Below are 72,089 nucleotides of genomic sequence, written 5' to 3' on the forward strand. Positions count from 1 at the left end.
AAATTTAGTAGAAGTATATATATATAAAAAAAAAACACATAATAAGAAGACATATATGAGTATTGAATAAATTACAAAATAGGAATATATTACTATAATAATAATAATAATAATAAATATATTATTATTATTATATTCATATTCAGTGACACTAACTATGAAGTGTAAAATTATATTGCACAAACATAGTAAGAGATTTGTGTTACATATTGTATAACTTAAAAGTAATAGATCATACTATATAATATAAATTAATGATATTCAATCATGATAATGAGATAAATATAGGATACAACATTTATAGTAATTATTATCTTTTTCAATACTTCAATAAATATTTACTGTCACATATGTTATTATTTAGTACATATTTTTTTAGGTAATTTTTATTTGACAATTATATTATATTGTTAAAAAAAGTAGAGGTATTAATATATAATAATTAAGTATAATGAATTTTAGAAGTGGAATTAATGCATTTAATTTTAAAATCTAATTTCTAACAATTATAATTGTTGTATTTTGTTATTCTATTTAATATTTGTTTTTATATATTATAAAAAATATTTAATTAAAAACTACACTTGAGTAAATATTATATTTTTTAAAGATTTGTTAAAAAGTTATAATATTAATTAACCAATTATTATACATACATTTCTCTAAAGAAATTAAAAATGTTAAAATACAAAATAAATAAAAATAAGAATATACATACAAGTAAGATAGGTTTTAAATATAATAAAAAGAAACTAATTTCCACACCTCGCTAACAGATGATGAACATACTAACACAAAATTACTGTAACTGCTTAATGTCTTCAGACACAAAAATATGGAGTAATAGGACCTAGTAAATAGGTACCCACAAAAAACAAAATTTAAACTTATCTAAATTAGGTACAAATCGCTAAACTTTTTAAAACTTATTATGGTATCCACTTTTCTTATTTTTATAGATATATAATATGTACAATTTTTATATATAATAATTAGTGTTTAAAATTATAATTTATGTACTAAGATTAATATTTTGATGTTTTTAAATCAATGATATTTAGTGTATAATAAAATTAAATATTCATGATTAAATATAGAATATTAAAGAATTTATTCATTATTACCTTATACTAAAATATGAAAAGATTAATTTATAAAAAGATTAGGTATGTGAAATAATTTATACCAAACCTATATAAATTAAAATTACTATTAGTTATGTAGCATATATTTTAAACATAGACATTTATTTTTCTAAACTTTATATTTAAATTAAATATCTTTTTGCAAGTCATAAGTAATATGATGACAAATAGAAAGAATCAATTAATTTAAAAACATCAAAAAATTTAATTTAAACTTGTTTATTAATATCAATACACTGTAGAATTAGTTATAAGAGTTATATATAACACAAGATATATAAGGATTGAACATTTCTCACTGTATTTTCACCTCTCTACATGTTCTCACAAAACAATATCTTACCCCTATATGTCAACATATTTCTCAGTCTTTTTAGCATATTACTTTTGTACTAGGCCTGTTTGCTCTATAATATTCAATTTCTGCTGGAGTACAACGTGAGCCAGTGACGTCTAATGATTTCAGGAATGGACAAGTTCTGACGGCAGTCTTCAAAAATGCATCAGTTACTTTTGGATAATTCCGGACATATAAAGTTTCAATACTGCATCTATCAACATTATCATTCCTATTTAAAAATAAATGTAGCATAAAAGATAAAAAAAAAACTAATATTGAATTGCATTCAACAGTAATAAACTTAATTTAAAACTTAATTATTTTAAATATTGAAATTTTCACAGATAAAATCAAATCCATTTTTTCAGATATAATATTTACTATTTCAGCGTAAAATTACCTAATAAATAAATACATTTTTTAATGTTAAGCTACTAACATTAAAAAATTTTTGTAACAGTAAAATACCACTATTATTTAATTATTAAAATAAAATACTATTATAATATGTTATGTTATGCAAAATTTGATTTTCATAATAAATAGCAAATATTATAAAGAAATACATAAACTTACAATAAAAAAATAATTAGCTTTTGTGTGATCAAATGTTTATAATATAATGATTTATTATTAATTTAAGTTACCTTTCGTGAACTCTTCTTAGGTTTACTCCACCACGTCTATCGATTAAAATTTGAATGTATGGATATTGGAATTCAAAGGTAGCAGTACAGAATCCTGCCAAACCCAAATCAGTAATTGTTGCGTCACTATCATGGTTCATATAATCAGGACTTTCCAAAAGGACATTTTTCAAAGTTGTTAATCTTTGAAAGCAAACAAGTTCATGATCACTTACTGGAGTAAAACGCAAATCAAGTGTCTAAAAACAAAATAAATAAACAGGTGTAGAAATGTACAGAATTATTCTACTAGACCCAATAATATATTATGGTATACAATAGATTTAATATTCATTTTTATTTAAATTCATATTTGTAATCCTCACCAACGACTAAAAAGAAAATGGTGCAGAGACCTCCTAAACAACTAAAAAAAACTATGGTTAAATAAGTAGTTTAAAAAAAAAAAAAAAAAATGTCAATAGGAAGTGTCACTACTGGGTGGCTTCTTCCAACAACTCATTCATGTCATTGTAAATTAGCCCATATTCTTATTGTGCCTCATGGTACAAATTGTATATTTCAAATAAAAAAAAAAAAATTCATATTAAAAAAGCACTAATCCAGTAAATTAATAACAAATAACTAATACATTGATACTGATATTTAATATTATCACAAATATCAAAAATATTTTTATACTAACTAAATTTGTATTTCTAGTAAAAATGTAGAAACACCACACACATTCTTATCATTTCAGGTGTAACCTGAGTTATTGTTATTAAAAAAATAATTATCTATTTTTTGAAGTTTGTTATATTTTAATTTATATTACTAACGTGTAATGATTTGAATCCAGTTATAGCAGTAATACTTGCATATGGTATACAGTCCTTAAACTGTTTGCAACCTGCAAGACTTAAATAGTTTAAGCGTTCCAGCTTAGCCAATGCATATAAACAATTTGGTAAAAACCAATCGTTGTTCGTCATTATAATTCGCTGTAGAAATACAAACAATTATTTTAAAAATATTGTGTAATCAAAATAAACATTTCTAAAATCATCTAAATTTAAATGTGTTTAGTACATAAAAATAAAAATAATTTACCTCCAGCTCTGGGCAAGCATTGTTTATACCACATAAATATGAAGAGCTGTCCGGAATGTTTTCAATAGTTGTATTATCAATTGTCAGCGTTTTTAATTTTCGATGCAAAATCTTTACACTTATCTACACAAAATATACATATTAGTAGGCAGTAAATCAGTTAAAATATTCAAGATAGAAACTGAAAAAGGATTTTTCTTACTTCACTGGCATCAAATACTTGATTTTTTAAAGTTAAATGTTGTAATTTTGGGCATTTTGTTTCTAATTGTATTAAAAATGTGTGAGTAGTTGAATAATCAGAACTTGGAGCATCATTACATGTTATAGACAATTCAGTGGTATCTTCTTTTAAGTAGCTCAAGTATACATCTTCCATGTATTTTTCAAACTTCTCAAATTTTGGTTTTTTCCAAAGAGTCCAATCATGACTAATTCTTAACAAGTTAGGGCATACTCTATAAAACCAAAGACAAAATTAATTAAGTTGCTTAATCTATTTTTAAGTAAGTTTACTCACAATGCCATTTTCGCAAGATTATCATGTGATAGATATTGAAATAAATACATAATAACATCATCCGATAAATCTTGAAAACCAACAATATCCTTTGAGGATTTAGGTAGTGATATAGTTTTTGTAATCGGAGATGTTTTAGATTTCTTTGTTTCAGTGTGTAAATATTGACATCCATCTTCTAAAGGTCTCTTGTTACTGTTTTCCATGTTATGAGATGTTCAAATCGCTCACAACTTCAACAAGAGATGAGTAACCTAAACGAGTTAAAACCGATTATGACATGAAAAATTATAATATAATAGGAGTATATTATAGAAAAAACAAACATTTATACATAATTATAATGATGGACATCAAAAATCGTACACATCAGTACATCACATTACTTACCCGCTACAGTTAAGAGTTGGTGAGGTGTGCAACTTGGATTTTAATTTAAATAACAGGGAAGTGTAAAGTTAATTTGGGGTTTTCGTACATTAATAGATCGTCAGGTGATTTGTTAAATCGTCGAAGACGAAACCACGAAACAGTAAAATAATATTATCGCACCGGACAGTCAGAGTATGACGTATATGTGATAATATTAAATATTTGTTCTATATTATTATTACCTATGCAATAATCGCGATCGCGTAACTGATGTCTGGTGACTGGTAACTGTCTACAGTACTACACGGACTGCGGGCAACAGCTGGCTCATCTTCTGTAATAATAATTAAGATAATAATATTATTATTTATTATCAAGATGTCGATGAACTCAATGTGTTGAACTGTAGTTGAGTATCGACCTATCGAACACTATGTAATTGTAAATTATGTCTGATACTCCTCGGTGATAACTAGGAGGCACTGATAATTATTGTTATTGTAATAATGTTCAATAGCAAGTTGCTAAACATAAAAAAACGTAACGTTTATTCACGACAATAATATCATCTTTAAATTTTAAATTTTTATGACGCACTTGGTTGTTGACCAATGACCCTAATTGTCAACATTCATAATCATAAACGAGAAAAATAAATTTATAACACAACATAAACAAATGCAATGAAAATATGTATAATATCAACGATTTATGATTATATATGATTATGATTCTAAATCGATTTCTATAGCCTGCTCTGTATCTAGTTTATAAATTATAATACAAAACAATAGATCTTATGGTTTATAGGTCAATCGTCTATGCGAACCATCAATGTATTCGTCAGTCGTCTCGTCACTCGTCGGTCGGTTTTTGTCGCTCAACACCCGGTCTGCACTGTACCCAGTCACCCAGAGATTTCAGATGATAGATTTTAAACAATAATCAATAATCATTTTAGCTTAAAATCTTCGACTGTATAACCACGACACCAAAAATAATATTATTAATTATTATTACAGTTTTAAATAAACGTTTCCAATTTATAAAGACGAAAATTACATTTTTACCCAGAAATGATTAATTCACAAAACAATTTGGGCGTATTCTGAAATTTGACTACAAGTCACAAGGAGCTAATATTTTTTCACCCCTTTCACCATCCATAACAAATTATATTACACAAAATTATGTTTTTTTTTTTAAATTGTTATAGGTAAAAACAGTAGAACGTAGGACACATTTAATTGCTTTTATAAGACTTGCTTACTTATTTCACTTAAAGTATTTAGACAAAACTGTTACCTACTGGCTACTAAAATGCATTTACTGACACAACAGTAGTAACTTAATGCTTTTGAGAGCTTTGCATTTAAAAGGAATAATATAAAATATAAGCTAGTTAAAGTTTTAAACATTAGTTATTTCTTATCCAGAAATTACAATACATAAAACATTTACATTGGTTTTTTACAAGCTTTAGAGGAACTATACCAGAAACTATACTCATTTATACAATTCATTATCCCAGTTCAGGAAAATATGGGGTTAATTTTACATCAATTTGGACTAATGAATTTCAAAAAAATATTATATATTTTGTGGAATGGAAATGTATCTAGTATCAACCTTGCATGGTCATTCAATTACTTTATTATCTATGGACGATTTGAAAACATCATTGTTATAAAACTTATGGATGTGAGCAAGCCGCAAAATGTAAATATATTTATTTTGCCTAAATATATTTGGTTGGTTGGTTAATTAGACTAGCCATAAGTTATAAACTTATGATGTAAATGATTAATGATCAATGTCTATGACATGGGCGTATTTAGTAATGTATTTTGAGAGGAGCACAAACAAAAATTTCAAGTTTTACATAATTATAAGTTATAACCAGTGTTGGGTAGTAATGTAACGAAAGTAACGCGTTACTTTGCTTGTAACGCGTTACATAATTTCATTAGAATTATTTCCAAGTAACAAAAATGTAATGGAAATTACTTTTGATAAGTAATTTCTATTAAATAACGTGCATTACAGTTTTGAATTATTAAGTACCTACCTTTTGCGAATTGAAAAAAAAAAATATGACTTTAATGCGGACATTATTATGTTTACCAGTCTAGTATAGTAATATACTATGTATATTTATTAAAGCTTCTTATACAGCTGATCTCACAATTTTGAATTCAATGACATTAGTAAAGAATATTTTTATTAAATACAACACAGCTTTACCATCCAGTGTTTCTGTAGAGCGATTATTTAGTGTTTCAGGGGACATTTGTTCTAAAAAAGGTCGCGTATGATTGACATTTTGAAGATACACTATTGTGTCAAGTTAATTTAAAACATAAATAAATATAAAATAATAATATTGTATTATATTGACTTCTTTTTCAAATTATATCTATTTACTATAGATAATGTATTTCTAGTAACATTATTGCCAGGCACAATGATAATATTGTTAAAATATATTTAAAAATATTAAATATTAAAAATTTTTTTTTTTGTAACGAGAAAGTAATGAGTTACTTTTCAATTTGAAAAGTAAAGTAATTACAATTTTATTAGAGTAACGAATAAAGTAACTTTATTACATTTCTCTCTAAGTAACGAGTACAGTAACTTTATTACTTTTTAAAAGTAATTTACCCAACACTGGTTATAACTCAGATTACTATCCATCTCATAATAATTTAAAACCAAATAGTAAAAATATATGTATTTAATAGAAACAATAACATTTAATTAGTAAAAGAGTTATTACCTCACTAATAACAAAAGTATAAAATATAGTAAGGTAAATTATTATTCAACTAGTTTTATCGGAAACTTGTTAACCTAACCTAAAAATAACCAACAGCACATAAGGTAGGCAATCCTCTATAGGTAGATTTCAGATGCAGCGATAAGTGACATCAAGAATAAACAGTATTTTGCAAAACCCGATTTATAGACATTAATAAATAGACTCAACAGTTTACGTTGCTGCCGATTCAATCTTTCCTAACACCTAACTTTATGGGACAACCTACTGTGATGATTTTTCTGTCAAAATTTGAGTAGGTAAAATGTTTCTGTTACTACATAGAATATTGTTTAACTGATTTTTGTAATAAAACCTTAAATCACATATTTGTATGTATTCAGTGTTTCAGTGTGTGTATAACTGTTTATCCATCAATAATTATTTGTAAATATATTATACTCAATTATGCATCTAAATACTATTAGAATATAATTTATCTGACAAAAATTAATGATTTGACAATCATTATTCCATATAATTAACAACATTTCTCAGAGATGTCAATATTATAGTAAAAACCATGTGAATATACACTGCACATTGCAATTTTTGATGTTTTATTATAAAACAAAATATTTTTATTATATAATATAGGTACCAAACTGCTAATTTTATATTTATATAAACGCATTATGCATAGTATAGCATTATACAGTGTGTTTCACTCAAATGGTAACACAAAATATTTCTGGTCAGTTACATGTACTGAAATGCGGTTTTGAAATTGAGAACACTGCTGAAATACAAATTTTTGACTCTTTCTGTCTGCAGCTTGCATTTTTTCATATAGCAATAAATATTTTTAACACCAGATTCATATACCTAGACCAATTTTTTTTAGGCAACTTAGATGATTACACAAAAAAAGATTTTTGTTCAATTTTCTAAAGTTTAAAAATTTCAGTATTTTGTCATTATAAAATTATTTTTGATTGAATACAGCAGGGGTGCTGATATATTTTGAAACACCTATGACAATTTTATTTTGAGTCAATAAATCCATCCACTTACACACCAGACCCACTAACAAAACAAAAATAATATAGAACAGTTAAGGATCTTATATTATATTCTGTGGTCCCAATTTGTCTTAACATTATAGCTATAATGCCCCCCTCCATTTATTTACCTATGCCATCTGTCATAGGCAAAACCTACTTTCGGCGCCCCTGGAATACAGGATATATGAACCTCAACTTCTTCGTTAGCTTGAATTTCTCCTTGCTGTAACGGATGACTATGACCTCTACTTCCAAATGAACCATATATTCGGATTTGATTTTTAAGGCGTAGGAAATGGTTAAGTACTGATTGATATCTTAATATCTATCGGGATACATTTCAGCGTATAACTGTGCAGCATTGTGGGAATTTTGGTAACACTTATTAAAAATTAAAACCATATCCAATTATTTTCTGTGACTAGCTATTTTTATATATGAATAAAAGCACATAAGTAGTAAAATATGAATACAAAAATAAATCAATTATAATTTGAATAATCACGTACAAGTATATAACTTATAACAACTTTTATTTCTTAATAACCACATTTAGTCAAATGCAATAATAATTTATAAACTGTCAGTTATTAATAAGCTTATCTGAAAAAACTTATTAATTGTATGACATATACTATGGTCACATAAGTAATAAATATTACTCTTAGCACACGATAAGTAACATTTAGTTTCTTTAACAAAAATAAAATATAGTCTTAGAAATTAGAACTAATGTAGCGATTATTTTAATTTTAAACAATGTTAATTCATTAACTGATCATATTTATTAGATAATAGTTAATTATATTTAACTTTGGCTTAATTTAAATAAACTTATTATTCTCTTCTATGTCTCTTGTATTTAATCATAAATGATTTTATTATGATAAAATATAGAAATTTTTAAATTTTAGAAAATTGGACAAAAATCTTTTTAGTTTCAACTTCCACTCGCTGTTATTAAGTCAATTTATGAGATAGGAGAAAAATATAAGCATAAAAGTTGCCTATAAAAAATATTATATTATAATATATGATGGAGTGAATCTAATTATGTCAAACTACAAAATCGTATTTATGCTAAACAATATACATTGGCAAAACACATGTATTAATTGTACATTATAATATTATGTAGCTCATGTAAAATGATATAGCTGTTTATATCATTTACATTGTTAATTAATTCAATCTAATAAATTGTTCTACTGGTTACACAATTTGTGCACTTAATTAAATAAATATATACAATATATGGGTATAAATAAATAATAAAATGTAAAATAATAAAATAATAGGTATTCATAATGTCATAGATGAATAGTTCTGTACTAATATTATATTACATAGTTACAGAATTTGTGACATTTGTGTTTATTAAAATATTTAAACACTAATAATAATAAAGATGAATAAAAAAGGCTACTCATATTAACTTACCTATATAATATGTATTAAAAACATTGTATCTTAAAGATTTAAATATTTCAAGTTAATTTAACTTATTAGTTATTTTTTGACATCGGCTTATTATAGTATTATTTTACTATATAGTTAAATTTATTCGACGGTAAAATCAAAAGTAAGACAGTAATAATGTACACACACTACGGTACGTCTCACGAAAGAAAAGCGTACTGCTTGCGTTTGCGCATGCAGAATTTCAGACAGACACCGACACCGAGCAATGAGCCAGTGAGCACCAGGCACCAGCCGAGCACTCGAGCTTGGTGCTTCCGCCTTCCACCCGGGGTCCGATGCAGCGAATTATCGATTCCCTCTCTACGTCTACGTTGTACCATTGGTTTTACGTACAATCTAGTATCAACATCAGCCACGGTATAATATTTATGTATATATGTTACACATATACATATTTTATATTATATCGTGGTATCTACGAATGAGTGACTAAACTGACATAATGTTGTGTTTATCCTTTTACTAAACATAGTATAAGGTCTATGATTTACTCACTAATTCGCCAACAGCTAGCTCGAATGTACACCGGTCCGGGTGGCGGGTATTGACGAGGACGAGGCAACACGAGAACGGAGAACGACTTCGACGAGTTCGACGTGTGACGTCTGTGCGAGGAGTGCGCAGTGCGCACTGCGCAACTGCGCAAGAAATAAGAAAAACTCATAGACCTTAATACCTTATACCAAGTGCTTACCATAAGGTCATGGAATAACCAGATTTGCATAGAATATAACAATACCTGTAACGACTAACGACAGGAGAATATTCTATGCATATTGCATAGAAAAGAGATTCTATGCCTGTAATAATAATAATAACAATAGATTATTAAATTCATGATAAAATAAACAGGTATGTCAATTATTACGCGCAAAGATGGCGTCCGGTTTTCGCCACATTTCATTGGCTGAAGTGTTATCACTTGGGTCGTTATAAATACAGTCGATTACAGCACCAAAGTGTTATCATTTTTATTTATCATTGTTATCACATAATAATATGATAGTGTCACCTATATCTAAATACCTAAATCTTACTTGACAAAATAAATTATTATTAATAATTATTTTTAAATTATTACAAAATTTATTTTGTCATGTTAAATATTATAATAATACAAATTAGGTTAGGTTAAATTAGTCTTTTTATTTAGATGTTGTTTTTCGTGTTTCGTCTATTACTTGTCATTTATCATGGGTAATATGATTCTCAAAATTTATTTTATCATGATTAAATTAACAATTGTAAAAATCGATTTTGTAGTTTTTGATACAATATCAGGGAGCGGCGGAGCGCTAGTGTAGTTTCTAGTATCAGTTCTTTCAACTTCGTAACATTATCTATGTTTGTATTTTTGTAACTTTGTAAGCGAACGCCGGCCGCAGAGCAGTTGACGGTTGTAATTAAGTATTTAAGTCGTGTTTTTAATTTCTATTTAGTATAATATTTTATTATTTAATATTTGATGTGTTAAACACGGATCAATACAGAAGCCGTTTAAATAATATTAATTTTACATATTATCTGTATACTGTATGTCTTCTGTCTAATCTTGTATTTCATTGTTCCGTTTAGTGTCACTAGTGCCTACCGTGTAGACTTGTGGTTCCTTGATTCAAATAGGACGTGTATTTATTAAATAATCACATCGTTTTAAAAATGGTAGGTAACTTACTCATTTATTGTTGATCTTGAAAATAGAGTCTCGTGAATCCAAAAAATGTCATTATTACCACAACTATAATATTATTGTTTATATACTTATGATTATGAAGCTGCATCATATATGTTTTAGCCAGATTGAACTGCATTTTTATAAATGTGGTCTGATTTAAAACATTTAAGAGATTTCTACACCAGATGCTATCACTCACATCATATTTTTGGCCCTAGAACAGAACTAAATCTGGACCCTGAATATTTTTCTAATATATATTGAAGTAATTTTGAAGTAATTATTTGTATGATAGGCATGTCTTAGTATCATGGGTACTTCTGACCCCTCCCCCTTGTGTGGGCCCTGCCAGAATGTGTTGTCACAGTCTTTCAAATGTAAAGTATAGCAAAAACTGTTTTGTGCGAGAAATTTTGTGAGAAAGAATTGAGAAGGCTACAGTCATAACTATGAAATGAAATTATCATCATATAAAAAGACCTATGGTTGTAAAGTATCTTTTTTTTTCAATATCAAACTATGAAAAATGTTTTTCAAGTTTGAAAAAAACAAAAGTAATGAATTTTAAAACAATAGGAATTTTGTTTGTATAGTTAAATAATATTAAAAAAACAAACATTATACTTTACAGATTATATTCTCAAATATAGTGTATAACAATTTTATGTCTTGACAAAATATCATTACAACCAAAGTGGTTCTGTTCTTCTTAAAATAATTTTTGCTATGCTGTACTACACATGCGGGTGTCTAGCCATGCAACAACTTCATATTATAAAACAGTCATAAATATCCTTTATTAGACAAGTATTGATAAGTATTGTATTGCAATATATTTGTATACATTGATTATTATAGAACTTTAAATATTAAACACTCATATAGAGTACCTATAATATAAATAAATATATGACAACATTATATTTTAATCTATTTTTTTACAGTTGTTCTACTCTTTTTTTAAATCACTTGTTGGAAAGGATGTCGTCGTGGAATTAAAAAATGATCTGAGGTACCTAAGTGATAATTTTATTTTTATTACATATACTGAAGTTAAAAGTATTATTTCATTTAACACATTTTCTTTCTAGTATTTGTGGAACATTACATTCTGTGGATCAATATTTGAATATCAAACTCGTTGACATTAGTGTAACTGATCCTGAAAAATACCCACATATGGTAATTACAAATTAGTTTTACTTCAACATAAAAAAAAAAAAACTCATACTGTTAATATTTAGGCTTCTGTGAGGAACTGTTTCATCAGAGGTTCTGTGGTTCGCTATGTACAGTTACCAGCGGATGAAGTTGATACACAGTTGTTACAAGATGCTGCACGTAAAGAAGCAACAGTTTCACGCTAATTTATTTTATATTTAATTACAACTCAGGAACTAATTGTTTAAGAAGTAATATAAAAATAATTTTGTAATTAATTTTCAAAATATTTTTTTTCTCTTTTGAAATGTGATAGAACATGTTGATAGTTTTTGAATGATCATATCTTAATATTTTGTGGAATGATAATCAATCACCCAGACACAAGAATGTGAAAAAAAATCATGAAAATTTCTAATAGTATAACATAATAAAAATATTAACCCTTTAATTTGATTCTAATAGGCTATGTTAGTTGTAGTAAAATTAGGGGGCAAATGTGTTGTTGGCCCTTCAAAGTTATAAAAACAAAATGTTTAATATTTTAATTATTTATTTATTTATTTTTATTGAATAGTTTTTTTCCATTTACTACATTACTACATTTAAACGTAAATTTAATAAGGAGATAAAGAATATATCTACTCCTTTAAGTCTAGGCTTGTGGTGCAATAGAGTTATCAAGCAATCTCAAAATTAAGATTAATTACAGTTATTAAAAAGAAACAATATTAGAACATAACTAAAAACTAAAATCACATTTACAAATAAAACAGTAACAAATATTATTAAGTGAAGATTTTATTGAGAAATAAACCAATTATTTGTGATTTTGTTTTCATTTATTAAACCATGATGAATGTGAGGCGACACTCGAATTGCCTCCCAAATTTAAGTATATATATAACCTTTTTTCACTCAAATTGCCTCCGGGTGTTTTCGGAGAAAATTCAAGTATACCCAAATAGTCTACTCGAATGGCCTCCCATATAAGCATACTTAAAATACCTTTCAATAGTTTTTCAGATTATATCGATTTCATTGTAAATATAACTTTAATTTTTCATCAACTCATCCTCATACTTACAAATTTTTGGATGTATTAAAATCAATGCAGTTAGATACAATAATATTAATTCAATTATCAAAAATGGAAACCAAAATTAAGCTACAAAAAATAAAACAAATCTTTTTAATAATTTAATTGATAAATTAAACACAAATTAAATTTCAATATTTAAAAGCATTGGCAAATAAATTTAAGGAATGAAGATAAGATACTATAATACAATATAACAAACTTAAATTTTTATTTTTATCATTCATTTTATGTAGATTATTAATTATAATTTAATGTATTGACTATATTTATTATTTATTATTATTACAGCTGATAGTCTATTTACTAAAATATTTATATTTTTTTTTTTAATTTTACTTTGGCATCTTTCACACCGTCTAAACTATTTTATGTATTGACTAATTTATTTTATTATTACTGCTAAGTCAGTCTATTTGATAAAATATTATAATTAATAATTAGGTACTTTTCTGTTATCCCTACTATCGCGACTCTCAACTCTGATATTTCGACTACTATAGTACTATCCAGATAGTTCCGTATTTTAATACATAATAAACATCATGAATTGCCATTTATATAATAATGTATATTAGTATAACGTTTATTATTAGCAATCACATAAATTATCATAGCAGTGGAGAGTTATAGTATAAAACCACGACTTAAGATAGTACTAACTTAAATTGTGTGTAAAACATAAAATCATCAAAATTATCACAAAACGTCAAATTACAAATTCTAAAATTATCGCAGCAGTGGTTTGTTATTATAATATAAAACAAAAAGTCATCAAAATTATCAATTAAACGTCAAGCGGTAGTCGCGGCATCGAGCGGTAGTAGGGATAACAGAAAAGTACCAATAATATTATATATATATATATATATATATACAAGTAATACATATATTATAATTTACTTTCTCAGTCTCTGATTCCAATACAAGAGGATCATTAATTTTTCGACTACTTTTTTTTGAGAGGCAATTCGAGTAACCTTTTTTATAAAAAAAATTCATAAGAGGTAATTTGAAGGTTAGATGTGAGGCAATTCGTAAGCGCCCATTTTTTGTTGGCAACTGATTAAAATAATTAGGACTTAAACAATTTACAAAGAATTTTTGTATGTAACCCAACTAAATTATAAACTCTTATGTTATCTGGTCTTAGAAAAATCAACTATATTGGTTTTGTTCCTAATTCATTTTTTAACTGTGAAAAGTAAAAGGTTTTTCTTTAACAAACTGTTAAGCTAGAAGAACACCTAAAAGCTTATAATTTAATTTTGTTGAACCTTTCTCAGATTTTTACTAAAGATTATTCTTGTTACACTATTCTGATTGGCTTGTAATAGTTTCAACACAATTTCTTTTACACTTCCCCATACCAAGAGCTTATATTGAAAAATTAATTGTTAGAAGACAAAATGGATTAATTGCATCATTTGAGGGGTAAATGAACTATAATAAAACTAAAGTTTCCTCCTATATTACAAATGTGCCAATTTCATCTTAAACTTTCATCAAATATTACAACTAACGGATTTTCGATATTTGCTTGATTTTTACATTATTTTCAAATACAATGTAAACCAATTTAAATTTCATTTTGAATACTTATTGATAAGACCTGTTTTTGGAAGGAACCTAACGTCAGCTAGGCCTCAACTTAGAGTACTCTAAAATCGTGGTATGTGTAAGTGCACAGTGATAGGGAACCCAGAATTCATCAGAATATGCCTGTAGCCATGGATGTAATTAAGATACGTAACACTGGCATTCGTTGTCTCCGTCTTTCAAGTAGTAAGTACGTAACATTATAAATTTATGCTCTGCAGATCGCGTGTTAGTGCTTCGTTAGTTTAAATGTTTAAAAATTAGAGTGAATCAACTTTTTATAGATAATTTGGAAAAAATTCACTTTAGCTACCCAGCATGTTTTTTTCATTAAATCATATGTATTTCAACGAGTTAAAAACGATAGTGCAAAAAAAATTTGTGGAAAGTATTATTTTGGAAGTTAAAGCCTTCCAAAGTTTACGATTTTACTTTTAAACACCTGCACACAATGCATGTATCTACTGCCTCGCGCAGCGTCTATAACGAATTTTGATTTTTTTTTTTCATATTTTATACATATTTATATATTTTTATACATATATTAATAAACAATATCAGTTTCTTCGTCATCTTATTTGTACTACTATGTTAAAGTAACATACCTAAGTATAATATTATAGTGGCTGGAGGTCCTCCAGACCTCTTGATGGAAGGGGGCTCGACCTCCAAACCCCCCGGGATAAAATAGCCAACCTGTGGGGATGGAAGGGGGGACAAGCATCCCTGTCATTTGGGCAGACGATTCACTTAACAAATAAACTTAACCTTATTGATTAAAGTAACACAAGTGTAATAGAGCCAGGCCCTATTTTTTGTAAAATTTTGGACTGCATACTTAATTTTACTGCTTTAAACAAAAATGTTATGCACCATTATCTTTAAAAAAAACTGGTTTTGCGTAAAAATTCCCGTTTTTCTGTCATTTTTTTGAAAACTGTTGGAAAATGTTTACTTTTGACCTCTATAATGCACCAAGGATATCCACTTTTACATCGGAAACCACCCCCAAAGTTTGAAATCGAAGCATTATTTCGACTAGTTATGCTGTACACAGACACAAAAAAAAAGCTATGTATTACTTATATATATATACATACACATAAATATAAGTATAATAATTTAACAATACAATAAAATAAAACAACAAAATTCTAGAAATACTAATATTTTCTGCATATTATGTAATTTTTGTTTTGTAGACTGTAAGTGCACACTTGTTCATTCGTGGTGCACATTATTGTGTGTCGTGACTCGTGATGCACATAAAAATACTAAATAGGTCCTGAATAGAGCTCTACACCTATTGGATCTGGTAGCTAAACTTAAGGGACCACGTTCGCCTACCGGCTCCGGGCAGTAGACCAACAAAGATCAAACAGTCCGAGTTAACAACTCGCCCAAGTCTACTATGCGTGGCATTAAAATAACGTTACATGCATACGTATAAACGTAAATTCGCAAACTTTAGAAGGCTATAACCAGGGCCGGATTATGGTCATCATAATTTAAGGGGGGCTATTACTTTTATTGAGGCCTTTTCACCTAAAACAATTTCCTTTTTTTTTCTGATTTATTAATTTGTAATAGATATAAATTGAAATAAGTATACCTAGCATTGTTTTTAAATAACATTTTATTCTTATATCATATTACCTATATACATTTTTCGGCATATGCAATAAAAAAAATATACACATATATTTTTAATCTTATATGATATTATGTATTTATGCTTGAAAAACTTTTTCCTGGGCAAATTGTCTTATAATATTTTCAAATGAAATATTCATAGTCAATTCACACTCTATTGAAAGAATAGATAGAGATGTCAATCTTGATTCACCCATCATACAACGATATTTATTTTTAATTATTGTTAGTGTAGAAAAAGATCGTTCACTTCCACAGTTAGTAACTGGTATACTTAAAAAAATTCGGAACGCTACATAAATATGTGGAAAACAGTGCCGTAACTAGCTTTATGTGCGCCCTTGGCAACCAATGTTATAAATTAATAATGAATTTTTAGTATTTATATGAAATAAAAATTGCGCCCCTAGCGCGATCATTTTAAACTGCGCCCTTTGCCACCGCCCACCTTGCCAATGCTTAGTTACGGCACTGGTGAAAAAACGATAGGTTAACCTAACCTGACCACTATATACATATAATTGGGTCTTGTGCGTCGGTAATGAAGTCCATAGTCCATTTTCATATGACATAAATTTAAAATTTATAAGTTATAATAAAGTTTTGAAAAAAAAATGAGTTGACACACTGTGGCCCCTTTCAACTTGCGGCCCGGGGCTATAGCCCCCTAGCCCCCCCCCCCTCCCCTTGATCCAGCCCTGGCTATAACTTCCGAAATAATGGTTTCCGCAATTTTTTTTCACCATTGTTCTTAACTCGTTGAAATACCTACATATAATTCGATAAAAACATGCTGGGTAGCTAAAGTGAATTTATGCCAATAATTTAGTTTTTAAGCGAGTATGAGCATTTCTATAATTTATGATTTACCATATAGGCACTCTACACTTACAAAATAATTTAACTACCCTAACAAAAATCCCATACAAACAGATAATTATGTTCTTACTATCAGGTTTCATTAGAGGTCGATTCACTGTAATTTTTAAACTAACGAATATACATGTGATCAGTGGAATGTAAATTTCCTATGTTACGCATTTGTCAAGATGATGACAACAAATATCAATTTTAGTAATTTTACGTACCTACTAACTTCATAATATAATCTGTGCCATGCCCATTGCCCATAATGCACGACTGCACGAGTAACCGGGAATAGGTTTGAATTCTACTCTATCCGAGTCTCTGTTATATGAAATATACCATGGTAACAGTATATACCACACCAATATACCTAGTAGCTTAAGATTGGTTCACGATTCACCGTGTCGTGTATGAATTATATTTAACACACTATATAAGTAACGTGTTACCGTACTTATTAATCTCTAAATTCAGCCAATCACAGCGCAATCACGGTCCCGTTTTTTTCACGGTTGAGCTACAAGTCGTCTTAATACCAAAGAATCGTGATCCTATAATTAATAGTTGGTACGTGCTTTTTCTATAGTTGGTATAATAGTTGGCGAACACGGTATGCTATAATTCACACTATTCGGTAGTATTTTTTTCTTTTCGTCCAGCAGTTTGTAAAATTTGAAATTATTCATAACCTAGTTTACTGTCTTACTGGTTATAGGTTCCAATATATAAATCGCGCCATCGTAAACCATACTTACATAATAATTATTTTTAATCAACACATGAGTATTAGAAAATATCTTCAACTTCCAAATTGAATTTCCTAATTTGAAAAACGTATTCATTAGTTTATTACATACCCTATCTTATTTTATTTTATTAAAACATTGGCAATGGAGAAGTTGACTAAAAAGAGTTGTAGATCATTATTTGATAATTTAGAAGAAGAAATGAACAACGAACAGTCTACATCTGATTTTTCAAATAATAGAGAAACAATGAGCATAAAGGATGGGAATTCATCAATTGATGAAAACGCCAACATAAACGAACATTATGACCATAAAACTATGGTAAAATACTTCCTTAAAATAATTTAAGATCAAAACATAAAAAAATATTTTTAATTTTGATTATATTCATTCAGCTAAAAGCATTTGATGATGCATTTGAAACAATTTATGGCAATAGTGAAGTGAGTTTTATTCAAGTTCAGCAAATGGCTGAAGAATTGCAAGCTAATTGTATACGTATGATAAATTTAGTTAAAACTCAAATCAAATCAAGTAAGGGTAACCAAACAGATATGTAAATTTAAAAAAATATAATATTAATTTGCATAGTTTCCAATATAGTTTTATTACATTTATTTTTATTTTGTTTATTAAAATACATTAATATGATAATAAGTAAAAAAAATCTACATATAAATTATAATGATTGTAATCTTGCATGGCGTTCAATCAATTACTTAATATTATCTCAGGGAAATATGAAAGAGATTTTTGAAATAATTGAAAATTGTTAAAGAAAATCACACATTGTTGTAAAGCCAATAGGTTCTTTTCTTTGCTTTAAGAAGTTCATGACAATCTATCTCTCACATTCCATGGGTAAACCCTAGTAGAGGGCACCAATTTTTGCTTCTGGGTGACAATATGACTGAATGCAGCGCTGTCTATTATTTAAAAATTAAAAAAAGAAAAGTTGCGTGGAGTTAATTTTTCTATTGTGTAAGTGTTGTACTTATTGTACAACCTACAGAATGTTTTAAGTACTTTTGAATATTTTAAAAGTGAAAAAATATTTTTATTAAGATGTCAGCACAATGTTTTCCCTCAATGGCACATGCTCACTGATAAAACACATTCCTGCTAAATAATTTTATTTATTTCTTTGATTAATCTTTTACTAAAATCACCCATTATAAAAATGTAAAGAATAATATTTTTTAAGGCACACATTTTAGTTAGTCTAAAATCAAAATATTGTCTTAAAATAACTTAAAATCCAATTAAATTCAAAAAAAGATTTTTATTTTCAGTCACATAATTTTAAAATATAAAACAACGCTATAAAATACTGATGTTCAACCTCCAAAAATATTATAGTTTATACTTACTTTAGTAAATAATTAATCTCTAGATTACTCAAAAATTATATAAAAAAATTAACATGAATGCATTTTATTTTTATGCTTGTTGCTTGTGGGTCTGAAAGTGAAAACAAATGTGCTGACATTCACCTAGATTTGTATTTGATTTATGCAAGTTTATTTTATTTTTATAGCCTAGCTTTAAAAAAACATTGTAAAATATTAATCAAACATGTACTTGATAATCCTATCATACCTAAATTATCCATTGAACTTTCATCACATAAAATAATCCTTGTTCATAATTGTTGCCTCTTTCTTTCTTTTGTGTCACTGACCTCGTACATTGTTTTTAATTTAATTATATTTCACATACTTTTTTCAAGCTGAAATTGAAAAATTAAAATCTAAAATTAATTTACTGGAGAATGAATCTCTTACTACTATAAATAATTTGCAACTTGAAGTCACAAAACTAAACTTGCAACTCAAACAACAATCTTCATTTAGCTCTATAATTGGGTCTACATTTTGTTACTCTTTATCAAAAGCAACTCAAATATCTTCAGCAGCTGATATGGTTTTACAAGAAGTAATTATATGAGTATAAATAATATAAATAAATATACAAGACAAATATCACTATCATAAGGGCAAAAATCCCAATTTTTTTATCTCGTATTCCCACAAATGCATTATATACTATGACTACTCTCAAATATATAGTTACATTTACGTTTAAAATATTTTAGGACAACATAACAAATATGGCTAAATTAATAACTAATATACTTGGTTCTTTTATTCGAAAATATAATAAGAAGATGCCATCAATAAAATCAAATGAAATGAAATTTGTATTGTATATTTTAAGAATAGTAGCCAATTTAACAACCACAAAAAGTGGTTGTCACTTTTTTTCACAGGTTAATGATGGAATTAATATTGTTAATCTTATTGTGTCTTTGGTAGTGTGTACACCTCCTTCAATTGATATTTTAAAAAAGTAAATATATCAAGTTGTATTACTTGACTTGTATATAAAACTATTGCACCCTACATTACTAAAAATTTTTTTTCCTAAGGATTGCTTATACAACATTGTATAATGTGAGTAAACAATTTAATGGACATTTGCTTATGGAAAACAATAAACTTGTACAGACATTAAATAATGACATCAAAGTAGCACCTGTTGAGCCTGTTGAGGGTAGTGAGAGTATAATATTGTTCTCTTTAAATTTGCTACTTTCTCTAACTGAACAAATGAATAAATCAATGTATATAATCCTTAAAAATGAAGTAAGTACCATTTAATTATAGACACATTTACTCTGAATAATTATAATGCAATGCATTTAAAAAAAAAAAAATATTTAAAATTATTTGTTTTAGTTTTATTTTCCTAAAAATTGTATAAGAATCTATAATTTAACTTACCTACTTTGCTAATCTTTACATTATATTATGTATATTATCAAAATATTCAACCCTGATAATAATTTATACATGTACACAAAGCTGAAACTAAAAAAAGAATTGAGAAGGGCTTCATCATTTTCACATTCAAAACTCTTTATTATCCTGATTACTGCTTTAAAAAATAATGTTTAACTATTCTTAATACAATTGCCAAAAACTTTTAAAGGGTCCAGGCCCTTTTACCCATAAGTAACAGCCTTGAATATACATCACTAACTATAAATTAATAACACATAATTTTAGTTAAATATGTGCTTAATAAGAATTAATTAAAATGCATGTTATGTATGCAGATAAATTTACAAGAAATCCTCAAACTAATAAGATTTACAGAAACCGAATCCACAGCTAAAAAGATATTTCATAACATTAATATTGCAAGTGAAAAATATAATGATAAGTCTAAATAACTTGGATGAATATAAAATAATTTTTCAATACCTACTTATCAAATTAAATATGTTATTATTTTTTTTTTTTCATCAAATGTATTTCAAAGATTTACTCAATATTAAATACTATTTTATAAATTATATTTATAAATTCATTCTTAATATTTACCTACAATAAATATTAAAAAATTCTTTCTTTTTGACGTTTATATTAAAATATCTATTTGTAATTAACTGTAAAACTGTAGCAAAATTTATATTTATGTATTCAATTTTGTTTAAATATAAAAATATTTACGAAGTTTCTTATAATTTTGTGGCCGCAAAAAAAGTTGTAAAGAACTGGTAGTGAGGTATAGATAAATAATTATTGATCATGCTGCAAGCCTTTAATTATTGGTTCCTTTGATACTCAGCAATCGAAATTCGTGACTGTATGGTAGTACAGTGGTAGTACAGCTATAATCGGTGGTGGTACAGAAAAATAATACACAAATATGTTTACTTATGTTTGTAAAATTGTAAGGGATCTAAATTAATTTTATTTTTTGTAGGTAACTAGGTAGATAACATAAATTATTACACGATTTTAAATGAACCTAAATTATTCTTGTTAGATTATTATTAGTTGCAATTTTTAAAAGTTCTATTTTCAATACACGCATGACGCATAAGTGGTAAATATTATTTTTTTTATAATATAAAGTATTTTCAGAAATAATGAGTGTCTTACAGAAGTATCTAAAAGAATGTTTTGAATGTTGTGACCTATATCTATGGCCCTATTGAAAAATCTTTTGATGTTTATGAGTTTATATTTTCCCAGTAAAGTCCGCTAAGCCCAGATTAATTGCAATGAACACTGATATTTTTTGCACTTACGTTATTGTTTGAATAATTTATTATCAAAATTAATATAAATTTCCACGTTTTTTAGGAGTTTATATTCGATCGGGAAATGTTTTATATTTGACATGCCAATTGATGCCACGGTTAGTTGGCTATTGGATGGGATGAAAAATACGGAGTGCATATTGACTGATGAGTAATTGGCAATTTCTGATGACCTATTAGCCTTATTAACTCCATATATAGTCGGGAAACACGAAGTTAGAGAATAAATAATCATTGGTGGGTAGTGATTTATTAAAAATAAATCATCATTTCATAATATTGTAATGGGTATTTGTGACAGTATTATAATTCTTATGATAGTATAGTTTCTATATTTTTATACGATATTATATATTACCTACCGCAATATTATTAAGCAATGTACACAATAAACCGAAAACTAATTGTTCAGTAGCTCGTATTAAAAATGAGTATAGTTCTTGTGTAATGTAATACACTATATGCTTGACGATTTGTTTCCCAAATTATAATAGGAAATAAACACCGATTACGACAGTGTCGGCGATTTCGTTTAAAGCTTGAGATAATGAGGTCTGCCTAACAACAAATAACGCCATCTCTGGTGGGTTATTTTCTTCTAAACTTCGATATTGAATCCGCAGGATCCCGTAAGTATTGCAGAATTGAACTAGTTTAGGTAGTTGGGAGTTGGGAATTTGCTAAATTTGGTTACGATGATAGTATTATGCATATGAAAATGTGAGCTATTGGAAAACTAAGCAAACATCTTTTTAGCCAGGTTATAAGTAATTCCCAAAAATGAACCAGTTTAAACTTTAAACTAATAAGTAGAGAGTGTCATCGATCGAGGATGAAAAGTTGGAGGCATTTGTGTAAATGAATGTGGATAAAGAGTGGTCGAAAGAAGTAAATTTTCAAGAAATTTAGAATATATGAATAAAGTTCTCTATGCTATTAAAATTATTTAGTTACGTAAATAGGTAGTAAAAAAAAAAAGAAAAGTTTTTGACTGTATACAAGTTACATATAAAGTATAACCTAATCCAGTTTTTCCTTTATCTGTTATTTTTCGTCGTGATCGTCAGATGTAATTAGTCATAGAACGCGTTATCGATGCATATTATACAATGTGCCTTATTGCCTCAACTTGGGAATAAATCTAGACCGTTTCATCGCTATTTACACTCACTAACATTTACATACACGCTATTTACATATTTTATTTTTTTTTATTTTAAACGTAAGACATTCCTAGCCTAAGGCTATCTAAATGCAGGGATATTTGACAGTTTTAATAGTAACGATTTTAAAATTATACCATGATAATTAAAACTAAGGATAATATTAGCAATTGGTAATTTTAAGATTGCAATAATATTCAGATATTTACATATTTAAAATAGTATAACTATAAGTAACTGAAGTCGTAGAGTGAAGATTTGGATGTTGAGAGGTGGCTTAGTGTAGGAGGTAGTGATGGGGACAGAGGCGTACTCAGGAGTTTTCAATGGGGGGGGGGGGGGGGTTGAACATTTTGTTTTTTATCACTGGGACTTTGTCACCTTCTTTTTAAAAATATTCTTACTTACCTATCTAATCTTACAGTTCTTAACAGATAATGCATGCAATCGTTGTATATTGCATGTTTACAATATATGATTTAAAATAGATATATTTTGATTATTTTTTCCCTTAAAAAAATTTTTTTTAGAAAATTGCTCCTGTGAGTTATATTGTATATAGGGGAGAGGTGGCCACAGTGAGACACTAAAAATTACTTTTTAAATATTGTTTTTGTTTTAAGTGATAATCCTTCAACAGCGTTATTATATGGTTTTATTCTGAATATTATTGAGCGTTAAAAAACATATTAATACATTCTAAAATTTAACGAAATTTCAACCCAGAGAAATTTTTTTTTTAAATTTCATAGTGTCTCACTGTGACCCAGCCTTGTACACAATGAGACACGTCACGGGGCACTATATAATATAAAACCTTTTAAATTTGTAGTTTATCTTTTATATTTGAACTTTTCATTTCACAACATTTTATTATATGATAAAACAATTAAAGAGAATTTTTTTAGCAAATTTTAAAATAATTAATTGTGTTTTTGTACAATTAAAAAAATGTAGGTATTCACTTTGTTTATTTCAATAGTTTTATGTTTAAGTTTTGAAAATTAAATAAAAATCATAACCTAATATCACTTTATTATGATCACAATTTATTTCAAGAGTCTTGTTTTAGAGTTAACTGATGTTGGGTACAGCGATACAACAGTATTTATTTGTCTCACTGTATACCGATCTATTATTTTGCAGATTTTTTATTATTCTCGTATGAATATTTATGATAAACAATTGTGCACAAGAAAAATTGAATTTATACATACCTTAAAATACGTAACTTTGAATAAAATTCTATACCAAAATTGAAAAAAACGAAGCTCACATTTTTCACGTTTTGATAACAATATAAAAAAAAAATAACAATATTATGATAAGATGATAGTATCATTTTTGACCTGAACTTACTAATAGCACGGATATAGCTACTAGTATCTATATCCGTGACTAATAGCTAACCATTATGTTTATTATGATTTTATGAATCTTCTGGATTCTCCATCTGATGGTTAAATATTAAATTAGTCGACTTATATTTAATGGATCACTGTGCCCCATGCCTCACCGTGGCCACCTCTCCCCTAAGCACGAACACACAAGACTACATAGGTTAGTGAGGTCATGGGGGAGGTTCAAACCCCACGAACCCCCCCTTGAGTACGCCCCATCATGGGGACGACCTCGTTTTAGATATGTGATACGTGTGTTAATTAAGGAGTGGATGCGATGAGGAGTAGACATTTATTTATTAGAGATGTTAGAGCAGCTAGGAGGGGGTTTAGGATTAATTTTAGCTCGTTAAGGAAACTTGTAACGATTTGGAGAAGTTGATCGGATGGTGGTGTATTTGCTGTGGCTTCGGCATATGAGGGTTTTTCTCTCGGGTTTGAGAGTAGCGTATCATGGCCACTTCTGTCACAGAAGTACTGTGGGGGATGCAGGTGGTACAGCTTGAGTTCGAGTGTGTTGATCATCTCTTTTTGTTGTTTTGGTTTTGGATTTGATGCGCGCGGCTTAATATTTTTTTGAAGGTTTGGCAACCTTTATACTCGTAATTGGCAGTGTGGTTTCCGCCACAGTTAGCACATTATTTACATATTATACACAATACACTGATACCTATAGGTACCTACACAAAAAATATTATTGAATATTGAGTTGTCTTTGTCTTAAAAATGTATGACATATCAAATTGATAAAATTTGAAGGTATACTATTAAGGCCTAAGATATTTTTCTATAAGTGTATGTCGGAGGATTTTATTGATATTATATTGTTTTTAAATAAGTTATGACCATTTTAAAATGTACAGTTTTAAAAATGCCATGATGCCTTGCTTCTTAATAAAAAAAATATCAATAAAAGCCTTCGAGATGCGCTATAGATAATCTTACCTTTGAATTTTATTACTGATCAATTCACTCAAATTATAGAATTTTGTATGCATTTGATATTTATATACACTATATAATAATTGGCTTTAATGTTTTGTTTATTATTCAACTTCATTAGTTGCAGCTATATAGAAAAAAAAATGGTTGAATATATTAATTTATTGTAATTGTAATTATTTTTGTAACGTTATCTCAATAACATGGTATGATCAATACAACCAATGAACTACGGATGACTTACTGTATGTACCTAACTGCAACTAATAACTTATTTGGACTTCCTAAAAATATATATTATTGGGATAGCTAAATATACCTTAATATATTGTTCATATAACATAAGAATACGGTTGAATAATTCTAAATTATAGTAAACCTAATCGTTTTTTTTGTTATCTCAATAATATGGTATGGTCAATACAACCAAAGAACTTGGTAGAATTATTACAATAAGCATAACATTGTGATTGCAACTGATTGTTGTGTTACCTATATTAACAAAATATGTATGGTTGTTACAACAAAATTATGTTAACAATATTGATTTAATATTTGTAACATAATATTATAATTGTCCCTATAACTACGAGAGAATATTGTTAAGACAACTTTATAACTGGTTGTAGCAACTTTTTTTCCGTTATTGCTATGTTGTTTCTTATGTTGATAATTGTTAGATCTCCAATCTCCACAACTTTTTACTGTCTTGTATAATTTGATAATTAGTCAAACATTAAAAAACATCTTATTCTAAAGTTGGTACCTAGATGTTGTTTTTTTAATATGTTCTAAGTCAAGTGCCATTAGTGGGTGGCTTCTTACTCATGTACTCGTGTATTATATGTAACCCTTATCAAATATGTTAATTGTGCATAATTGTACAGATTGTATATATTATTGTGTAAATAAAAAAAATATGTTCTAAATTTCTACAAGAATCGACTGCAGCTTCCCTACATTCCATACAGGATAGGTATAATCTAGAATCTAGGAATTTGCCTAAGTTTTAGAAGCTCATCTTCGCCATCAGATATCTGTTTTATAATTTGTTTCCAGGCCTGAGAGCTTAGTAAACTTGTTATTGGCATAATTACATATGTATAAATTAATTTAATTTTTTGCAAAAACTCATTGATATATTTTAATATTCTAACACAGCACAAATAACATCAATGTATACATAGGATGATATTCTGATTAGCATTTTTTATTTACGATTTAATTAATCTTTTTCACTTGAATTTCACATAATTTACCTATTATCTAAACTTTTTTCCGAATCGTCGTTTTAAGTGCACTAAATAAGTTTACAATATTATTAATACATACGTTATAAATAATAGTCGACATAATACGAATTTCACAAATATTTTTTACATGAATTTCAAATGAAAATAATTCATTATAACCATAATAAATACCACATATGGTTAGGAATTAGTATAGCTTTTGTGTGTACATTTATATATACATACATACTATATTACTATAGGTAGTTCACTAGCACAAATATTTATTCAAGGACATTTTCTTAATTAAATGCAATAAAACTACATTTTTATAAATTAAGTATACATCTAAATTTCAAATTAAATAATGAGATAAAATACAAATAACATTGATAACAGTATGAAAGTATATATCATAATAATATATACATACAGATTGTGTATTATACTTAGGTATATATTCAATAATGATGATATTATATAGAAATTACAACATAATTATAATTTTTTAGACCTTAAGCAATAATAACTTAACTCTGGCATAGTAAACTTTGGTAAAGGGCTCTTTTTTACAATATTGCATTATGACGTGTACAGTCTTTCAACTCAAATGAGACATTATAATATTATAACATACCTATAATTTATGACAATGTTTACAATATACATAGTACCTATATGATATTATAATACTAATCAAAGGGAAACATAAATAACTGACAGAATTCAAGTTATAACTAATGAAGTAACTACCTATCATAATCTTTGTTTTTATCAAAATTATAAAAAAAAAATGTAGTACAATTATTGATAATCATAATGATTTTATTGATTATAATACACATATAATATATAGGTGATTGGTTTTTATTGTAAGTTTATATTTTTAAACACTGATTAGAACAAAATAATTTATAATGGTAGTTAGTTCATCAATTTTATTTGTAAGTTAATTCTCTGTAATACCTTGCACTACAGAACAGCGTAATAGACAGAAAAATATAATATATTATTATGTATAGCTATAGATAATATGACAAGTTTTAAACATTATGCGTTTTACAAGAATAAAAATATAATACGAGTGTTGTGGAGGCACTAAAATGTACTAAAGTCTGCCGTCAGGCAAGAATCATAATATTATATCTTATGATGAAATAATATGAATATTTAACAGTGATGATGACGAGCGCGGGGACCAGCAGGACACCCTAACCTATCGTTAAAGTCCAATAATCATTACCAACAACACGGCAACCGCCGGTGTGTGTGATATAGGTACGAGATAATTATAAAATACAACAACAATAATATATAAGGTTTAATAATATAGGCATGAGTGGGTGATGTGTATGTTATTATGATATCGTTTAATGGTCGTTGCTATTGAAGTAAGAGTTTTGCATCAGATACAGTTTGTCGATTGGATTGATCTGCTGGCCCGGCACCACGGACGCTGCACCACCGACGTGATGGTGATGGTGATGGTGATGGTGATTTTGGTGGTGCACGTTTTGATTATGGGTGCCGTGGTGGACGGACAGGTCTAGTGACATGGTATCGGAACCGATCTCGTCCGCCGCCGTGGTGCTGCCGTCCAGGGACACGTCCGAACTGCAGAAACTGTCCACCGAATGGTCGCCGGTGTACGTACCTGCAGCAACCGACAATAGTATTGTGTTAGATATTATATTATTTATTGTGTATTTCATAAAGTCAGATTGTTTTTTTTTTAATTAAATAAAAGGTTACAGATAAATCTGAAAAGTGAAACTTCCGGAAAAGTATAGTAAGAATAACAAACTTTTTTGTGCAGTATATATATTATACGATTAAAATATGATTAAATAATATTCATATTGTACCGAATGCCATTTAAAATGCTAGATGAACAGGTTTTATTAATGCATTTCGTTTAACCAACTCTATTGCAGTTTAATTTTCAATACAGAATATTAATAAGTTACATATAGCGTTTCACAAATAAACGGTTCACGTAGTTCTCAATGTAATGATTATCAACCGAATGTTATTTACCTTCGGGCGAGTACGGTATGTTGGGGTTCAGTGGCTGGCTGTTCTGATAGTTCGAGTCACTGCTGTCGTGCATGCTCAGCGTACTCAAGCTCAAATAATGATCTATAGATAAAAATAACATACGCACGTTTAGACTCAAGTCAACCTAATGATATATAGTCGTTAAGGTAACATATGTGAATTAGTATTATTATTTAGTATTACCAATGCTGTATAATTTTATAGTTATCTACTAGAATGCTCGATACTTCGATAGTTATACCTTGTACACTGTTGTACCTCATACTCAGCCGTGATATTAATAGATACCTGCAGTGTCGCACTGTGTATTGATGATTTCTGGTAATAATAATATATATTTATATACAATATTTGAGGTTATAAAGCATAAATTATACGGCCTTTCTTTCTTTATATTATATATTTATACGATATAATAGGTAGATTTAATATTCTAAAACATCATAATATACCGACGATTAACCAATATACACATACATACACAATTAATTCATAGATCACTGATCGTGGATAAAACTATATAAAAAATAAAGGCAACGAAATTTTACGATTTATTTAACCTGTGTTTAGGATGTAGGTATTAGTATTCGGATATAACTTCGTCATACGCGACGAGAAATATTTTTCATATAATATATTAACGAACGATTGTATTATTATTATTATCATCTAATATATATATAATATTTTGGACTGTCTCGTTTAAAACTTCAATAAAAATGTAAAACATTAAATATGTATAACCAAAATATTATATTATAGTTATTCATCATGTCAGCGATTAATCAAAATATAATATCAATTATGTTCTAATTATTATACCTACTATTTTTAAGCTATAAAAATATATTATTTGTATCATACCTCCAGAACATACGCTAGATGTGGTATTCGTTGCGTGCTCAGTTTCATTTTTATCCGTATTGTTCGCGTTATTATTATTCGTATTTTTATCGTCCTGTTTACTCTTTCTTTGGATTTTCTTCATTTTGGCTCTTTGGTTTTGAAACCACACTTGCACTACTCGTACACTTAATCCCGTGTCTTTAGCCAGCGCTTCTCGTACCTGAACATAAATTATATTAAATACAATTCCACGACTGTTGTCTGTTACTCATATTTTAAATGAATCTATAGCAGTATAGCCATTTAGGTATAACTTTTTTTTCAACAAAATATACACGAACGCGTACATATATATATACACTTCTGTGTTAAGCAGAACAAATAAACGTATTGATAAACATAATATGTAATAACAATTGGATTTAAACAAATTCTGAATTTGGAATGATTCCATTCATCGGTATAATGAAATAATAAAACATTATAGACCTCGTAAAACGTAAATATCATATATAATCTTATGTTTCTTCATAGGTAATTATCTCATTACTGTATTAAATATTTTAACGTCATGAACTTACCTTTCTACAAGGTTTTGGACTGACTTCGAATGAGGCTTTGAACTGCCGCCGTTGTACTGAAGTCAATATGGTTCTGGGTCTTTTCGGTCCACGGCGACCGTCTCGAGGTCTACAATTTTCGTCCAGAGTTAGACTGTCGTCTGAAAAAAACGGTGAATTTTCGTTGAAACAGTGAAATATTGTCTATTTCGTACAAATGTATTGTAAGGTCTCATTGGAATACGAAAAAATTGTTTTATATCAATCGTTCCTCCGCATATACTATTGTAGTCTATGTACTATCATAAAGTCCAACAAGCCCATCGTTAGATATATTTCGCCCTATAAGGCAAACATTTTAAAGCTGCACCTATATATTTATTTAATTTTACCGCCTTTAATTTCTTTATAATTGTATGCCACCCTTATGCAAAACATGATTTTATTATACTCTATATAGCGGCGACCATAGAAGTAATTTCGTTACATTTTAGCGGCAGAAAACTCGTAATCGTTAAGTACGCTGCAATAGCTTTTAAATTACGTACCCAGAAAGTATAGGTACTTATAAATAAAAAAATGGATTGCTACGCTCGTAAATCGTGATTATATTTTTTTCACGAGGAACTAACTTATGTCATTTTACCAAAGTTGAGTGGATAATTTTTTAAAATTCAGAATATATGCCTGCCTATTTAAATTAGCTTTAAATGAATTCAACTATCAAAATTGCTATCTGACCGATAGAAGTATAGTTGTGTTGTTGTCTTATCATAGAAAAACATATTTACATATTAACCAACGATCTCTAATGAATGATTTTTGGGTGCATTGGGCAGCAATAATTACAAAATTGTATACAGTTCAACAAATTCAAAACATAAAGGGTTTATCAAAATAATATGCCCATCATATGCATGATAACAATTGTTTACATTGTTAATTGATAAGGAATCTAGATCAAAATATCAAACCAAAATATAAACCTTAATTAACTTATATTAATATTATTAATAATAATAACATTTGAGCAATGATACTTTAGCAACAAATAACAGTAGTTTTTAAAAAAACTTATAAATTATATTATGTATATTGTAATTTTGGTTTCCTTTGACTCAAAATAAACATTTAATTATTTAAAATACATATTGAAGGTTAAGTATGACTGATAACAGTATATAAGACTATAGTAATTAATGCAGGTATATAATTATGATATATTATATTAAACAATTATAGTACGCGGGCGGGTGTAATACTTATACCATCAGCTATATACTATGCATCATGATGGACACGATGAATGACGAGAACAAATGCGTCAATAATATTATTGCTATGTATAAAATATAATTTATCGGTTTACATTAATATAATATATAGTTATATTATTATTATAGGTGTATACCAGGTTGTGGACTTCCAACGGTTTGTTGCATGAGAAATATTTCTTTTTCGAAGTCTGTGCGGCAGAACAGTTGTCCACCACCGGCTTTGACCACGTACTGCTGGCCTTTCTGTAACGGTTGCATGCAAGCCACACACGCGAAACACCCCACGTGATAGACGTGACTCGGTCCAGCGCGCATCACGAGCTCTCTGGCTCCCAAAGGCTCGCCACACCGTCCGCATTTGACGCCGAATAGTCTGAAACAAAAGATAAACATGTTAATCACACATATAAGTCTTTACGGAGTGGCTGAAACCTGTACTTTGATGAAGCGTCGTAAAAAAAGTGTACACAGATCCAGTGGTGTGCTCAGGGGGGTGGAGGGGGCGAGTGAATCTAGTTGGTGCATTGGGAAGGTAAAAATTCTCAGTATTTTACAAAAGCGACGAGAAATCGAACATCGAAAACATGTAGGTATAGGTACTACTCATTTTAGTGCTAATTACAAACACCGTATTCGACTAGGTAGCTAGTCTGAGTCTACGTGGGTACTTATACGATGATTCAAATTATAAAATTTGCACAAGTAGTTAGATACTATTACCTAGGTATGTTCCACGTGGGTAAAAATAAAGTCTAGCTGTTGAAATAGGAACCAATAAAAAATAAAACGGAAACCAATTCGGCATGTGGGATTTAGGCTCGGAGACCAATTTATTCGTCGATCGCGTCGCACAAAGCAAACTATATTATTATTTATTATAAACACGTATTGTGGTTGTTTCTGCATTACAAGTCAGGATCTATACATCGTTAGATTACTGTATACAATCATACTCGTGCACAGATTTTTTCGCCGGTGTTTTTAAAAATGTCTAGGTAACTCAATTCAAGAAAATATCTCCCCAAAAACTCTTAATATAAATAATTCGTCTCATAGTGCAAATACGAATCTAAATGAAAATATAATTCTGAAATCTAATTAACATATTATTTGGATTTTGTCTCAAGTTCTAATGAGTCAATGAACTATCTTACAAGTTGATGTTACGATCAATAACATTATAACAACTGAAAACTACGATTATGATGATAACTCGACAGGGGATGCCATGGCATACCCGTCGCCCCCACCCCCTATCCACACCGAAAGGTTAAAACAAGTACGTGCTACCTATAGTATACCATCAACATTCCTAGTGACGTCGCTGCAGACGATGTATATTATGTGTACATCATACATATTTCATTTATGTAGCATAATATAAAGCAAGGATGGTCAATAATCTTAATCTTGAGAGCCAACTATTTACGAGTATGAAGCTAATTCGAAGCAAGCCGCATTGATGTGAGGTGGACCTCATAAAATGGTAAATAAAATGAAAACAAATTTTTCATTTTGTAACAAATGAAGGGATATTTATTTTTTACACTACACAGAACATTATATATTGTTCAAGTAAACTTCAAGAAATTAGATTTTATTTTTAAAAAGTGCTTTTTTATAGTATTAATTAATTAATTACCTATCTACTCTAAGCTTGCAGATTTCAAGAGCCACGCGATATACTGACTCTGCAAGAGCAACACGCTGATGCGGCCCACGAGTCTCGTACCTACCTCTGATATAGAGCATATAAAAATGTTGTGGCGACAGATAGTTTAAAAATAGAGTTACCTGTCATAATCGTTTTTGCAGTACAATCCATTGTGTCGGTAGTAGCACGACTTAGCCAGTGGGACGCCGCACGCGGAACACGTGACGCACTGCTCGTGCCAGCTGCTGGTGCCCACTCGCATCAAGAACCTGTCCACGATTTTCATGCCGCAGCCCTCGCAACTCGCCGGGCCATCGCCACAATCGCCGTCTGCTGGCAACAACAAATCATTATATTACCACTCAATTTCATTATTACTTATTGTTATTATATTTGCATTTTTTTTTTAGGTTGTGTTTACTTCTGACGGTATATTTTTCGGTATATGACCGTCCATACGACAATACCGCGGTATTGGGTCTTTTTAAATTAATATTTTCGTATAAGATAATCCGTATATAATACGGATGTACCGTGAAATACCGTCATTTACGATATACGACCGTGAAATACCGTAAAATCCGTAAACCGTATAATTACGGAAATTTTTCGATTCATACATTTTTAAAACATTTTATTTTCATAATTTGGGGGAAGTTCATTTTTACCATGTTCATCTTTTTTTGCAGTCAAAAATTTATTTGAATTTTATATCTCTATTTAGTAATTAATAAGTGTAAAATTAAGTACATTTTAAATAAATTATTGACAAATTTTCGTTATAGCACATTGAAGTAGCTGAAAATAAGAATTTTGACCAGTTGATTAAACATCAACGGAATTTGAATACTTATCATTTACTTTGCTCCAAATTGATGACTATTAAAGTTTAAACCCATACTATAGCATTGTAGCTCAATAATAAAGATTTATAATATCTAGCCATGCTGCCCATGCTATAGGTACTATTATAGGTATACCGTCTACATAAATCTAATTGTTTTACTGGTAACTTACTTATTCTTTAAACAAAATAGTAATGTATTATAAATTGTGGTATAGAATCTCATTAAAAATAACTGAATATGAAGTATAAAATAGTTATTAGTGAATGTTTTAGCGATTGCTGTTTTCTAGTATTAATTACATAGATTATACATATACTATATAAAACAATATTAAAATAACATAATAGATGGATTTTATTTATCATTTTGGAATACCGAATCACTTCGGTTTTTCGGTATACCACTTTAATACCAGTGTTGAAATCAAAAGATACCATGATACTAAAATTATGTTCAATACCGTTAGCTCTCTATTTACATCAACCTGTACCGGAATAATGATCAAACGTATGATAATAAATTATACTTATTATACCTACTAATTATTACTAATTATAAAAGGATGGGGTCGAAGCTACCAAAATCCAATGTAGGCGATAATAGAAGAAATAAATATACTCAAAAAAATTCAAAATCGATTTTTTCAAAAGCCGAAATTAAAAACAGTATTTAATTTTCAAGTTTCCTGGCCATATAACTGTTTGAAAATTTTAAATTTACTATAGCTTGACTGACAATTTAATCGGTTTAATGATCTAAAATGTATTATTTTTCTAAATATTATAATGTGTATACAAAACTATAAAGTATAAATATATGTGTGATCTAATTATAAAAGTCTACAGCGATCATAATATATAAAGATCACAACACCCTTCCCGTTTATATTATTTTTTCTAAAAAAGCCCTACTTTTATATAACATCTACATTCTACATGTGTATAAATATTTTATTAAAATCTCCCCCAGTTTACTCGAGTAGGTAGTATTATAAGTCCTTGACGGAATGTCTATACTCTATCTAATATTATATTGTATGATGTCGACATGTTGTAGTGTTGTACACGTCTTGTACTACTATACTTATTACTATTAGCTTACTATGTTAGTATGTTTGTAGCTATAAAAACAAAATCAAGAAAAAGTGTAACTGTTGATGATTTATATAGTTATGTATGTACCTTAGACCTTTTATATAAATAATATTTTATCAGACCCCTATCACACTCATTGATTTTCGTTTCCGTATAATATTGCATAGGCATGTATATGTATTGCAATCGCATTGAGACAGTTTATTATTAGGGATGCTATAAATTTCCGGTTATAAAATGTATACAGCTGGTGCCTAACGAACATTCGTTTGTTAACATTTGCTAATATTATTCTCAGTTACCAACATTGGAAACATTTTAATCATTTCATAATAATTGAATTATAGATAGTTATTACTGATCGATAAATATGATAATTTATTGATAACATTCATACAGTGTTGTTAAGGAACGAATTAATGAATTAATTCCATATTTTAAGGAATAGGGACGTAAATATTATAATTCTTTTATTCTTCGCATTATATTACATTGAAATGTTTTGAGTAGGTAAATGTATAGTACCCATAATATATATTATATATATTATGTACTATTTAAGATATATTTGAAATAATATTTTGTACACATTAATCGACAATTGTACTTAAAATTAAAATATTTAGGATAGTAAAATAATTGTATAAAGTATTAATGTAAACTAAGGTAATTAGAAATCGGATAATTTTTTATAGGAACAAGGAAATGAACGATTTCCTTTTAATATTAAATGAATGACAAACTGAATGAACTCCAATTTATAATAGAGGAACGAGGAATCGGGCGGATTCCTATATAATAGGAATTTTAACAACACTGCATTCATAGCCCATGTAGGTATATTATATAAACTGGACACTATCTAATCAGTAACATTGATTTTAGTTAAAAATCCGTATTTTGCACTTTTGCAGTGCTCACGATGAAAATAATAAAAACTGTTTCAACATAATAATGTAAGTATACGAATGGTACCATGGTTCTAACCACTGACGAATCCCAATTCGCTAACAAATTAATATTTCGGTTTTAAAATATTTAAAAAAAAATTCTCATTTCACCGATAGTCTATAGTTTGCCGACACCTCGGTTCTCTGACAAATTTTACCGGTTTCTTATAGTTTCAATTTCCCAGATTCGTCGACAGGATAATGATATTAATTTTGTTGAAACTGCAGATATTACATAAATTACACGACTAAACATTGTATATATTATTATCATTCATAATTATTAGTACCATACCTAATATAGAATTTTCTAATCAATGATAATGTTAAGTGAGTTATGTATAATTTACTGCATATTGAAGTATAATAGCTGCTATAATAAATATACAAATGCCAAATCTATACACGTTTAATAATACATCAGAATTATGAAAAACGTTTAACTAAATATGAAATTAATTATATATTATAATTTATAAGTAATTCAAATCGCTTCATAAACAGAGTGTATTGTATAATATAATATATAATGAACCTATGTTTGTATTGTATAATTTCCGTACCCAACAGGGACTAAAACACTCGGCTGATCCTTTTGTTTTATACATAGTTATATTATTAAACATTTATACATACGTCTATACACGTTATTTAAGTATTAGTAAAGCTCCTAATTGTACTTGTTGCCCATATATATAATACATATTACATATACACGAACTTTAACGTTTGCACACGGATCATTAATATTGCCGCGGGGTAATTTAAAATAAGATCAAATTATAGATCACACCATAACATATCTAATAGATATTATCTATGATATGTATGATATATTATTATGTATTACACAAGACACGACAAATCAATTGATTGTCGGTTTTTAAAACCCTACAAGTGTATACTTCACAATAAACATGTATGAATAAGTCGTATTATTAATAATTGGATTTAGATATCTATAACAAAAATTCTCATAGTTTAGCAGGGATAAAATTAAGGGGATTGAGGATATAAATCCCACAGAGCCTTTATAATATATAATACTGATGGAAAAGTAATTACTATTCATCATTCGATCGTTTATTTGGAAAAAGAAACAATGATAGAATTTTAATAAAATAAGTTTTAACATACTGCACGCGCCGAAATTGACGGGTGGTGACAGATAGACTAATTAATAACTACGGTTATTAAAATTACTAGATAAAATACTGTTTCCGTGGTCGTTGCATAGATTGACGCACGCCGACAACGTAAAAAAATATAATAATAATAAAAATCACCTGTAACCTATATAATATGTAGGTATATTTAGTTATTATTTTTGTAACTTGTGAAGTTATGTACCTACTGATATCAAGACAAAATAAATTTAAATATTTTAAATAGAATTCATTGATATATCTAATGGATAATGAAAATCTTTAAATTGAAAATAAGAAAATACCTTCTATAGGACTAATAATTCCTAATTACGCCACTGTAAGTCTAGCAATGCATATGCATATTTAGTGCGTATTATATAATCATAGTATCCATAAATAAAGAGGCATGTAATCGTATCTACAGAATATTTTTGGTACAATAAATAAATATGCTGGAATACAATGTGTACTAGAAATGATCACCAGAAGTAAAAGTAGGTCGTTGGCGTTATTTGGGGGTGTATGAAAAAGGTGTGATTTTCTCCCGTTTAATAGTTAAAAAGGTTTACAGTATCAATTCCTTTGGATTGGTTGGTCCAATTGCGTCTCATATACTTGACCATAATACATTGACAAATATGTTATACGTAGGTATACCTCTATATTTAATAATATATATATATTTAATAATTTTTGATATTGCCGTCCGTATTAAAATAAATAAATAAATACTAATCTGTAACTTTCTGTTGACAGATGTTATATTTTTACATTATGGTTTGTACTTTAATTTTTATAAATATGATATCTTAAAATACGGTGAATATGGATTACGGGCGAGAAATATCTACCAAATAACGACCAGTCGTTCTGCCGCCTTACCGTTTTAAGAAACAACATGCCGGTGGACGGGGATTACCTGTATACAAACAGGTAAAAAGCAAAAGGCCATGACAGAAACGAACATTTATTAGGTATTTTTAAAAATGCTTGTAAACAATGTAAACATTGTTCATCAGATTTGTAAGACGTGAACTAACGTCATTGCGATCTGATGAACTTGCAATATAAAATATATAGATAATGCATAATAATTAGGTAGTATGAAACTATCAAAAAAAATTAACTCTATACATTTACATCAAACCATTTGAATTCTGAAGTTTAATAACAATCATAATGTTTAAAGAAATAAAGAGTATCTAAGAGGACGCTACATTCGCATGTGACATCTCTGCCCTGACTGCCCTGCACATGCATAACAGCTTATACATCTACGTAACGGATTCTTACTGTACAACAAAGTTTATTTATAATAGGTAATTATAATAGATAAAATATTATAAAATTTGTAAAAAAAGAATATAAACGTTGTCGAAGTGAGATTTTTGTCATATTTAATAAGTCATTAATAACGGTATAAACACTATAAACGGTTACTAAAGTATAGAACTGTACTTATTTGCAATTAATTTGGAAACAAAAATACAGGAACAACTATCCGGGTACACTGGGTACCTACAGTTTAAATTACTTCTACAAATTGGATAATATGAAAAATTATTATGATGAATTAATTGTTCTAAATGAATAGTAGAAAGAATCTGGTAAGTATAGTCGACATAATCATGATATGCTTGTGCTATACAGACATAAGTATACAGCACATAATATGCGATATTATAGGTTCATTTTATAATATCGTATAAACTACCATAATTAATTGGTGAAAAATATTATCACTTTATAACATTAATGTTGTACTATTTGTATGGCGTGTGCCGTGTAATATAGATACAGATAATTTTAGAGATAATATAGGCGGTAAATGCCAAATGGGTATATTAACATATGTCACGCAGACCTACTAAAACCACAACTATACCCACTAGGCACAGTTACCTACTTACTTACTGTACATTGAATTGAATGTAAATGAAGCTAAAATTGTTTATATTATAATTAATCAGTAGCCAGTTCATCGTGTACCTACTCATTTGCACCTAATATTAATACGTATTTATAATAAGCTAGTGTAGGTTGTACACTGTGACCATCAAGACCCACGAGTTCAAATATTACGTCCACTTTATTCCGTCGCCAATCGTCGGGAAGGCATATTCATCCACGCATTCATTTAAAATTTATCCATTTAAATTAATATCGAAATATTACTGGGCCTCACTCCATATCATATTAACAACACGACAACTAATTAACTGCTTTTGTAAATATTAATAAAATGTAAAAAATATATCAACAATATCGCTCACGACACACTATAACAACGTTACTCAGTTGTTGAGTCTAATAAATACAGTTATACCGAATATGTTAATATGTAGTATATACCTAATATATTTTATATTGTAGGTATAATCGATAATATATTATATCGTTATATAGGTAATGTGCATAACAATAATATACGCATAAATACTCACAGTTGGAAATTCTGGGAAACCCGTCCATGTCCCTGACGACGTGTCGGTGCAATATGTCCAGCATCATTTGACCGGGCAGGGTTTGTGTCGCAGTCAGAACGGACTGCAGCCGGTGCAGTGTGTGTATTTTTACAAGAACGTACTTGGAGGTGGCACGTCTTTACGTTATTCCACGGCACCTATATAGCTATACTACGGTGTATATATATACACACACAACACACACAATTTATATTAATCATACAACAATCTGTGCGACGGATACGTATATATATATATCGCGTTCGGTCGTCTGCGCGGGCGGCTGTCTTGCACCACGACGGCGTGTGACTTTCAGTACGAAACGACAATATTATTATTATTATTATTATTATTATTATTGCACAGAACTACAACGGTTGTCCCGTGGTCGTCAATCGTCACCGTCGACGCCGTCGCTGCACCGCTACAACACCACGACTGCTCAAGTCGCGTGGGACGGCCACGGCGGCGGCGTCGATGGCGTTGTCGCCCCGAGCGCCGGCACGCCCACCGGACGCTTCCGTTGGCGCCCGGCACGGCCCATCGATCGACCGGCCGTCCAATGGGAGGGGGTGCTCTTCTACCCGGTCTCCCTCATCCCTCCCCCCCCGGGACCACCCTCTCCTCGGCGGCCGAAACGCAACACCCGCACCGGCACCGCGGGTCGCGAAGCGTTTTCATTTCCTGCGGCGACGGCGTGTGGTGCGACGTCGTCTCGCGGACGGGGACACGGATCGCGCGCGCACATATAATAATAATATATATATAGAGGTACCTCATCTTTTACCAGCGGAAATGTCGTCGCACTCGCCCGCCGCGACCACCCGTTTTATCGACGTTTAAGTCGCGCAAAGTCGGCGGATACAACGCACGATGTACATATACACGCATGATGTAGGTATATATAGGTATTATAATACCACCGAAGACGTCCTCTCTGCAACCACACCATAATGATATGTTATACAGATGTCATAATAATAATAATATATGTTTAAGGTGCTGCCTGCATGTCTGCGCATATATTATTTCAATGATGTATATACAAGTTTTCGCTCCACTTCATTATATTAAACATTATATATATATATATACATATATACATTATATTTTAAGTCAAAATATAACATGTACAATTTATATCAGTCATATATACATAATAATTTAGTACATACACCTAATATGAAATAATAAAGATATGACATCATGATGGGTAAACACAAAAAGAGAAACGTGAGTAAAGAAGCCCAATGATATAATATGACACTATTGACCCTTTATTGTTGATTTTTAAAAGATATAAAAAATAATTTATCTATTTACACGTTTACATGTTAAAAAAAGCAGGTAAGTTGTGAATGTCGCGCTGCTGTAGGTACCTACTTTAGGTTACTGTAACGGATATAATTAAATTTGAATCCAATGATATTATATCATTGTATAGGAAAAACGATTCTGAGCGGAGACAGTTTCTAACATACCTAATCTTGGATTTAAATAGAAAAAGATATAATAATTTCTATCTAAGATAATTTGAACATTGTCGTAATTTTTACGTATTTAGTCAAAATTTGAACTTTAAATGCTTGTAAAAATAATCATGCCTATTTATTTTTAATATTTTCAACTGCTATTGTAACAATGTGTAAAAAGCCTTGTATTATTAAATTTTCAAGCTCTTCTACCCAACAAATACATTTTTATCGATATTTATAGAAAAAAAAACTAAAAAAGTTGAAAAATTATAATGTCAGTAAACAGCTCAAAACAAATCAAAATATTTTGAAAATTTTATTAAATATAGAAAATGTCTATATAATCATTCAATGAAAATTTTTCAAGTATTTGGGGTCATTTGTTTTAGAGTTACACGAAAATAAGCAAATCGCTAAATGAGAAATCTAGCGGAAATCCAATATGTTGTAAAAATTTAAATTTTAAATGTGGTCATAAAAATTTAATTTGAATTTCTGGTGGACATTTTTTTTTATGATAAAGATTGATAAACTTGTAAGGAATCTTGTATATTAAATTTAAAATCTTATATTTCAAATGAAATTTTTTTATGAATTTCTAACTTAAAATAATTTGTGAATTTTTGTGATTTTTTACGTATTTTGTCAAATTCAAACTTTTAATGCTTATATTATAAAAAAAAAATTTTGACTGTATTTCTTTTATTTTTCAACTGCTATTGTAACATTATGTTAGGAGCCTTATATTAAATTGTCAAGCTCTTCTAACCCAACAAATACATTTTTATCGATATTAATTTAAAAAAAATCTAATAATGATCGAAAATTGCATATGCCTATAAACAGTTCAACGTTCAACTTAAGTCAAAACTTTTTTGAAAATTGCATGGTGGATAGAATATACTTATATAAACATTCGGTGAAAGTTTCATGTATCTATTATTTGTTTTAAAGTTACATCAAAACCAAAATCGATTTTGTCGAAAACTGATTGTGCGTAAAATTTCCTGTTTTTCCCTTAATTTTTAGTTTGTTTTTCCCGAGTATTTAGAAAAATATTAAGAATTTTTTTTTAATTTTTACCCCCCAAAGTACCAACTAGATTCACTTTCTGCAGGTCTATCAAAAAGGTACTGAAGCCGAAAACGAAGCATTTTTACTGCTCCAAAACGTGATGACAGACACAAAAAAACACACACACTACGCATCATGGTAAAATCAATACATTCCTCGCTCCGCTAAAAAAAAAAAAAATTATAATTTAAAATTGTAAAAGATCTATATTATACACAATCATTTGCGTTTTAAGCGTCTAGGAGGGCTGTCTGAGATTGTGAGGGAAATATGTTATATATAATGTAACATTACAGTGCCATCATATATATGATTATTATAATATGTATATGGTTTCTGTTTTCCGCATCATCGTAATAATAATAAAATGTCACTTTATTATATTTTGTGTTCGATTTCGTTAGCGGTGATACGACGAGTATATAGTGGTTACTTAAATTTGCATATTTTATACGGTGTATCATCTATGCAGAATACCGTGGTTTTTTATTTCTAGTATATCGTATACGATGTTGTAATATTAGCTGCTACAATCTTCGTATACTACATAAAAATATCCATGAAATCCAATTATCACAGAAATACTTTGTATCTTGTGCATGATATACAGTTTCAATATGTCGTTTTGCAACGTTTTCATTAAAAAGTTACATGCATATTTTTAAATATATTACTATATTAAAATATATAAATATTGTACTTACAATGATGATCTATGTTTTTTTCTGCAGTGTGTCATTGAAGTGTTGCTGCGCAGAGTATTAAAAATGCTCCGATTTTAAACATCAGCATTTATTTTCTGAATGAAACGTGAATCTATATAGTAGGCCTATCTATATATTATTATTGTTGCTTTTGATATATATTTAGAATTTTTTTTTTTTTTTTAATATAAAAACTTTTCACTTAGTAAAAAAACTTGCAAATTTAATATGAGCTAGGTATTAGCTATAGGTTCCTCATAATTTTCTGGAGTTAAAGTTCAAAATTATTGAAACTACATACGATTATTTTATGTATACTATAATAATTGTATAGGTTAATTTAAAGTTCAAATGTTGATAAAATTCATCAAAATAATCTACACAATTTTTAAATTACTTTTAATATAGAAATTCATAAACAATTTTATTTCCATATAGATAATATTAGACATTTTGATAAAATATGTTTTTCCTTTTGTCACTGATGAACCCCCTTTTTTACTGTAAATTATTTATGGTAGATAATTTTTTTTTTTTAAATTTGGATGTACCAAATAAAAATTCAAATGAGTAGTTTCTTAGTTATTAAATTGTTTGTACCTATACTAAAGATAAAATTCCTTGAAAACCGTTTTACAAAAGAACACGTATACGTATACTATTGGAACTATGATACTTGGGATAGTTTTTACAAATTATTCATGTTGAATGTTGATATAATAATATTAATGACTAATATTTTCAAATCCATCATAAAACCTAAATCATGTACGTTTTATCCTTAGAACACAAAGTTAAATAAATAAAAAACAACTCATTAAAATGTTGATACCACATATCTTATATGTGCCTAATTCGTGGACCTTTTTTATTTTTTGAACAAAGTTTATATTAACTCAATAACTACTCATTAAAATTTTGATTTCAATGCATCAAAATCCTCAAAAAATAATTAAGTGAAAAATTGGAATTCTCATTTGAAAAACAAAAATTTATGTCGCCACATAGGACACACCTTAAATGGTACAAAAAATCTCAAGAATTTGAAAATATAATAGTCTTCGATTATATTTAAAGATTCTCAAAATTAGATGTTGAATAACTGCATTACTAAAGAAAAAAGGGGGGAGATTAGCATACTTTATGAATCGCCCTGTATTATGTTGGTATAATCTACAAGTCATCATCGTTACTGCATACTGCACGGTATACGCTTGCGCTGTTGTTATTATTAGACTGAATTAGACCTGCGTAGCAGCTATAATAGTGCAGCGCAACCTTTTTTGATTTACGAAACCCAAATTTATGTACTTTGATGATGACCCACCCCTTACCAAACATAAAAAAATACATGACAATTTATTTTATATTGGTTTAAAATATAAATTAACTCGTTAATTTTAGGTTATTTTTTTAATTATTCACTATACAATTCATGGTTCAATCAAAGCTTTTTCATAGTTCAAGATCCCTATTTATTACCTATAAAACGTAAACTTATTGTACGTATATAGGTGTATAATGCATGGTATATTTGTATGCATATATAATATATGCATATATTATATATACGTTATTTTATGGCTTGTTGTATATCTAATATATCTATATATAAAATAATATTTATTATATAACTATATGTAGGTATGTAGTATGTATATAAATAATTATGTCTATATTATACCTACATAGAAAAGAGAAATAAGTTGCTAGAGATAATGCTATATGATGCCTAAGTATAATATCATATAAGGACATATGGGGCCATATCTCGTATATAGTACTTCTCGTAGACATTCTTTCAACTATATATTGTATATAGGTACAGCGTGTCTCCACATCAGCATTCTTCTTTATTAAACATAATTTTTCATTGCACCCTTACTGTGTATAAATATACAATATGCAATATAAGTTTATGGTATCTTCCTGCTATATATTGTCCTACACAAAATTCATATATCTAATGGAATAATATGATATGTATTGCATGTATACCTACAACTATATACATGTGTATAATATATTTATAAAAAAGAGTGATACTATTATATTTTATTATATTTACCTATATTATATTATCACCACGAATAAAAAAGCAAGTTATTTCAATCTCTCAGTTTAATTTAATATTATATAGCAAGTGTACATGAAAAAACTAAAAAAAAATATATAGTACCTATAGGTATATGTTGATAATCCAAGATATTATGAAATAATGATTATACCTATATACTATAATATAGTATATATATATAACTAGTTTATTAATTTATTAAAAATATATAAAATGTTTTATTACTCCAGATATTGATTTTTTTTATTTATTTAACAAATACGCCTCAACTACCGCGGGGATATTGGCGTTTCAAAATACATATTATAGTTATTTAAATTTTACTGAAAAATAAGTTGTAAATAGGTGATTAATATGATACAATAAGATTAAGAGAAATATATTTAACATTTTATGTGATATTCTGAGTATTGATATTATATTTTATGAATAAGTGGGTTGGTCTCTTTGAGAAATTCTTTAGTGATGAATGATGATGTTTTCTCTTCGTTTGGCGCTAGTGTTTCACACAGATTGTTGGGGTTCAAGATATTGATTTATTTAAATATTCATTTTTTTTTTTAATTTATAGAAATTTTACTAATAAAAATACGTAGGTAGGTATATCGAAATATAATACATTGTAACTATTTTTGAAACATATTGATCAGGATTGAAATTATTATTAAATTCCTTTGTCTGAAATATCGTTAAAAGGGGTTTCATCGGTTCCACCAGACCTTTTATACTAGGGGTCAGGAGATAAGGTATATCAAATCGGCCAGGGAAAATATAATCTTCCCGAAAAAAAATTATAGATTTATTTTATACTTACATAGCTATATTATAAATAAAATAAGAAATACTCAAATACCTGTATAAAAATATTATTGTTATCGCTAATTGATGATAATCTAATATATATATAGTATATGTATACATATATATACTATCTAATTATTTAATTTGTATTATTTTGAATATACATTATATTGAATATTAATTTTTTTTTTATGAATATTTTTGAATTACATATGTATATAATATTATGCTATATTGTATTTATTTAACTGTTGTACCTATTACAAGTGTCAAGTACAATATAATATATTATATTGTATTAATTATTATAGATTTATAGCAGATGCCAGGTTGAGGTAAAAATTGGTAAGTGGCGAAATCGATGGGTTATTTTTAGACTACTTGGACTGGCGGAGTCGATACTGGCGAAATCGATGCTACGTTGGCGGGAATCAATCGATAGATTCCCCGTTAAAATCGCTTATATTAGACCATTTACAATCATCGTTATTGTATTCACTATATTCAGTTTTCATTGTTGTGATATTGTGCCTACCTCATACAGGTATTTTAGTTTGTTATAATCAGGGTTTGTAGGTTTATACCCTAAAAAATATCTAAATAAGCACGTAATTATGCACTAAAAACTGGCAAAATTTGCACTGAAATATGCATTTATATGCACTAAAATTTACATTTCATAAAAAAAGAAATCATAAGTAATTTTTATTATCAGAAAAGACTATTTCATATACAACATGTTTTCATTAATTATATAATGTCGACATGAAACACTGACTATATAAACGTTTTAATTTTAACAATTTTACGTTGCAAAAATGCCCTTACATTTTATATAGTGCATATAAAATTAAATACAAATAATAATAATTACAATAGGTATCGAATTTGTCATCAAATTTTAGCCAAATAAAATAATCTATCTATACCTACCCATCGCTACAGTGCTTCAATAAAATAGAAAAACACATATATATTAAAATATTTCAAATAGGCATAGAACCTTTAAATATGCAAAATAAAACTTCACATACTTAACCATGGTGTCCGTCGTACACTGTAGGTACCTAAAAATGGATTTCACATCGCTTAGCTTAAAATTCGACTTAACAAGATTGCAGATATATGCTAACTTATAAGCGTTGCAGGTTTTCGATTTTATTTGGTTATTGTTAATTAATCGATTAATTTATTTATTACATCAATGAAAAATTGATAAGTACTTACTCGTATAAATAAAATAGATAACGATTTTTAGTTAGGTATTTCAGTTTTAAAGTGAAATAATTAACTTAAACGCTTATCAACCATAAGGGACTTTTTCAAACGGTCAACTTCTAAGACATGACTTATTTTCATTCGTGCCGGTTTCCTATTGGTTGTCTGTGAGCCCGACACACGAGGTCAGGAAAATTGGAAAGTATACGAGTATAGTGTAAGAATAACGACTTAATTGTAAAATCAAAATACACACAAAAGCATCAGCGATTACGATACTCGCTTAGACGCCAAATAAACGGTCTAGTTTTATTAATATTTCGACGATTTGTTCATGTAAGAATTATTTGCTCTGTAAAAGTTAAAAATGTATTCTATATTTATCTTGTATATACCTAATCATATTGTTATATAGGTACATATTAGGTACTTGTATTGCCTATTATATTCTTTTGTTTGTATTACTCTTTTATTGTTTAACATTTGAGCTCAGTGTTGGCCTGGCGGCTATCATATAAAAGGCCTCGGGTTAGTATATACTAAAAATAGAAAAACTTAGCTGTTGAATGACCAATATTAAATCATAAGCATACATATATGTGTAGCAGAGGTTGCGACTCGCGTCATAGACCATGGTCGTATGCGGATGGCGTCTTATAAAAAGAAAAAAACAATACTTATTTATTAGTTATTAACCATAAAATACGATAAAATTATAAAAATAATTTATAAACATTTTGGCTCTTAATATCATTGTATTTATCCATGTGGCTCGGGGACGTATTCGTGTTGGCCACCCCTGTTTTATATACACTCAATATTCAACAGATGACTAAAATCTTTTATCACGTTTATATATTAAATATATTATTATATAATAAACATATTAGTATATTTTATATTTTATTTTTATTAAATGTTTAGTTTAGGTAGATTATAGGTAGGTAAAAAAATTATAGGTGAGTGGTACCTGTATAAGTAAAAATTACAATTTTTTATAAAAATAATTAAATTTAATAATTTACTTTATATTAGGTATAAGTAGAATAATAAATATACCAAATAGTTATTTTAAAAACAATTTAGAAAAATGTAATCTCGTAACCAAGTTATTAAATTGTACAAGTTATACAAATTAAGTCACATAGACATCAAATCATCACTTAATATGAATTTGCACAGTGGTACTTACCCCGTAAAATATAACCTATAGTCTATTATTCTATTCATGTACATACGTATACTTGAAATACTTAGGTAAACCGTATACTGTATACTTCAGCCTATAACTATAATTAACTACTCGTTCAGCATTCAGTTTTTATGCATAACAATTCTTAGAAGAAGAATATGGAGCTTTAAAACATGAAAATTATGATGTCATTTGAATAATGACAACGATATTAAGTGTTGAAAAATACTGTTTTTTAATAATCACAACTCACAAGTTTATATAAAAATGTTAGGTATATATTAAAAAGTTGATAATTTTATAAATAGGTGATGAGTGATTACTGTTAAAAATCGCCAATAGTTTAAAATACACATTTTTAAATGTTGTTAAGTTATAAAAATAATTAATTGGTACTTACCCAGCTGCATCATAAAAACCTTAATGATTACTACAAATATTTTTTCCTTCAGTAAATTCTATATAAATATTTACAACTTTACGAGAATATGTGTATATGATGTAAAATATTTTAGCTATATATATTATTCTAATAATTTTATACATCATCCGATTTGATTATATGTTTACATTATGTTTTTCTTTTAATTAATTCTAAGCTATTCATATTACAAACCTATTCACACTTTTCAACTTATTCACTATGTCAATATTCACATTTATATAAGTAACAAATAATGTATGGTAGGTGTGATTTTTTGATATGTATTGCCTACAAATAGAAAAATAATGTAAAATATCCTTAGAATTAGAGTTAGGATTAGGCAGCTACTATTACTACACAGCAGAGCTAATTCCTAGGTTTATGAAATTGGTGAATTAGTATTTCCAATAAATTATTATTTATAAGAAAATGATGAGGAATATATGATATTGAAATTTCTAACATCACAACAAATTTTCTAAACATCAATTTATTTCATTCTTAACTGTTAAAAATAGATGTATTTATGGGTGATCTGGTGATCTTAAGATTGTATTTGAATAATAAATGTATTGTTAAAAAAATTGTAACACTTGTAAAAATGCTTAATACAAAAAATAGCAATATATTTATTATTAACGTAATTCAATATTAAATTACATAAATTCATGAAATATTTTTTGTTGAAAAATATCATGATACATATATAGTTCATTTACATTTGTACCTATTTTTATTTTCCTTTAAACATATTTTAAGATTTAAAAAATTACTATTCTCTTTCATTGTTGGATTTTACATCTCTTTCATGCTGAAAATCCCTTGAAGCATTTTCTGAACGTTCTGTAGCATCTGCTATAGCTTGGATATTTTTCAACTTATCTTCAATATCTAATTGGTTATACTTAGTGTTGTAGTAAGGACAAAACTGTAACACAGTGCGCCACTCTGTTACATAACATAACAATACAAAACTTGTTATACCAAAGGACAATCCGGACAGACCCCTGAAAAAAAAATTATACTATAATTTAATAGCTCAAGTATTTAGTCGGAAGTGAAAAATTTTAGTATTACAAGCGACTCAAAACTATAGTTTGAATTTAGTTGGGTTACATCAATTGTATAATTTTATCTTCCATTAAATTTATAAATAGACTTAAAAATTTAAGATTTATTTTTATAAAATAACTATATATTTTAAATTATAACATTTTTTAAATATTAATTACATTAAATATAAAGGATTATGAGTTAAATATGACTGTTGTTTTATTTACTTAACTTTAATATTATATTATATTATAAAATATAATATAGCTAATATTTATCTAAAAAATAAATATGGGGTTCTAATTAAATAATTATTGGCTCAAATGTGGGAAAAAGTTTAAATTACTGATAAAATCTTAGAAAGAGTGTAGTTACAGCAGAGTTGAAATGTTTATAACATATTTTGAGCATATAAATTAATCAAATATGGGTTTGTTTCAAACACTTAAAACAAATATTTTATTTAAAAAAAACATATTTTTAAAACAGAAGAATACAATTTATGTGCATATAATGTATAAGTACCTACAACTGGTTACTCCTATTTATCAATTTATTTGTAACAATAAATTTATTTTTAAAGTTAAACAAACAATATATCATTTTAATATAGCTAAGAAGACTTGAAAAATCATGACTATATAGTATATGCAGCCAGAATCGTAAACAAATGTTTTAAATCCAGCTAATAAATACATAGCTGAAATTAACAAATATACCAATGAAGAAAAAATCAACTAGGCTATATAGTCGAAATAAAACCTTACAACTTCCCATCATGGTCTTCTAAATTAAATATTAATACAAAACTTTCCCTAAAAAAAGAAGAAAACACAAATCCAACTATAAACAAAAACTTTTTAAAATACATCCTGGCCACAAATCCAAATTGTAATACCTTTTACACTGATGCTTCAAAAACTTGAGAATGAGTTGGTATTCCAATGATACATCTAAATTCAATAATTAGATACAAACTGCCAAATTAATTTTCCATAGGAACACTTCGCCAAAGCAATAGCTGTACTCATAAGCCATAGGTGCAACAAGGGTCAATTTTTTTTTTTTTTTTTTTGGGGGGGGGGTGGAGGGCTAGAATTGTATAAATTTAATTCGTGTATATTTTGCTTATGGATTGAGCAACATTGATAATAACTGAAATAATACCTAATAATAATATTTGAGGGAAGGGGCTAAACCTCTCCTAGATTCCGCCTAAATTGTGCATATGCTCATAACGATAGAATTCATTAAAAAACAATGTAATACTCACTGACTACAATCAAGAGCCTAGACAACACAATTAACCCAACAGATATTGCTAAATGTATTCAAGAAGAAACCATAAAATTAAAGTATAAAGACATAAATATCACCTGTAATACCCTAATCTCAGAAGAGAAAACATTGTAATTAACAGTCTTACGAAGTTAACTCATAAATTTCTTATGACCATAAAAGATTCCAGCCCCCTCCCCCCAGTGCTCATCCTGTGGAGTTGAACTTACAGTAAAACATATTCTAACAGAATACCATTGATACATCAATGAACTCTGAAAACATAACATTCCTTCTACCATGGATGAAGCGCTGGAATCAAATATCGAAAACATCTCAAAAATGTTGCCTTTCCTTAGAAAAGCAGACTTATATGACAATATTTAAAATAATAACACAGTTGTTTTATAACACTACCTACTTCTCACACTTGATAAATTTATTATTTTTCTTTTTTTTTTAGTATAATAAAAGTACTGTTAATAATATAGGTTATATACCTATTAATAATGTACAATAACCTAATAGGTAACTAATAAACCATTGTTGTTGATGTAATTTAAAGTTCAATAGAAAAAAATAATTTTAAATAATTTTTCTAATTCAAATTATAAACTGTATACTTATGTAGGTAATATTTTTATTTAATATTTCAAATAACATCTACCTTAATCAGGTCCGTCACTAGGGTACAAGCAAGCCATGCGTTGCTTTAGGGCGGTATAACATTTAAAAAAATTGTGGCGGCAAATTGTAATATTAAATTTCCAAAAAAAGACAGAAATTTAATTATTATTTTTATTCGCTTTAGGGCGGAAAATGTCTTACGACGGGCCTGACCTTAATCATAAATTAAACACAATATAATAGTTATTGACTTCACAGACAGAGAAGATTTGTATTACTTTAATTTTTTTTTTTTATTATTCTTTTGAATTAATTGCCAAATTTAAAAAGTTTTTTTATTTAACATAATGTATATATGTGAACCATTTATAATTTATAAATTTAATTTGAAAAAGAAATCATAGAAATAATTGCATTCTTACTTTATATTAATTATTTTAAGTATATAATGGGATAATAAAAGCAGGTATAATATTAAAAAATATATTAACTATACTTATAATTTTAACTTAAACTATAAGTGTTAATTTAAAAAGAATCTTGTTATTAGATACAATTACATTATGTTTTCAATAGAATATATTTAAATTTTAATCCAATATTTATATAAATCTTTTAAGAGTAAAAACTTTTGTAGACAAAAACATTATTGAAGATTCCAAGACTTGGTCATAGTTAAATGTTGGCAAATTGATGAAAAAATTAGTTCAGTTAAGAGAAGTTATTAGTTAACAAACAATATAGGTATTTAATAATAAAAGTTTATAATTTTATTATAAGAAAAATCTAACTTGGTTAAAAATAAATAAGTAAATACATTTTTAATTCTACCTAGAACCTAAATAGACAATAGGTCACTTTCAATATTTTTTGATATGTTAAAAAATCAGTTTGTTCAAAAAAATCTAATCACATTTAAATTTAATATTAATTAGGAGGTATCTATGTTGTATTGAGCAAACAGATAATTATTTATATACAGTATTATACACTGTATAGTTGTATACTTGATTGTGTTATAATTTATAGTACATATATACAATATATAATGAGTAACAAAATAATAACCAATAAACCCTCAATTCATTTTGATTTACAAAATTACAAACATTACAAACGTATTACTTACTATACTTACACTAATAAAATATGCTAAACTTTAATATTTTGCATTATAGCAGCATCAAGTCAATTTTTCCAATTTTTTTTTTCAATTAAGTAATAAATATATTTTAATAATAAATTCCAGAATAAAATAACAAATTGTATAAAAAATGAATATAAATGGCATTTTTAAGGTTTCTTCTTCTTCTCTCGTGTCCGGTTTTTAAGGTTATCTTTGGCTATTTTTTAGAGCATATTTGTATGGTTTTATGTGCATTTAAATCTGAGCCCTAGTTATAAGTTATAACAGACCATCTGTGAAATTCTCCTTACGGAAAATACCAACATTCCTAAAAACCCCAAAAATAGACTAAACCTTGCCTAAAAGTACAATACACAGAGCGGCAACCTATTTTTGTTCAGCGGCTGCGCGAATATCCCACATAACGGCATAGGTAGTGGTAGAAGGGGAAAAATTACGTAGAACTAGTGTATTCTACTTTGAGACTGTATATTATCCCGTAAATTTTAGTGACTCTGAAATGAAAAATCAGTTGATCCTGAGCGATTCCTTTATTGGGAGGTTTTACTGTATTGTATTATTATAAAACAGTAAGTTATCATACAACAATAAAAATCATATAATTTTGCCTATTGTTTTTAATGTATTTTATTCAATATACATGTAATAGATACATTGTTTTATAGGTAATTAATAATTATATATTTATAATTATTAATTAGTAATTGTAATTTAAGTATTATGTATAATAGATTTTATAATTTCTATAAACAATGCAGATAAAATGTAAAAATAATATTTATAGGTAGTACTATTACACATGATATAAAATAGAAAGACGATATATGTACATAGATTTCCGTAATCTGTACAGCCAGTGTGTCAGCTTACTTATTTTTATTTTTGAATATTTAAGTAAAGAAACTATTTTGACGCTAATTTCGTGAAATGTTTGGCGTTGTACCTTGTACATATATGTGGGGGTTCTTTAATTCAATAACAGTAATAAAATTAAAAAATTCAAGTGTTAAGGTCTTAATTACTTTGTTAGTAACAACTTTCATGTTACATGTCATTAGGTATAATGTAATTGTATCGAATTTTGGTAGGTACCTAAATCAATTTTAATACATGTTCAAAAATAAACAATAAACTTTATTGTAGTTTCTAACAAATGGAAAAAAAATCAAATTGCATTTTTTCAGATGGTTTACATCACTTTTTACACCGGTCTAATGTCTAATTTGACATTATTACATATTTACAGCTGTATAAAGTGCGATGTATAACAGCACTACGAAACGTAAAAATATTATCAAACGGTTAACTAGATTACTGTAAAATAATACTAAATTATTTTGTTCTGTAACCAATATTATTGTTTTCGTATCTGTAAACGGTATAACTCATGGCTGTATGTAAACTACGGAAAAATGAACCTTTTTCTAAAAGTTGATAGGTAAACTGTGGGAAAAAATTTTCATTATACAATCTGCGACAAAACCGATAAGATACATATTATTATACAAACTGCGACAATTTATTTTATATGTATATCTTCTATATATATACCTATACTATTATTATTGTACCCTATGCACGTATATCATTTAATTAATTATGTGATGTTGCGTCTTGCGTAGAAATTGGTTAGGTAAATCCAAATGTATTTTAAAGTTTTAACGAAGCATATCGGTAATATTGGTTCCTTTAATTTTAATAATACTAGTTAGCATCCAACTCAACAGCAGTAACAAGTCCTAAATGTAAGTAGAATTAAAAGTTTAATATTTATTCAACGTGATGGAATTTACAACATATATGGTATATATACATCTCTGGTATATGCATTGCTTCCAAATAAACGTACATAAACGTTTCATCTCGGCCAAGCGTGGTATAGAAAATTACAAAATTTGGGTCTATCTAAACTTTACATTGAAGGAGACTGATAATAGTTGCAATAGGAAAACCGGTTTTCACTAATAGTAAATTACTTATTGGCTTATGGGACATGACTACATGAGTATTGGCCAGTGGATACCGATACTTGAGTGCAGAATGAGTGTCAGCATAGAAGTTAAGAGAACGCTACACATATTAATTTGTTGTATCCGTCTTACAAGTGCGTTACATAGCAAATTTACGCTTAGCAGATCACGTTTAATTCCGTTAGTTTTAAAATTGACCTACTATGAAATTTGATGGCAAGAACATTACTTGTGTGTGTACGTGGGTTTTTTTACGATAACTTAGAGTATAAGTGAGTTATGAGCATTTTTAATTTACGCTTTTTATACACTCAAAACTTGCTACAAAAGTGAACTACCATAAAAAAAACCCACATACAAACACAGGTAATGTTCTTAACATCAAGATTCATAATAGGTTGATTCACTCTAATTTTTAAACTAACAGAGCAAAACGTGATCTGCTGAGCGTAAATTTGCAATGTTATGCACTTGCAAGACGGGGACAACAAATGGTTGTGTGTAGCGTCCTCTTAATCCTACAATATAATAATATTATTATAAATTCAGTAAACAGTAAACACAGCGACACAGCTGTTATCGTTCCCTAACACCTGCGCCTTACTTGATGAGCACATGAAAATATTGTACGATCATAATTGTTAGTGAAAAAACCAGAAAAACTTAAATTTTTACTTAAAATAGTTACAACTTTCAATCAGTTTAACATACTCATGTTCAAGTAAAATAAAAAACTTGGGTATACGAAATATAATGTTTACTAGGTAGACATGAATGTTTTTTCGTTATACCTATAGTACACATTTTATGTGATTCCAGTGATTGTTATTTGTGTTTTATACTGTTTAAATATTTTATTTTTATTTGTTGTTATTGTTATCAGCTATTGTGGAAATAACATAATTTTCTATATTTGAATCAAATACATTACCATGTTTTCAAAGCGACAGTAGTCTTGTACAGACTCGGCATCTTTTTCTTGGACATTGGTGTCAACGGGATGCCTTTGTTGTTAATCTGTGACATTATTTTTGAAAACATGATTGTTTTTCGTTCGGACTGACTTGACGTTCACACAATTGAAGTTTAGTAAAACGGGGAACAATCGACAATTATTATTATTATTGTAATACAGACAATACAGTGGAAAACTTGCCAAATTTACGTTCAAGAGTTGACCACAGTTAAATAATACGTCATGCAACAGTGTAAACTGACAATTGACAATAACATTTACATTTCACATTAAAATTTAATGATTAAAACGCGATTACAGTCCATGTAAATCGATAATATATTATTATAAACAAACTACAATGCACGAAGTACCAACTCGAATCACGAGCAGTGTAATTCATGAAAATTATGAATCATGGACGCAGCCGTGTAGGCCGCAGGCAGGGTCGTCCAAAATATTTTCCAGGCTTCCAGCAGCTGCTGCAGGCTGTTGCGTTGATGCGTCGTGTACAATAATATTATTATGTACGATAGGGTCTCTAAAATAGAAATAAATAGTCATTCGAGTTATTTTCCTCCAAGGCTACGCACTTGGAACGTTGTGATAAACGTTAGTTTGCCCAACATTGGCCTTTGTATAATTGTATCAAACGTTAGATTCGATTTTGTATTTTTGTTCTTTAATATTTATGCAGGCATGCATTATGCTTTAGGTACTTATTTGTCAATTTTTAATATAAAAAAATTAAAACGATGAAACCAGAAACGGGTGAATTTAATATAGGTACGTGTAAATCGTATAATATATTGGTGGAGGATGCATAAACATTATAATAGGAATTAGGATTATAGGACTTAACGAAACAGAGACATAAATAAACAAACAAATTGTCTTGTTTAAAATTCATTCAACATTTAACGCATTCGTGAATAGTTGAAATTCTCGAGAAAAAAACACTTTCAAATACACAGTTAGGTAATACTACTATTACAGCAGTCGTTAGTTGGGTAGTACGATAGCCGTACTGTTTCACTACGTCGTTATTTACATACGTGTGTATGGTTCAAAGGTCGTAGGAAATTGTATTATTGTGTTATCAAACTCATAACATTATAAAGTAATAATGATATAGGATATAGGGAAATCAAAACAGAGAAACTAGAAAAAAATGACAAATAAATAATGCAGTGCCCAATGTTTTGTTGGGTTATAGTGGGTCAATAGAAAATCCTCTTTCATGTGAAACCATTGAAAGAATACCTATTTCTATTGTAGTAGTGTGTTTTATATGGCTGTGAGTGAGTTGCGGCCCGACTTGCCGTTTCCGGTGTTGGAGACCGGTGAATTCCTGCCTGATAATATTTTAGCTTTTAGGTATAGATTAGTTGCGGCCCGACAATATTTTAGTGGTAGGTGAGTTGCAGGCTGCGGCCCGAGAGATTATCATTACCTTACCCATGTACCTTACCTATATAATGTATATGTTAAGGTGAATGACGACATTTGGTGAATGTCACATTCACCGAAATTCCTGGTGAATGTCAATTTCTTCTTAGATGTAGACAATCACTGGTGAATGTTGACATGCACTATCTGTTTTTGGTGAATGTTGAAATTTTGTAAAAAAAAGATTAATACCAATGATAAAATAGCTTTAGTTAAAGGGTTAATAATTAAACATAAATTATTTTATTTGTTAAAGCTTCGGACCATTTTTTTGTTTTCTTATCGTGCATCATGGCCCTGAGTATATTTTGAAAATCCTGATTGGGTCTTTCGATGGAACATTGACTATGACGAGGTTTACCGTGAACAATTTTTACACCCTCCCACCTCGAGCACAAATCCATAATAATTTATTAATAAAAGAGTTAAAAGTTATTAATATTTTTTTCGTTAACTCGTTAAGTTAAACGTTAACTTAGAAAAAAAAGTAACTTAACTTAGTTTAAAGTTAAGGTTTTTTTAATTTTCAAAATAAAAAATTGTGAATATCAACATTCACCAAAATTCAGTTGTGAATGTTAACACTCACCGATAATTGTTGTGAATGTTGACTTTCACCGGTGACTGTTGGTAATTTTTTAATATTTATTCAATATGTTGACATTCACCAAAAACAGCAGTGTATGTCAACATTCACCGGTGGATGTCAACATTCACCAAATGTCGTCATTCACCTTAACATTACACCTATTTTTTATTTTTTATTTTTTTATTAAATTAAAGTGTTTCTGACATACAAGGTCATCGAACTTATTGATATAATAAAGATACACCTATTACTTATGGTTACTTACTTACTTACTTATTATTATCATGTATATAGCAGATGCAGTTTTGGATATACATAGCAATAAACGAATAACGATAAACGAAATTATTTTTGTATAATATTATATTATGATAAAGATAATATTGATCGTTTTATTGTCTTATCTGTCGTATGACTTACACTAACTACGATAATCGGATAATTTCAAATGTCAAAATGAAAATTGTCAATGCGTATTCAGTCCGAAATCAATCGTTGTTTCGTTTGTATAATATAATATATTATGCGTATATACTTTTATTTTTAACAATATAATGATTATTTTGATGATTATATACTTTATTCTTATTACAAAAAAAAAATATTATTAATATATGAATACTTTAATTTTTTTCAAGACAAATATTAATATTAGTACGACAATTTTTACTAGAAAATACGTAATAATATGATCTTTATAAACTATATATTATAGCCTATAGGCATATAGTATGTAATATATATATATGTATTATATACATTATTGTATGACCGCAATTCGTACGTACCTCTCATAAACTCGAGCCGCAACTCGTACGTCATTTAGGGATTGGGCCGCAATTCACCAACACTGATTTTTATTAAAAAATTTTGAACTACTGCTATTGAGCAGGCAGTAGGTAGTAGGTACTGTTAATCGCAAAGTAAAATCAATGCTATTATCAAACACTAAGGTATATAAATGTATTGAAAACAATTTAAACAACAAGTTTAAAAAGAATGATAAGAAGAATAATTTCCGTACTTATAAATGTAACAACGCATATTTATTATAATAACAGTATAAGAACGAATTATCAGTATAAATATTGCTCTGAGTAAGAGTGTAGTGGGTAACATACTCATAAGTCTTAAATTCAAAATATTCACTTAAAAATTGAAATATTGTAAAAAACCAACAAAAGAATATAAATAGTTTTTTTCGCATTTAAGTTTCTTAATTGATCAATTCACTCTCATTATTTAAACTAACTATAAACAATTTAAATTCCAATTTCTGAACATACGTTCAGATATAATATTATGAGTTAGTATAAGAAATAAGACGAAGAGAAATCTAATTGTAGTTATTCAACGTGTATTTAAAGACTTTATTATTACGTTATTAAAAATTAGGAAGATTTAATCGTTTTCATTTCATAATATATACGAAATACCTTTATTATAAACACATATTGTCACAATTTGATTCAATTTATGAAGATCATAAGAATTTTTTTATTTAAGTACAAGTGTGTAAATACTAAAGTGTGCAACTTTTGAGCAATTTTTTTCGCATGACATACACATTACACATACTGCAATGTCACGTTTGATCATTGTAGCTTTTATGATCAAATTGTTTCTTGTATAATATATATTATGTTCAATGATGTGCTGTTGCCTGTTTGTAATGAAAAGTACTTAAGTACATTGTACATAAATAAGCATAATACCTATATGTATATATATATTATATACATTATACACATATAAACCTATTTATAAACAGTTTATTTAGTATAGTACTGGCTAAATTCCAATGCGTGGTAGTTATTTTGAAAATTAGAACTTACCTTGACAATATTGATGTAGTTATCCTTAATATTTTATCATTTTTTGCATAATGTCCATGAAAATGGTTAAGATTAAATCATATCCCAAGTGTCGAGAAATCATTTAAAAATATGATTTTTCATATGACACTCACAAATGACATAATAGAGCTAAATAATATTTAACATTAAATTACCGGCTACTGTAACTGACAACCGAATAACATATTATTAGACAATAGGCAGTGACTTATATTTTCATATTAATATTATTATATAGTAGTATTAAACCAGATAATTAATATACACAATTAAATAATTATTGCAGAACTATTATGATATTCTTACTAGAAATTAATAATAATAATAATAAAACAAAATACACAATATGTCGTGAATATGGAAGTTAGATAATTGAAAATATTAAATTAGTTGAGAAAATTATTCATATGTATATGTTAGATATATTGATTGATGTTTAAGTAAGATAACTGTTGAAACAATAATTTATATGAATCAGTGGCGTTACAGAGCTAGAGAGAGAGGTCAAAATAATTTATTTACTCAAATCGAAACTATAGCCTAATTAATAATTACCTATGAATCTATGTATTTTTACACAAGTCTTGAAGACTTATTTTATAGCTGAGATACAAATCATAGGCACTTATTAGATGGCTATAATATCGTTAAATAATATTAAGCACAAATCACATAATAGGTAATAAAAAAATTCTTAAAAAAATTCCTATAACTTTTTGTTTGAAAAAAAAATAACGTGATGATCACCCTGTAATCATAATTTATGAAATAATATTATCGGGTTATTTTTGTAATCTAGATAATGCGATTATGTTGACGTATTGTCAACATTATATTATTATGTAAACAATAAGTGATACGTGAAATAAAATATTACTTTTTATGCAATAATTTTCACAAAAAAATATTCAACTGAAACTTATTTACGGAGAATAAAAAAAAAGGGTAGACGATTATTCTTGTGAAACACTCCGACAATAGTTGCGGGTTCGATTTTGGTTGGGGAAATCACCTTTTTGCATTTTTTTCGTACTCTCTGTAAAAAAGTTTCACTGCATCCCCGCCTGCTCACAACACACATTTTTTTAACTTATAAATGTATGTTTAATGAATTGCATTATTTGAATTCTTTCTTTATTTTCGAAGAATTTTTACTCTACGGATTTTTTTTCGCGATTCAGTAATAATGTGTTTGAATGTGTATACTCGTATTTCGTAACATGTTTTATTGGTAAAATCTTTCTCTCTTCCAACAACAAACTGACATTTTCTATTTTGTATTTGTTGTTATTGCATTTTTAGTACCTATGTCGTTACTTCGATAATTTTTCAAGGTGTCTTGCAGGGGCAGTTTTAATTAAATTCCATCATTAATCACGCAGCGACTTAGTGGAAAAAGACCAGCAGGCAAACCGATTCTGTATGTAACTGAAAAATCCAGAAGAAAAATTACTACTGTTCCTTACATACAAACATGAACATATTATATACTATACACTCACGTACACATAAACACAGATTGCTTTAGGGACAGTACAATAAGTTACGTTTTAAAGAGTAGAGGTAGGGTAGAGTCGTAGAGGCGATACTGGTAAACACGACAGAAGAAAAATGCGAGCAACACAATTACACCAAACCCCCTTCCAAAATTTAATAAGGTTTCTTTAAATTTACCGAAAACTTCAATCAATTTTATAAATAAAATGGCATAGTATTATCTTATAAAGTAATAAAGTGTAACATATATTATATTATATGTATATATATATTATATATATATATATAGATTTGATATGCATTATTTTTTGTAAATAATATCAGTCATGTATTGAGTTTTCTCGTTTTCGCTTTGCTGATGATATAAAATTCTAGTTGCGTGTTGGTTCTACTGACGATTGCTTTAATCTTCAAAGTGATTTGGATAGGTTTGTAGATTAGTATGTGATTATTAATTTATCCTTAAATAAAATCTAAATTTGATGCTCTAAAATTCACAAGTATTCGTTTGCCTATATAGTATAAGTCACTTAACTTATTAGGAATACTTTGGGACAAATGGCAAATGTATCAATTAACCGATTGTTTCTAATAAGCTATTGGTTTATAAAATATGCGTTTATATGATTTATAAGGCCGGTTCTATTCTCGTGACAATTCGTTTCAATAAAGCGATTGCATCCGTGTTCCTATAAAAAGCGACTTCTACTGAAATATAGTGATATCATACGTGCTGATAAATTCGTAATTGATGTTGCTTTTGAGCTTACCATCACATTTGATCCAAGACCAAATTTAACATTGACATGGTTATGGTTTTTTATAAGGCCAGGAAAACTCTTAAATTTATCAATAGGCTTGCTAGGGATTATAATTAGATTCGTATTTTTTTTTTTTATTAGAAATAAATAATTTATACAAGTATGTACAATAAGCTTATGTGCTAAGAGAAAACAGGACGTGATAAATTGATTAAGAAGCCGCCAACACCTGGCAACACGTCTTGAATTAGCATGAATTATTATTAATTTATATATATATTATTTTTTGTTTTTTAATTATTGATGGTTGGAATTATGTGTATATATATATTGTATATTTTAACTTGATAATTGTAAGAGGCCACGGCACCATTCCTTTTTTAGCCTGCGCCTTGGATTTCCTGGAAGAGTTAGAGAGGAGAGGTTTTTAATAAGAGGATTTTGGTGGGATAGAAGTCGCACGCGGAAGCGCCAGTAAAAGAATTGAGCTTCTTCATTGATGTTTTCATGTGAAAATCGTTATGTAATGTTAGGTTTGAGACGTACGGTGGTGCACTGGAGAGTCGTCGAAGAGCTAGGTTTTGGAATACTTGAATTTTATTGGTGTTGGATTTTTTTGAGAAGTTTGACTTTTAGATTTAGATTGGTGTTATTATTTCTCGATATTAGAGGGCTGAGCATGCGCATACGGGCGTTGAAAGTCAGTCTTTTGGTTCGTATATGATTTTTCCATGTTAGTCGTTTGTCGAAATTGAGTCCCAGGTATTTTATGATATCCGATATGGGAATTGGGATGTTGTTCAATGTAACAGTTGGACATACGCCCTTTTTGAGAGTAAATGTAGTGTGACTTGATTTGTTTTGGTTTATTTTGATACGCCATTTATCGTACCAGTTAGTCATTATTAGGTTGAGGTGAAGTTGTAGGTTTGATGAGGTGGTTACCGGATTTTCACTAATTGACAAAATGACTTTATCGTCAGCATGATCAGCCACCATGGTTAGTTTCGTAATTTAAACTACTATACAGCTAATGACTCTATAAAGAGCTTGGCGCCGTTCCTTCGTTCTGCTGCAGGTATCTTGTTAGGCACTGAACAACCTCCACACAGTTATTCTACTATTGTTATTAAATGCTTTGCGTAAAGTTCCTAAATAGATAGCTGTGTGGCGAAATTAATTTATCATCTGATTCTTAATTAACTTCAAGGTTCCTCCTCGTCAATTCTGTTCTATTGTTCTATTTTATGTTCCTATACTATATATGTTTTGAGAGCAATTATATGGAAAATGAGCCTATTAGGCATTTAATGTAAGTATGGACCAATCAAGGGCGTCATTTGAGGGGGAGGGGGGGGGGCTACAGAGTGTAAATTTGCATCAACTTTTTTTTTAAACGACTTCTTTAGCCTGTAAACAATAAATACATATACTGATAACTATAATTGTTTTACACTTATATACATACAGAGTGTTTACCGATTTAAGGAACACTGAATTTCTCGACCGGATTTGTTTGGAATAAATCGATTTTTTTTTACAAACTGGTGGTATATGAATACACATTTTTCGATACATTTCAAAAAAAAAATTAGAATTTGGTCTGCGCATGTGCAGCTAATTTTAACACCATATTCAGATGAGCCTATTTTTTAAAGTAATTTTCATGTATCAAATATGGCTCTAAGTTCAATATTGGCTAAATAAGAGCCATGTCAATTTTATTAAATAATACATTTTTTAAATTATTTTTTAAACATTTATAATTAATTCTTATTGGTTAATTTTTGAATATTTGTACGAATTTTTTTTTAGAAATGTTATAAACAAGACTAACATACTATGGATCCAAAATGATTTATTAAAAATAACTATTGTTCACTTGTACCAGTTGTACCTTGTCGATTTTTAATCTGCATGCGCAGACCAAATTCTCAAAAAATTTTGAAATGTATCGAAAAATGTGTATTCATATACCACCAGTTTGTAAAAACAAAAATCGATTTATTCCAAACAAATCCGGCCGAGAAATTCAGTGTTCCCTAAATCGGTGAACATACTGTATATATTTTATATTTTTTCAGTATTAAAAAATATTATGTTAATGTAGTTTATTTTATTAATTATATAACTGTTTACTGTGTCATTATAAGTAAGATTATTCATACAATAAATTACAAGTTTTATAAAGCTAGCTTATATTACATATATATTTTGAGTGCCTTGAAAAAAAATGTATAGGTTATGTTTGATTAGGTATTTTATTACTGAGGTACCAGTAAATTTATTTACTAAGCATAAATACCACTGGTAACCACAAAATAAGTATAAATATAAATACATTAAAAGTACAAATAATTAGACTAAAATAGTAATAATTGTGATATTTTCAACATAAAACGCATGTGACATTATATTAAATAAACTATACAAATATTCTAAAATTTTTCTTTACCCCCCCCCCCCCCAAAAAAAAAAAAAAAAAGTTTTGTGGTCTGGTAATGATTTGAAATGGCCTGCAAAAATGTTGGCACCAACAATAAAAAAAATTGAAATAACGCCCCAAGGACCAATCGAGGATCCCCTATCGATTTTTAATTACAGCTTATATAAGTTAATTTGTTAATATTTAGCTTAATGATTTAATTTTACCATACTTATCATCATTTTTAAGAATGTTTAATCTAATTTACTAATCTATAACAAATATTATTATAGTTAGTAGTTACTATAGGTATTTACGTAATTATTTGTACAATTGTTTATTTATTAACAATATAACAAAATAAACAAAATATTATATCTATAAATATACACTACAAATCATTATATAGGTACATTATAGTTTATGATTTAATTGTGGGATCAGACCTTATAGTTATTCAGTGCGTAAATTATAATAGTGATAATAAAATAAACACACCTTGGTGACTATAGGCATAATAGTAATGTGGGACTTATATTATTATTATATTTATTTTCTTTCATGCATAATTCATCGATGTGTAATGGCCAGTGTTCGGATTAGATAAGTATTTTTCTATCTAGATAAAGATAAAGATGATGCAACTGAAAAGTATCTAAATAGAGATGAAAGATGACTAAACTCATATTCATCTAGATAAAGATAAAGATAGATATTTTTTTATCTAGATAAAAAAAAGATACATTTTTTTTTAAATTATTTTAAAATAGGTGTACCATAATCTGAAATAACAATATAGTTATTTTTTGTTCATTTTATTTTTTTTAGTGTGTAAAAAATATTATTATATGTTAATGGATTAACATATATAGAACAAGTAAATCACATTTTTAAATTAAATGTTAATATTAATTATGCTTTGTTATAATAATAATAATAATTATCATTTAACAACCGTCGATAATAACCAGACAACGGCAAGCATCTATTCCTAAAATAGACGAATTGTACATTTTTAATTTCTACAGGCTACGATATCGATATGAGTTTAACACAGTCGTTATTTTACGTTATTTGTACATATTATTATAAATTGTATTATTTATAAATAATACATTTAATAAAAATTAAAAAAAATCGTTTGACCAATTCTTACGATTTTCATCAATAAAAAAAGTATCTAGATGAATTTATTTAGATTAGTAAATTATTTATCTAAGATAAACGTTTAGATACCTTATAACTATTTATCTAGATAAGATAAAAGATGAACAAAAAACTATCTAGATAAATATCTAGATAAATTTATCTAGATAAGTCCGAACACTGGTAATGGCATATCAAGGAATAATGTTAGTATCTAAGGTATTTCACTTTATATCATATAATATAAGGGTTTTGAGTATTTCTTCATTCAATTATTACGATTTACAAAATACGATTATTATACGAAGATACTATAGATACTTACATTATTACGTCAATATTTTTCACTCAAAACTCGTAAAATCGCATCGTATAGCTGCTGTCCTTGATATACAGACCAGTATTACAATACTGACTTCAGTCAAGGCACCTAACTATATTATATTGTTGTGATATTTGAAAAAATTTGTAATAATAATTACAACAAAAAGACAATTTCAAACTGAAATTGCGTCTCTCAAAATACGTCGTATATGAGTATCGTCTCCATATACGTAAATATATAGTTGGTTGATTTTATATTTTAATCAGAATAATATACATTCTACAAACTAAATTAGAATATTTTTCGTTTCCCATCCGTGTGACTCAATTCGAATATTTTTCGTTAATAACCGAGACTCGATTAGTATATAGTGATTTCAATCACGTTTCTAATGCCTATAGAACATACTTATAGTAAGGACATTATTATTTTTTCAAATTTAGTGCAAGTTATTTATAAACTGAAATTTCTTTTTATCAATACAATCGATATTTTATATATTTTTTTCAATATTTTTCAAAATCTCCAACATGAATTGCTAATATTTTACCTAATTCGATATTATTTCCATTTGCATTACAGTCATCTAAATCAAACGCGAGATTTAACTCATTGAAAGTTAAAATATTTCATATTTAAATTATAATTAGTGCAAATATATATATATATAAGTACCTAAATAATAGGTAGTACATTAATATAATTATATAAATAAAAACATTGATTATACACTCTAATAATTGACATTTTGTCATCAAAATTGTTTACCTATTTTAGTTTGCGTAAAAATAACTTAATTTAGACGAAAATTTAAATTTAAAAATTGGTTCACTTTATTAATTTAATAAATGATAAAACTAAATTAACACAAAAACTGTTTAAATGGTAAAAAAAAATGTTAAATGTTAATATAAATATTAATAAGTATGTGTAGTGCGTTCGTTATTGGATTTTCACTAGCTATCAAAAAGTCTAAAAACCGTAGTAAATTGTATAATTTATTATACCTACTCTGTTGTTTAAAAATTTTAGAAATTACAAAAATGTTTTTTCCAATATTTTATCTGGGTATACTTTATGTAAATAGGTAAATTATTATATTTAAAATGACTATTTTTAATCATTGAAAAATTTGGAAAATGCGTGTTTTTTTGATAGTTTTTTTTTTAAATCATAATAAAATGGCGGAGTTAAATTATATTTGAATTTAATTGCACTGAAAAATTCTCATTACATTTTGAATTAATACTAGTGACTTCCCAATTAATTAAAATAGAGGAAGATAGGGTGCCTATCATTTAGATTTATAAGAGAAATATCTAACATCTAATTATGAAACTTGCTAGAAATAGTGAAAGTACCTACATTTTTTTTCTTTATAATAAAAAGGTTTAAAAAAAAGTAAAAATTCATATTCAAAACTCTCTTCCCTTCTCAATTTTAAAAAATCTGAGAAAATAATAAATGTTGTGCACTGATTTTACACATTAATATTATTGTTGCATACCAAGTGAACGAACACCTATATCACCAACAACTAAACTATTTACAGGCCTACGCCAATGCATTGCCATTTCATGCAATATGCCAATATAATATATTTCAAAGTTCAAACCGTTATGTTATGTAGCCATATTAGGTTATTGAAGTTCAGTTGTTTGATATAAAATATAGAAATACAAATTTACTAGGTCCGGTATACTCTTATTGCACACAGGTGGTAAAACAAATAAAATTAGTCAAATTCCCTATAAAATGCATAAGATATTACATAATTATAATAAGATTTCTAAGCAAAATTTGTATTGTATTTTTAAATAGACTCCTGTAGTATAATATCATTATCATACCTCATATTTCTTTATTATAAACAAAAGATTTATTAATGATTAAATCTAATTGTTAGTAATGTTAAAAATTGAGCTATAATAGTAGAAATTTAAATTAATAAATTATATTATGTTTATGTAATAATTTTTATAAAATATTGTATCCTATGACTTTTAAAAACCTTATTCGAAGATGGCACCGTCGCTCATCACCATTATAATATATTAGTACCTATGTAATGTATTATTCATAAACTTACAGTGTATAAATGGTAAGTACTATGTAATCTCGATTTTTTGTTGACCATTGAGATCATAATATATATTGTACATTATTTAGTAACTTTTGTTTAAATAAAATAGTTGGTTAGCTATTTTAGTCCTGTGTTGAGCATCGTGAATATTTTTGATTCAATATTGTAATAATTGGTAGAAATATACATACGTGTAAAATACTGGACTGTGATTGTGAAGTAAAAAAAGAACATTTTGTTTACAGGTAGGAACATACATTTTAGGCAAATCATTATTATTAATATAATCGTGTAGACTGTGTCGTCGTGTAGACTGTAGCCGACCTTGTTTGATTTAGCCATTTTGATGTCATAAATCAGTATCTTACATCCCAATTTTACTGAGTATTTTTTTAAATATTGAGAAACAAAAATTGTAATCTTGACATTTTATACATTTTAAATGTCAAGGGTCTCTTATTTTACACAGTAGATAGACGATTGACCATGTTTCAGTTTTTGTCGTCACCGTTGGTCACAGCCCTACAATATATTACTTTAAATAAAATGTCAGGTTAGTAATAATAATACATTTGAATTAACAAATACCTAGGCTGGTTTCTTCAATGTCACATTTTATAGTTTGATTCATTCAAACTCGAATCCTTGTATGTTGAACCGGTTTTTTTTAACCAAAAAAATAAAATATAAACAATATTATAACACATTATTTACCTACTCGTATAAAGTATAAATGGGATATCATACAAATTTTCAAACACTGAATTGGTATAAATACTACTAAAATCTTTAGACACAACATCAGTAATCTACAGTTATTACATCGATACACATCGAGTCTTTATTTTACTAATCGAGTTACCTCAAATTCACATCCAAACATCATCATGTACAAGCTTTTGGTGAGTATCTTTTTTAGTAGAATAAATAATAATATAGGCAACAGTACAATATTTTGTATAAGTAATTGTAGCCAGTACGTACTTATAAATGTTTCGAGTTTTTAAATTTCCTTTTTCAAATTACGTCCAATACGACAAATAAATAAGTTTATTTTTGTTTGCGTATATTATTATACAATTAATAATTTTTATTTGTTATTTTTTTCCTCAAAACTGCACAATTTTTTAATAATTATTATTCGCATGTAGTTATAAGTTATAAAACAATCTTTAGGTGTGTAAAACTCCTTTTGTCAAATATTTAATTTTTCGTAACAATAGAAGTAAAATAAAGGATTGTTGTAAAAAAAAATGTTCTACATTCTCTGAATTGTTATTAATTAAAAATGGTCTATATAGTTATTGGTTGTTGCCGCTTTGGCTTTGATCGCTGTTGCTTCTTCTCAAAATATCATTTACTACCCACATACCTACGCACCGGTGTACACCTACCCATCGTACGCCTACACTTACCCAGTATCTTACAATCCTTACATCACTCTCCTTCGTCGGTGAATAAATATTCTACCAAATCAGTGAGTATGCATTTAAATAAGTATAATAATTAAAAACATAGAATTATTTTAATTATGTCTATATATATAGTTATATATGATAATTGATCATTTTATTTTATCATTCAAAATTATTTAATATAAACTTCTAAATCGTATCCTTAATGCTATTAGCTGTTCACTGTATTATTATATGAGTGGATGTGGATCATTGCAATCACTGTGCAATAATAACAGTATTTTCGAAAAGTTATTAATTTTTAAAAAATAGTTTATAAATAATTTTTTCTATTTTTATTGCCACTTATTCATCTTTTCCTAATATTTAATATACATTGACATTCTTGTCAATTAAACATAATATTATCTTTTTAATTATTATCCATATAATTTTAAAATGTAAATCTTGAATGTTTATTTTTTAGAAAACTACCATGAGTTATTCTGCCGCTATCCAACGTCGATCTTACGAAAATATACTAAGTACATTATTCATAATTGTTTAATATTTCTTCACACTTAATTCTTGTATCTTCTTGTAAACATGTATTTAATCGCTATTTCAAACTTTTTGAATTATTTTTTAAAGAACTGTTTAATGTAATAAATATCATAATTTATTGAAATATGCCGTTTATTTATTTACCAATGTGTATTACATATAAGGTCATTATATTATTGGTTTTATTGTTCCTAATAGTAGATACTAGTAGTACGAAAATCTACGCTTTTTATATTTAAAAAAATGTAGAAAAACAAAAAATTAAGGTTAAACTTGAGGCAATCAAGTCTTTTTCAACATAACTATTTGTATTATGAATACAATTTCATTTGAGGTAGGTACAACTCAGAAATGTTAATTAATGAATTATTCATACTAGTAAATATATTAAATAATTAATTAATTTAAAAATTCAAATTTTTATATTAAATTACTAAGAATATTATCATGAATCATGGTAGGCACCTACCTACATTTAAATAGGTACTTATTCAAAATGTAACATCAGACATCAATAATGCAATGTATTTTTGGCAACTAACAATAATTAAATCGGATAGAAAATATGACTGGAATTGTTTAAATTAAACATAAAATGCGATAAAGGTATAAAAGTAACTTACACAAAACACAAGTTGTTATAAGAAATTTACTTTTATTGTGTTATCTGCATGAAAATATTTTCAGCTCAATAATGTCACTAGCAAGTTGCAATTATTTTGCAATAAATTATACTTAGGTATATTCTTATAATAAATACCTATATTATCTATTTCTTATATAATTATTAGATCCACTCCTACCTAATGGCTAATAGTTATTTATTTATCCATATATTATAATTCGGTAAGGAATCAATTATTTATTTATTTATTTTTTATTATAAAGTGTACCTATCTAACATACAAGTTCATCAGACTTATTGATAATATAATAGAAAATATAACATATATAATTGGTGAGCGGAATCAATTATTATAACCATAAAAAATAAAAATATGTATACTACCAAAAAGTCCGAGGTAAAAAAGTCTTAGGAAAAAAAGTCCGTGGTTAAAAAGTAAACGGTGAAAAAGTCCGAAACATGTAAGTCCTTGGTGGTAGAATGAAAAATACGATGTGATGTAGGTATAATCAAAACCTTCTATAAGTATTAATATAAATTGTAACTAAATTATTTACCTGACAAAATTAATTAATAATCTTGTATACTGTATAGGTAGGTACTAATAACAACTTTTTAGACTTTGAACACTGCGTGACTTTTGCCTGCATCTTGCATGTAATAATCAAATAAGTATCTACTATTTATTTTATTTTGATTATCTGGTTTGTTGAGTTTTACTCTTATACTCTATACATCCGATATAGTTAATATAGATAGAGATCGTGGAATAACAGATTTAGTCATTTAGTTGACCACAGTCATATGACTATTTGGAAACTTTAAAAAAAAAAGAGATTGGAAGTAGCGGTAGATAAAGCGAAGTTAGCTATCGATAGCATGGGAGATCTGGTAAAAAAGGAACAAAATTCCACACATATCCAACTAAGTAGGTAGTTACTTTATGCCAAAGAATAGAAAAACCGTTCAATTAAAATTGAAGAATTTTTAGAAAAAGTTGGTCGTAATATCAGAACAAGGCCTAGCTAAACATATTTATTGAATTTTTCATTCGAATCATTATGATAAATGAAATATATTTTTTTTGTATGAATAATAGTTTCGATTTTTTTATATAGATTTATACTACTTAAGTAAATAATTATAATTTATAATCAATGATTTTTTTTTACAAATTATTTTAAATATGGTTATGTATAATAATATACTCTGGAAAAATTTTTAAATGTTGACAACGTTTTCTACTTATTTTTAAATCAAATATACCAAATATATAAAGATATAGATATCCAATTTATTTTCTTTTGGAATACACTATGGATATTTATTTAAGAGAGCCGAAATATTATTTTATTTGTTTTACATATGAATAGATGTCGTACAGGAAACTCGTTCTATTTAATTCACAA

General features: G+C 27.8%; 5 protein-coding genes and 1 long non-coding RNA gene across 13 annotated transcripts; 3 read left to right on the forward strand and 3 right to left on the reverse strand.

The window, feature by feature from the left end:
* Positions 1-581: 581 nt before the first annotated feature.
* Positions 582-10,072, reverse strand: LOC107171252 (uncharacterized). Of its 4 annotated transcripts, none has more exons than XM_089219686.1 (8): positions 9,916-10,072; positions 4,359-4,450; positions 3,745-3,998; positions 3,427-3,682; positions 3,225-3,347; positions 2,954-3,115; positions 2,133-2,371; positions 582-1,714 (listed from the first exon to the last, which is right to left on the reverse strand). In XM_089219686.1, the coding sequence occupies exons 3-8, from the start codon at positions 3,948-3,950 to the stop codon at positions 1,519-1,521; spliced, it is 1,182 nt and encodes a 393-aa protein (XP_089075812.1). In that variant the 5' UTR covers positions 3,951-3,998; positions 4,359-4,450; positions 9,916-10,072; the 3' UTR covers positions 582-1,518. The 4 variants fall into 4 exon arrangements, with proteins under 4 accessions (XP_089075812.1, XP_089075810.1, XP_089075813.1 ...); XM_089219684.1 differs by having other exon boundaries at positions 9,379-10,033; XM_089219688.1 differs by having other exon boundaries at positions 716-1,696; positions 9,379-10,026.
* Positions 10,073-10,695: 623 nt separating this feature from the next.
* LOC107164353 (U6 snRNA-associated Sm-like protein LSm2) lies at positions 10,696-12,534 on the forward strand. 3 transcript variants are annotated; one of them, XM_089219788.1, is made up of 5 exons: positions 10,696-10,816; positions 10,996-11,082; positions 12,040-12,107; positions 12,187-12,277; positions 12,340-12,534. In XM_089219788.1, exons 2-5 carry the CDS (start codon positions 11,080-11,082, stop codon positions 12,460-12,462), a joined length of 285 nt encoding a protein of 94 aa, XP_089075914.1. In that variant the 5' UTR covers positions 10,696-10,816; positions 10,996-11,079; the 3' UTR covers positions 12,463-12,534. The 3 variants fall into 3 exon arrangements, with proteins under 3 accessions (XP_089075914.1, XP_089075913.1, XP_089075915.1); XM_089219787.1 differs by having other exon boundaries at positions 10,698-10,827; XM_089219789.1 differs by having other exon boundaries at positions 10,801-10,819.
* Positions 12,535-12,759: 225 nt separating this feature from the next.
* On the forward strand, positions 12,760-21,603 carry LOC149058235 (uncharacterized). The gene is made up of 6 exons (XM_089219786.1): positions 12,760-18,544; positions 18,619-18,757; positions 19,953-20,158; positions 20,319-20,572; positions 20,652-20,868; positions 21,342-21,603. The coding sequence occupies exons 1-6, from the start codon at positions 18,365-18,367 to the stop codon at positions 21,456-21,458; spliced, it is 1,113 nt and encodes a 370-aa protein (XP_089075912.1). The 5' UTR covers positions 12,760-18,364; the 3' UTR covers positions 21,459-21,603.
* Positions 21,604-27,028: 5,425 nt separating this feature from the next.
* On the reverse strand, positions 27,029-40,396 carry LOC107164602 (LIM homeobox transcription factor 1 alpha). Of its 3 annotated transcripts, none has more exons than XM_089220711.1 (7): positions 39,951-40,396; positions 33,607-33,796; positions 31,947-32,185; positions 30,557-30,696; positions 29,994-30,195; positions 29,109-29,210; positions 27,029-28,725 (listed from the first exon to the last, which is right to left on the reverse strand). In XM_089220711.1, exons 1-7 carry the CDS (start codon positions 40,015-40,017, stop codon positions 28,442-28,444), a joined length of 1,224 nt encoding a protein of 407 aa, XP_089076837.1. In that variant the 5' UTR covers positions 40,018-40,396; the 3' UTR covers positions 27,029-28,441. The 3 variants fall into 3 exon arrangements, with proteins under 3 accessions (XP_089076837.1, XP_089076836.1, XP_089076838.1); XM_089220710.1 differs by having other exon boundaries at positions 33,607-33,799; XM_089220712.1 differs by lacking the exon at positions 29,109-29,210 and having other exon boundaries at positions 33,607-33,799.
* Positions 40,397-49,541: 9,145 nt separating this feature from the next.
* Positions 49,542-56,408, reverse strand: LOC107164609 (uncharacterized). The gene is made up of 2 exons (XM_015512492.2): positions 55,943-56,408; positions 49,542-49,943 (listed from the first exon to the last, which is right to left on the reverse strand). Exons 1-2 carry the CDS (start codon positions 56,050-56,052, stop codon positions 49,709-49,711), a joined length of 345 nt encoding a protein of 114 aa, XP_015367978.1. The 5' UTR covers positions 56,053-56,408; the 3' UTR covers positions 49,542-49,708.
* Positions 56,409-68,858: 12,450 nt separating this feature from the next.
* LOC107164616 (uncharacterized) lies at positions 68,859-70,179 on the forward strand. Its single transcript, XR_001506064.2, has 3 exons — positions 68,859-68,999; positions 69,399-69,574; positions 69,979-70,179. It is a non-coding gene; the product is annotated as an uncharacterized LOC107164616 (long non-coding RNA).
* The last annotated feature ends 1,910 nt before the right edge of the window (positions 70,180-72,089 follow it).

Source organism: Diuraphis noxia, unplaced genomic scaffold (genome assembly GCF_037042655.1).
Source record: "Diuraphis noxia isolate RWA-SAM2 unplaced genomic scaffold, SU_Dnox_SAM2 contig0002, whole genome shotgun sequence".
NCBI lineage: Eukaryota > Metazoa > Arthropoda > Insecta > Hemiptera > Aphididae > Diuraphis > Diuraphis noxia.

Excerpts from the sequence above, each read along its gene's own strand:
- LOC107164602 (XM_089220710.1), bottom strand. The coding sequence starts at position 40,017 with ATGATGCTGGACATATTGCACCGACACGTCGTCAGGGACATGGACGGG. Across the intron at positions 32,186-33,606 it reads TGCAAAAACGATTATGACAG|ACTATTCGGCGTCAAATGCG; the intron begins GTAACTCTATTT and ends CTTTTGTTTCAG. Across the intron at positions 28,726-29,108 it reads CATACCGTACTCGCCCGAAG|GTACGTACACCGGCGACCAT; the intron begins GTAAATAACATT and ends CGGTTGCTGCAG.
- LOC107171252 (XM_089219686.1), bottom strand. The coding sequence starts at position 3,950 with ATGGAAAACAGTAACAAGAGACCTTTAGAAGATGGATGTCAATATTTA. Across the intron at positions 3,348-3,426 it reads AAGTATTTGATGCCAGTGAA|ATAAGTGTAAAGATTTTGCA; the intron begins GTAAGAAAAATC and ends TATTTTGTGTAG. Across the intron at positions 1,715-2,132 it reads CTAAGAAGAGTTCACGAAAG|GAATGATAATGTTGATAGAT; the intron begins GTAACTTAAATT and ends ATTTTTAAATAG.
- LOC107164609 (XM_015512492.2), bottom strand. The coding sequence starts at position 56,052 with ATGTTTTCAAAAATAATGTCACAGATTAACAACAAAGGCATCCCGTTG. Across the intron at positions 49,944-55,942 it reads ACTGTCGCTTTGAAAACATG|GGGTCTGTCCGGATTGTCCT; the intron begins GTAATGTATTTG and ends TTTTTTTTTCAG.
- LOC149058235 (XM_089219786.1), top strand. The coding sequence starts at position 18,365 with ATGGAGAAGTTGACTAAAAAGAGTTGTAGATCATTATTTGATAATTTA. Across the intron at positions 18,545-18,618 it reads ATTATGACCATAAAACTATG|CTAAAAGCATTTGATGATGC; the intron begins GTAAAATACTTC and ends ATATTCATTCAG. Across the intron at positions 18,758-19,952 it reads TAAAACTCAAATCAAATCAA|CTGAAATTGAAAAATTAAAA; the intron begins GTAAGGGTAACC and ends ACTTTTTTCAAG.
- LOC107164353 (XM_089219788.1), top strand. Across the intron at positions 12,108-12,186 it reads GAATTAAAAAATGATCTGAG|TATTTGTGGAACATTACATT; the intron begins GTACCTAAGTGA and ends TTTTCTTTCTAG. Across the intron at positions 12,278-12,339 it reads CTGAAAAATACCCACATATG|GCTTCTGTGAGGAACTGTTT; the intron begins GTAATTACAAAT and ends GTTAATATTTAG.